Here is a 62,815-nt window from a genome sequence, read left to right on the forward strand (position 1 = left end):
GGATACTTTTGTCAGTTTAATAAACAGAGACTGTGGCTCTTGAAGAGTACTTTTCGGCTGTTTTACCTTCTCTTCCCGGAAGAAGTTGATGTGGAAATGCCCGTTACGCAGATCAGACACACGCTTGTCACTTATGTTTGTGAAACAAAAGTCTCGTTGGTAAGCTTAGCAAAGATGGGTAAGTATACGTTTGAGGTTAAATTTAAGTTGTGGTGGAAAAAGTTTTGAAAGGAAAGCAACATTTTTATATCACAAAAACAAGGCATGTGAACAGGGGTGTGTAGACTTTTTTTTTTTTTTTTTATTAACATTGTAGCTGACAAATGGTTAACACTATGCAAAGACGCCATACTAGTCCTCACCTCTATCGGTGTCAGAGAAACATGCACATGTGGTTGAATGCGTCACGCTCCAACGTGCTTCATTTGCAATGCATCAGCGCCTGCAAACTAACAAGCTGGCACGCAAGGGGTAACCGAGCAATAAGGGGGTTCATGGTCCAGCGGGTTTCTGAAATCAATCCGTTTCACAGAGCGGACGGATCTCAATGAAAAACAGGCCGTGGTGATGAGCGATGACGTTGCCATGACAACGCGGAGGCTGAGCGTGCAGCCCGGCTTTGGTTTCTTCAGGCGTGCGGCAGGCGGCGGCACCCAGACGGGTTGGATTTTTAACCTCTTAAGTGGCAGAAAGCAAGCGTCGGTGGTCTCAGATGAGATCATAGACGGGGATGGGAAGCGGACATGGGGGGGGAGGGGGAGGCATGTGAGGCGATACAGAAGGGGGAGGACTACTGTACAGGCAGTAAAACCTCCACCTCACAGTGCAGACATGGAAAATGAAATCGGTGGCAGTAGTTATTTGTCTTTTTTTAGTTTGTTACCATCACAATCCAGTCAGGGCCAACTACAGAAATGTGAAAGGGACAAATAAACACATTAACATACAGGAGACCATATAAAAACAATTTTTTTTTTTTTTTTTTTTTTTTTTAACCAAGGAGTCTTCAAATCATAACATTATGAGGGGGAAAAGTCATAATAAAGAATGAAATCGTAATGGTAAGGACGACAACATTTATTAAAAATGAATGTGGGAAATTTATGAGAATAAAGTTCTTGAGGCAAAAAGTCAGAATGTTATGAGAATAAGACAAAGACGTAAACTTACAAGGGTAAAATTGATAGTCATATTTTATGACTTGCATGTTGAATCATGATTTTATTCTATTAATAGCAATATGTTGTACTTTTGCAATTAAGGATGGGCGAGTATTGATACCAGGTATCTTATTTCAAAGTATTGGGTACGGGGGAGTTGATTACTCATTACTGGTAGCCGTCTGAAAAATAGTGGCACCGAACATCCCTACTTGCAATATTACAATGTTTCGCTCAAAATATTGTGGCAATTATTGTGATATTTTTACTTTCCTGTACTAAAATTACAACTTTGTTCTCATAACATCTTGCACCTAAAGTGGTAATTTTCATGAGTGAACTTGAAAATTCACACAAATGTAAATGCAACAGACTTGTTGTAATAGTCTGATTTGCTCTACAATATTTATGTAATCTGTAGTGACTATTTTTTTGCAATACAGTATTACAATTTTATGTGCAGAATATTCATACTTTATTCCTTCAATAGTACTTTATCCTGCTAGAATTACAGCATAAAGTTATATTGACAATATCAGAATTTCCACAAAAAATAAAAAAAAATTACTACATTATTGTAATACAATTCGGATTTTTTTTGTGAGTGCCCGATGATTAGAATATCCATATAATAATATGAATATATATTAACTTTAATTTTCTACCATAAATCTAATTTCGTAAAAATTCAACTTCATTTACCCTCCTGCAATTTTTAAGACACCGACAAACATTTGAACAGATTTTCTCGCATGTCCGGGCCACGCGAGTTTGTACAGGCTGCCTGCAGATTGGAGAGGCTGCGCGTGAGGGAAGAAGAGAGAGCAGGATGGCTACAACAATAGAATGAGCGTGGGGAGCCCACAGAAACACGACTGCTGGCACGAGCGCTTGCAAGCAAGTTCATTAAAGGGACAGTCTTGTACTTTGGGGCTTTTGGCCTCGGCATGGAGACACAAACTCATATCGCACTTTCGGTCACTGGAACAAAAGTGGAAAACTGAATGTAAATATATGCATACCGTTTTTCTACACACACAAAAATAATATTCATTAAAACTGTTTGTCTTGTGAACATAATAATCTTCTGTGTGAATAAATGCAGAATTATAAAGGTGAGTTGATTAGTTTGCCAAAAGAGGAAGTTGAGCCCAACTGTAAGCTGCTCCAATTTCATCAAACTGGAGAGGTATCTTAGCAACACCTCATACTGTATGTAGGCAGTGGAAGTTTGTCACCTATTGTCCGGGTTGTAATTTATGTGTAAATATTAGTTTAATTATATTACTACCGCTAGTTTTAACCACAATCAGGCATGCTGTCAAAATCGCAATGGTACCCCCGAGGTAGAAAAGAACAAAAATATATCAAAAGTAGTACAAAACTGAGCAATAGGTCACCTTGAAAGTGACATGCAACATTAATTACCGATAACTCAACTATTGCATCTAGTCAGTGGGGAAAAAAAGAAAGAAAATGAAGTGAACCACAACAAGCCTGCGTTTGGCATAGATAGATAGCCATGGCAGAAATAGTTAGCTTCTTGTGTGTGCATGCTTAAAAAAAAATTTGAAAGTATGTCAAGAATATTCAGGTCAATTTGTTGGCATTATGACCACAATAACATAAAAAAAAAAAAAAATCATTTTTTCTGTTGACTCATGATACATTTACATTATCATCAGTGGCAGTTTCTGGCATGTGCATTATGTGGGGCCGCACAGGGCTATGTTGCTACAAAATCGAGAGAAAAAAAACGATGTCAAATTCTAGCAAAATGTTCAAGGGACCTCCCAGAGTCATTAGCATCTCTTCAAAGGGTTAAATAAAAAAAAACGTCAACAAGTTAATAGCTACCTATTGTTTTCTACAGCAAATAAAGTTTTACAATTTTCAAGATATCTGAAATGTTCAACTTTTATTCAGTTTTAATTTCAAACAAAAACAGAAAGACGGTACATTGATTTCCCAGGGTCAGCAGCATCACTTAAAAAGTTAACTGAAAATGTAAATAATCTGTTCCCACAAGTTAACAGTTTTACATTGATCTATTTTTGAGCGTATGATTCAGCAAAATGGCTGATAATCAGCCAGGTCAATAATCGGTTTATCCCCAACAAAATCACATTTTCAAAAAATGAAATTGTTTCCTGTACATTATCATACATGATATTTCTCATTATTGCCATTCTAAAATCAGACATATTTTAATCTAATTAGAAGAAGACTGTTTAGTCATGGTTCACATTGGAATACAAAATCAGAACTAATTTGGGGGGGGGGGTGATCGAGTTCTCTACATATGTATTTTATTGAATCTCATCAGATATATTGTTGTACGTTTAAGGAACTTTTAGCTCTAGAGGATTCCCATCCAAACACAGAATATAATCTTGTACATGACTGGAGTTTTATTGGAAGTGTGAGAGAATCGACATAGCTCTTGATTGACCCCATTTTCTCTGCTAAAGCAGTGATTGTCGGAGTGTGGCTCCCTCTAGTGGTGCACGAAAGAATCAATGCCTAATAACATTTCAGTTGTATTTATGATTTTTTTTTTTCAATAATATGTTGCATATGCTAGCACTCGTCAAAACACGGTTGCGTTGGTAGAACACAAATGAAACATTATTTAAATACTTTTTAAGAATAAAAGTTGTGATGGTGGCAAGTGCAAGTAAGACAAATATTTTTCGAGGTGCTACTCGGCGCAAAAAGTTCGCGAAGCACTTGTTCAAGGAGATGCTAAAGAATGGGCGCGTCCTTACCCGGGCCGCCCTGGACGAGTAAGGATCCTCGAAAAGATTCCAGACGACCGGCTGCCACTTCCTCCACAGGCTGCCGGCACTCCCGTCCGCCGCCACGTCCTCGATGCCGAGCCGCTTGGCCACGTCGTCGTCCTCCTGCTCGCCGGTGTCCACGTTGAGCTCGAACACATCCAGCGCCTCCTCGGCGTCCCGGTGCTGCCGGTACGTCATCCAGCAGCACGGCTCTACGTCCGTCTCGTCGATGCCCCAAAAGGAGAGCTCCTCCTCGAACAGCGGTCCGCACACATCCGCCGGGCAGTGGAGCTTCCCGGTGCGGTAGTAGTTGAGCACGTAGGCGAAGACGCCCGGGTGGCGGTCGAAGAAGTACTCGTTGGTCCGCGCGTTGTACTCGATGAAGCCGGGGACTTGTTGCAGCTGATCCAGCACCGAGCCGATGTCCGAGTCGGAGGCGAGCAGGGCCAGGCGCGTCCCCGGCAGGGTTTTTAGGGTGCTTTTGTACGTCTCGTGCCTGGTGCCCCCGACGTTGAGGATTATCCTCTCGTTGTCGTCAAACTTGCCCATCGCTCTGGTTCAGACATGACTCGATGGAGAAGCGGGTGGAAGTTGGAGCGAGCCGGTGCGCGCGCACCCACGGTCCACGGTCCTGATGCTGGTCAGTCGAAAAGCTCCATCGGGGTTGGCCTTTTCGCCGGTCTCGCCCGTTTGACGCCCATGTGGGTTCCGGCGGAGGGGAAACGCACGGTGCCCATTGTTGTGGCACCGACTGAGACGACGGTGGCGTTTACGCGCGTCTCCTCCTCCTCCTCCTCCTCCTCCTCCTCCTCCTCATACGCCCCTGCCCTTCTCCAAGACGTAGAGACGCGCGTCAGCGTCACGCGCGCACGAGTCCCTCCTTCCCAAAAATTATAACACACAACTAAATAATGCTGGTATTTTAGAGTCCCGTCGTTCGGAAAGATGAGTCATCCACCATTGCGCTGTTCCTGTTGAATTTTGCATTGGGGGAACAAATTCCAACGATTTGGGCTACACGTCAATAAAAAAAAATCATTTCACGTGGTATTTAATTTTTAGGAGCACCTGTGCACCCGCACATACCAGAAAACGCCACTGGTGACTTCAAAATTAACTAATCCCATTCCCACTAATGTCAAATGGGATTCAGCGCACACCTGCCATCATTAAAAGTGCCTCTAATTAACCCCAAATCAAGTTCAGCTGTTCTCGTCGACCGGAGCGATCTCATAATTGGAAGCCGGTTCTTTATTTTATCATTAAAAAATGATGAGTCATCCATGCGCACGGTTTCTGTTGCTCTCTTGTTGAATTTTGCATTGCAGCTACAGACCGTGAAAGAAATGTCAATTTCAATACAATTCAAGTGTAGGCCCTTTATGACAGCATTTTTTTAATGGGTCATAATAACCCCATTTTCATGACCAAATTCTAAATGTAACCATCATTTTTAAACATTTTCATGAACATCATGAGCAGACAATGACCGTTTGAAGACAAGAGACATAAAAAATGAAAATCTGCACTTTATCATGTCACTGTCTTCACTCCATTTATAGTGCAGGAGGAGGAGAGAGTGACTAAGTAAGTTTGAGCACAACTCAATCAACTGAGAGACAAAGCAGGAGGCTTGCCTTTAATTACACGCATAATTATTCCCTAATGTACAGTGAAACGGCAGCCTCTGAGTAACCCAATTACTCATTACTTGTTGTGATTACATCTGTACGGAATGGAATTCATGGGGATTCGGGGTTGGCTTTGGAGTAAAACAATCAAAAGAAGCTGTTAAAAAAAAACAACTAAAAATACATCATAATAAAAATTCCAACATGCTGTTTTTCTTCCCTGTATGAGATTTTAAATTTTTAATAATTCATGGGCAGTAGGCTTCTAATAGGGATAAACAACTGGTGGCCTGTGGGCTGCATGTGGCCCCGCCCACACTTGAGTGGCCCCTAATTAATTAAAAATAATAATAATTTAAAAAAGTGTGTGGGGAGAATTATGCACACATTTCCTCCATTGAAGTGGATCCTGCATATACTTACAGTTTGGTAAACACGGATTCATCTATTCACTAATATTTTTCCAAAATATTTTTTTCAAATGTAGTTTTTTGTTGTTGTGTGAGCTGATGTGTGCCATCCCCTGCATATTGGAGGTTTAGTAGCCTTTTTTGAAGAATTTTTTAGGGGTTACAATTTTTGGGGGGTAATGTGTCAATCAATTTTGTGGGCCAGCACATATTTTGTCCATATTTCAAAATGAATTTTTGGCATACATTTTGTGCCTGGTCCTGTGTGACCCTCAGTATTGCTGATGAAAGATTTATGGCCCCCTCCATCACTGAAGTTGCCATTTCCACCTTGATGGCAAAACACACGTCCGAAATGTTAAATGGTTCGAATGATGATTTTAGCCTTCTTTTGCACGTTTCAAGTGTCAGTGGGGGGGGGGGGGAAACGGGATGTAAATTCTAAATTTGATTTATATTTCAACATGTAAAAACTGCTTGTTGTCTCACTCTAAAAACAGTTGGGTCAAAAGTAACCCAATTATGGATCAAAAATGGACCGATCCACTTTATGGGTCAATTTGACCCAACTTCCTGGGTTGCTTTATACAAAATGACCCAAATAAAGGATCTGACCAATATTTATGAGTTGTTTTTTAAAGTTGGGTCAAATTGACCCAAGTAGAGGATCGGTCAATTTTTGACCTATAGTTAGGCTTTTTGTGACCCAACAGTTTTTAGAGCGCTTGTTACTAGTTTCACTTGCCTCTTATGTCTGCCCCGCCCCTCCGTCATGTCTCCTCCAATCAGCTTTCTTCTTTTCGAGGCGTGTTCGGCATATAAAGCATTTTAAAAAAAAACAGGCTTGTGTTTGCCCATCCAGCCTGAGTTGGCACAAGTGAGCAGTGGTTAATTTGCATGAGACTGGACCGCCCCCTCAGGATGATTAATTATTTTACTTGGATGAAAGCATATTGCAGATGTGTTTAAATTATGCAAAGTCAAGTGATGAATGACATATTCATAATTTTGAGTGCCAAAAAAGTAATAAAGGCAACGGTTTGTTTACAGAAATAATTGCAAACAGTTAGGTTTTTTTTTTTTTAACCAAAGTCAGATTTCACATTTTTTCAGGTCGAAAAAAATCACTATCAAACAAACCAGACAGAAAATTGCTTTAAAAGGTCAAGCTATAGAAGAAAGGTCCATAGAAAAATTCCCAAAGTCCAAATGGAGACATATTCCACCACTACCTTTAACCAGAGACTGTGACCTCGGATGACTTTTTCAATCCTCTTGGAATTGCCACATTTTTAGGCCAAGGGACCTCTGTTGGGGGAAAAAAAAAAAAAAAACGTACATTCCGGTTGCATTACTCATTTTCCGTGATGCGCTTCCGCCCACTTCCATTTCAAGTGGACCTTTTGGTGACGCTGGAAAATTGGTCTGTTCAGTGATTTACTAATGAGATCATTCATCACGGAGAATGAAGGTTGTGGGCCATGATACGCACTCCCTGTCTGCTCTCATGCTTGCGGGAAGAGGTAAAAGCATGAATTCAAGGTGACCTTTCCTTAAATAAACCAGAAGGCTCAACTACAGTACTTGGAATCCGAAGTCCCTTTGGAGCAAATGTAATGTACTTTTAATTCATTCACTGTTATTGGCGGCTATAGACGTCAAAAATTAATTTGAACTATTTCTATTGGTTTAACATTTTTTCCCACTTTTGTTAACAAGAGTATGAAAACCTAGAATTTTTTATTGTATTAGAACAGATATAAAATTTAGATTAAGATTAATCGTGAGTTAACTAGTGAAGTCATGTGATTAATTACGATAAAAAAAATTAATCGCCTGGTGCCCCTAATTTTGTATTTTTTTCTTAAAATAAAATAAAAAGATTATTAAAAATTCAACAACATTTTTTTTGTCTTTTTAAAAGAAAAGATTATTAATAATTAGGGGCATCAGGCGATTACAATTTGTAATCTTAATTAATCGCATGACTTCACTAGTTAACTCACGATTAATCACAAATTTTATATCTGTTCTAAATATACCCCCAAAAATGCTAGGTTTTCATACTCTTGCTAACAAAAAAAATGTTAAACTAATAGAAATAGTTATAATGATTTTTTAAAAAGTCTATAGCTGTCAATGGCAGTGAATGAGTTAATACACACTATGCCAAGTCAAACAAAGCTCAACCTGTACTCGGTTTCTGAGGCAAACAAGCTTTTATTCAAAGTAAGGCATTTATCAGGCTTTACCGTATTTGTCAGCCTTTTTATTATACTTTAGTTTTACACTTTTGTGGGTGAAAAAAAGTTTAATGAGAGAAATATTGCATAAACAACTCTAACACAACATGACCATATTACAGTACAGATCAAGTGGAATTATTTACACAAAAGGCAATGGGACCAAGTGTTTATTGGAGGGGATGCCTTTATCTGTACATTTTAATCAATTCCAAAATTCTATGTACACTTTTGAATATCAATGCACATTTCATAATTAGGGATGTAACCATAAGGGCAATATCGCAGTATTGAAACTGCCACAATATCGTCGTCGTCGTCATGTCACGATATTAAAAGGAGCACATCTGTTAAAGTCGGCTTGATTTCCATTTGTGCAGTTCTAGCACCCTCTGATGGCTACTTTTTTTTTTTTTAATGTAGTCTAATTTTCACAAGGCGTGTTTTGGCCTATCTGTTTCAAATTTACGCTAATGGTCAAATGAAGGGAAACGTAATATGCTTGTGAGCCGAGTCAATATGTGGAGGAAGTCGATGTGTGCGTGCATTAGCAAGTAAGTGCCTCAATATTAAGAGTTATTAGAGATTGTAGGTTGTTTATATGCATTGCTGTTATGTTCAATATTGTGTTTGTTTTTTGTATGAGCTCATTTTTTTTACAATATTGTGACCTTTTTTTGTATCGCCAACCTCCCCACAGTATCGTGCTAATTATCGTATCGTGATGTTTGATATCGTTACATCTCGATAACCTTGCTCTGCAAGCTGAATTCTCGCGGTATTTGTGAGTTCACAAACTTCCGAGAATACATCTTGTACCAAGCCCGTTGATTTCCACCAATCACAGAGTGACATTGTGTTTGTGGCGGGATATGCAGCTGTGACGAAACCAGGAAGCTCGCACCGACGCCGGGACAAACAAGCAAATCTGACATGGGCGAATGGACACTGCAATTAATTCTGTTCTTGCATTTTTAGCTGGTAAAGATGTTAGTGCTTTTTCCCCCGAGAACGAAGACGACATTTTCCTCCGTGGCTGTGATTGGTCAAAACAAAACGGTCACAGTGGCGCATCGTCCAATCAGCTCGAGGTATTATACAGAATGTCCCGCCTTTCCTGAGCAAATCACCGTGGAGCAGTCCCAGATTGATATTGTGGACAACTCCCTAGAGTGAATCACAATATCAATTTGGCTATTGCCAGGTTAACATCCCTATTCATTATTATGAAATATAATCTTGTATATTTTTATATATATATTTATATATATATATATTTTCTCATTAATTTTTGTCTGCATAAAAATGCATTTTAGTTTTTGTTTTTTGCAGGACATTTTAGTTTATATTAGATGCCGAACTTCATAAGGGTTTGTATACAAACAGTTGGGCCTCTGGATTGCTTCCAAAACGTCAATGTTAAGTTAAAAGAAATAAATACATTAAAAATAATAATAATAATCATAATTAAGGGTGGGAATCTTTGAATGTCTCACGATTCGATTCCGATATTTGGGTCTGCGATTCGATTCAGGATCGATTATCGATTTTTGATTCAAAATGATTTGATTGACAATGATTTTTGCTTCAATCTATAGATGTGCGAGTGAAGTTTTCTTTAAGAAAAAAAGAAAGAAAAGATTGTTAAAAAAAATGATTTTTAAAAAATAATTTCAAATACTTTTTAAACAAAGAAGAAGAAAATATTATTAAAAATTAGGCGCGTCAGGCGATTAAAATGTTAAAACTAGTTAACTCACGATTAATCATACATTTTATATCTGTTCTAAATGTACAATATTTTTTTCTAGGTTTTCATACTCAACAAAAAAAAACTTAACAAAAGTGGAAACGATGTTAAACTAATAGAAATAGTTCTAATGAATTTTTTTACGTCTATAGCCGTCAATGGCAGTGAATGAGTTAAATAGAATCCAGACCGAGTCTTTTTCCCACATCCTTGCGATATGTTGGCTCTAAAAATAGAGCAGCCGGGATAGCTGATCCTTATCAGGAATTGCAGGGTAACAACATTTCAACGGAAAGACGAGGTTCTGGGCCAGTAAATTGTTCACTGATTGATCAGTCCCAGAGGGGACTCAATTGCAGGCAGAGGTGGGAGGAAGTCACAAGCAAGTCTCAAGTCTTACCTTCAAGCGACAGTGGACAAAAGTCAAGCATGTTGAGTCGTTACTTGGGTCATAACAGTTTGCTGTTTCAAAGAAAATGTCGATTTATGATCAAATAGGTCAATAAAAGGTAGAATTGACCCACTGAGAACTAGAGTGAACTTGAGTGTGAGTATGGCATAGCTTATGATGATCCAAACATTGAAAGGAATTGATATCTTTATCTCCAAGAAATTCATCTGAAAAAGTAAGTTTTTGAGAACGCTTCTCTGCTTAGTAGTATAATAAAAAAATGTGTTTGATATTCCACTCCATCTCAAGTGCATGATTATTAATCCTGTTGAAACATATTTACGTCAGGGAACTACAGTGCAAGAAAGCCTGTCAGACAGAGATGGGGGAATGTTCTACCCTTTGAACTTGACCCATCCAACTGTCTCCAAGATTTAGAAGTGATGAAGCGTGATACTTCTGCCTCACTTTCAAAGCTTCCACAACACAACCCGGATGACTTATTTGAGGTATGAATGGATACTTTAAAAAAAATAATAATAAAAAAAATAAAAAAAAGAGAACTTTGCTGAAGTGGAAGAATGATATCACGATCAGACTCAGTGGGCTGGAAATAATACAGAATAGGAATATGTTATAATTCTGTCAAATTTTAATCTTTTTTATTTTTTGCATTGTAGACAGCTGAGTATGCTTTTACCACTTTTAATCCTTCTCTCTTAAACACATTTTGAATTTTTAAACACCGTGAGCAATAAAAAAAAAATTATATATATATATATACTTGTTTTAACCTCGATTCAAAAAGCACCTAGCGCAATAAAACAAAGATATTACCCTGCGAAGGAATTAGGCCCAAATCCCAGCGGAGGGACACTGAGCTGATTAAATGTTGCCTTGCTTAATTGAGAAGCTCATTTGCGACCAATCCCACAACTTTGTTTCCATGCTGCAATGAGAGGAAGTCATTAATAAACGCCGAATATCTAATTAGGAGTCGTGATTAAGGCGGTTGGTTTATTTCACCCAGCAGAACTTTTCAAATTAGGTCACATTTAAAAGTATGCCGACGTGCTCGCCCAGTTAAATGTTTCATAATTCCCTTTGCATAGAACAGAGTGATCAACTGAAACTCTGTGAGGGGGGAAAAAGGTTTGTTATGAGGTCTTAAGTTAAGTTAAGTCTTTTACTTAGTGGCCTCAATATAATGCAAATGTTATTGTAACGCCATCTACAGGACGCAAATAGAACAGGGGTCACTAAAAAGTAATAATAGTTCACATTCCCTGCAATAGTCCCATACATTCAATACAAAAGCAATGAAATGACACATAAAATATGCGTATAAATAAATAAAAAATATCCCTAAAGCAAGCTGTGCAATTCTTTAAAATGTAACTTTCTGATTCTAAAATGGGAAAGAAACGTTACCTAAGTGGTGCAGTTCAGTTGCATTTAATGTTTAGGTAAATTTAAATCAAATAAAATAAATCCACAAGATTTAAACATAACTGAACTACAAGATATTTGCATAGTTTGACACATTAACAAGGAGAAATCCATGATTCCTTTATCTATTTATTTGCTTCCACATGACACACATTGTATGGATATGAGGGATAAGGCAAAAGATAACAAAATAAACAAATAATTAAATACAGTGCAATACAGAATCCAAACATGACAGAAACCAGGAACATTTAAATGTAGATAGATGTGGTGTTAATTAAAATAGGCCTGGTGAGGAAAAAATATAACCCGAGGATGTATCAGACAATTATAAAACACGAAAAAGTAGAGGAGTTAAGAGTGTCAAAGTCTAATAATGAGTGGACAGACACCGTTTTTCTTGTTCCAAAAATGAAAACATGCGATCACATTTTACAGGCAAGGAAGTCACAAAATCATGCAGACGTACTCTTTGGATAGAAACCTACTTTTAAAATAATCCTAATTTATACATCATTTAGTCAGATAATATTCTGGAACTATCATCATATCACTTTATGAAAGTAAACACTTTAGGACTCATTCAAAATGACTTTCAACAAACATCACCGGGCTTTTTCTTTTTCTCCCTCCAGCTCGAGAGCACCCTCTACAGGTCAAACCTTCCCTTTTAAGACACTCTGGTAAAACCAATTGCCAGTAAACATGCAGTGACTCAAAACGGCAAAAGTCGTTGGTTTGCTCAATGCAGCGATTAACGATCACATATTAGGGGTAAGGCATTTATTAAAACTTTCTGTATGCAATATTAAATGTACGGTAATCTTTTTTTTTCCCCATAAATCACTATTTAAGGGAAAGTATTTCAGCTTTTATTTTGATTTTACTTGAGTATTAAATATTAGACTTGCCCCCCCCTCCCCACCTTCAAATAACACAATTATGCATTTTGTAGACTATACTGCATATTTCAAAATGAGGATGGTGTCTAATTTATTCAAGTTACTCGGGTAACTTGAATAAATTACAACGGAAGTCGATAAAACAAGATACATTTTTAATTTCCTTACACGTCTGCGCACTAACAGACGCTATGCCCCAGTTAATTTTAGAATGCCACACCACAAACAGACGGCTCTTTTATGTTATTTTTTAATTTCCTCAAATAGTGGCTTAGGATCCAAAATGCTCCAATTAATTGTAGTTCTTAAAACATTAGCCTCAGCTCTAACAGATGCTGTGCCACAATTAATCTCAGAATGCCACATCACAAATAGGTGGCATTAAATCAATATATATTTGTATCATTTTAGAAAAATGTATTTGTTAATCTAAAGGCCTCTATTAAAAAAAAAGGCCTTACCCATAATAGATGCCTGGTCATATATAGAGTTGAGTGAATAAAGACCCCGCAGTCAGTATGAGGTGATATAAGCGTGATATAAAAAATGATGACGTTTTTTGTGAGTCAGTGTAATCCCAATTTGGAAAAAGGCACATCTATTCTTTTGTTGTTGTTTTGTTAATCATTTTGTTCACATTTAATAACAGCTGCCGATCGCACAGAGGACTGACTGCACTTACATTATTTCAGCAACAACTACTCAAGCCCTGTGTACTATTTACTGATTGAAAGCTTCCTTTTTTTGTGTGTGGTGAATTTGTGAATAGATCCACATGTTGGGAATAATCTTCAGATAATAAATAATCACATACAGCTATCTATGTCCTTCAATGAGTTCATTCAGGAACGTTGCGCCGCCTGAGGCCGCACGCCTGCTGCTCTTTTTCACTCTCCTCGCAGTTTGTGTCGTCAAGCGAAGGCATGAAGTCAAACTCCTCGTATCTTTCCTCCTCCTCTTTCTCAGCCTCCTCCTTTTCTTCCATGTCATCTTCTTTCTCTTCCGCCAGTTCCTCCTCCGATCTTTCCGGGAGGGGCGTTTTCGCGCCGCCGCCGCCTTCGGCTGCGTCGTGCGGCTTTTCCGAGCTTTTGTCGCCGTTTGTGTCGCTGGCTGGCGAGGTCTCGCTGGCACCCAACGTTTCGATGAGGCTGTCCAGACTCTGCTCGAAGCAGGCCTCTGTAAGGGAGAAATGTTTCGTGGCAACATTAGCAAAATAAGAGACTGGATTTATTTTAAGGAGTTAAGTCAAGTTAGTTCAAGATTGTAGCTAAATAAATATCGGGAAACGTACTACGGAAAAGGATTGGGGCCAGTGAAGAGAAGAAAAAAAAGTTGGCAGGATTCTCTTTTTATTCTCAGAATAAAGTGACAATTCTGATTTTAAAGTCAGAGTTCTGAGATTAAAGACTTTATTCTCAGAAATTCTGACTTTATTCTACAGTTCTGTCTTTAAAGTCAGAATTCTCACTTTAAAGTCAGAATTCTGATAATTCTGATTTTAAACTCAGATTTCTGGCTTTAAAGTCAGAAATTCTCACTTAATTCTCAGAATTCTGACTTTAATCTCAGATTTCTGACTTTAAAGTGAGAATTTGCACTTTATTCTCAGAATTCTCACTACTAGAATTTGCACTTTATTCTCAGAATTCTCACTTTCAAATCAGAATTCTCGCTTAAAAGTCAGAATTCTGAGATTAAAGTCAGAACTTTTTTCCCTCTCTTCACTGGTCCTAATCCTCTTCCGTAGGAAAAAGATAAAATAAATAAATAAATACAAACGTGCTGGAGTTAAAATTTAAATAGAACTGAACTGTGCTTCACAAATGTGGATTAAAGAAAAAGTGAAAGCCACCCACAGTTTGAACATGTCGTTCCATGATTTTTTTTTACTACCACTAGAGGGAGCATGCGTACCACCACACTTTGAGAATCACAGATTTATGGAAAATTATAAAATCACAAAAATGGTAATAAAGTAGTCGTTTTTACATAAACATAAAAAAAAAAATAATACTATAGACAATTTTACCTCAATTTGCAAAAGCTAAACTGTAGTCATTGATATGAAATGGTGATTAAGGTGATAACCACAACAGAAGAAAAAAAGTCCTCTATTTATTCATTTTAAAACTGTCTATTTTCAAACATTTAGTTCTAGGAAAATATCAATTTAACCTATTTAAGATCTGTGTACTAATATATTAAAATATATATATATATATATATAAACACTAATAATTTAAATTCATTTAATTTTATTCATAAACACTACTATGTTGATGGTACTTGGAGAGCCACTGTACACAGATTTAAAAAAAATAACTCACAAGTAAATGCTCATGTTTGCTTTTGTGTAGAACCATACTATAGTGGCATTCAAATCAACTGTATGCTTTCCATCTGCCACGAATAGTCAACTCCAACAACACACGGCCGTATGCGAGTCAAATAAGATGTAAAGTGAGGCGTCGCAGTTGAATTGTAAATTGTGGTTCTTCCCCAACATGACACTTGGACGCACCGTTCAAAGGTGGACAGTCCATTCCTCTCTTTTTCATGAGGTAGCGGATGGTCTGCAGTTGGGTCATGATCTCGTTCTTCTGCTCCTGGGCCACAGATTTTGCACTGGCGACCGACGAGGAGAGACAAATGGAGATTAACTTCAACAATTGTTGTCATGAAGCACTATAAACATTGAAAAGTATTGCCGTAGTATAAATCCAGCGAGGGCATCCTCAGTGAATCCCAGCAATTGTATTTTTTTTTTAGGCTAGTATGCAAACCTAAACCTATAAATACAAAAAAAATGCAAGCACTCACCAGTTTGTGAGCGGGTCTAGTTGGCTGAGAATGGAATTGAGCATCCTCTCTGTTTGGGCGAGCCTTTGTTCCAGTTCGTTCAACTGGTTCTCTGCAGGGTAAATAAACACCCAGACATGCATTTCAAATACTTTTATTGAACAAATATTGCGGTAAAACAAACACAAGGTATTCAAATGGGAATCCCAGTGTATGTAAAACACACCTGCCTCTGCTGATTTTTTGGCGCCTTTTGTAAATTTATCCTTTTGTGCCTGGTCATCTGAAGACTTGATCTGCAAATGAAAAACAACAACATTATTTTTCCTATATTTCTGCCAACAATAGTCAGGATGTTTATTAACTGCAAACTGGGGGAAGTTTATATTTGCATAACTTGAAAATAAAAAAATAAGGCACGAGCGACAAAGTTTTTTTTTTTTAGGCTGACGTGAATTCTGATATCTGCATAATTGGCCCAAGGTAAAAAAAAAATATCTATCCACATAATTGGCAGATTCATTTAAAAATATATAATGAACTAAATAACTTATTTTTGGACCTTTAATGCTTACAACAACAAAGACATGAATTAAAGGCAAAACAATTGACAGTTTTACACTACTTAGAGCTTTAGTTCATATTTATTTAACTCCACTTTTTTTCCCCCTTCAAAACATGAAAACGCTGAATCTCACCCAACACTTTTGAGCATGTGGGATATATTGCACTCCTTCTTCACTTGTTGCCAACGACGGAAGATCATGCACAGGAAGTTTGGCAACACGAATGTAACAAGGCAGTCCACCATCACGCGCGGCCACACATAAACTCCGACAACCATGTCATCATAAAGATGCATTTTGGTTTGAATAGGACATCCTTCTGTGGGACACTTGACAGCATTTACTGCTTCTTGAGAAATTAAGAACACGTCAGCATTCCATCGGCAAAACTCCAGCCAATTTTAATTATTTTTGAAAAAGGCTCAAATCGAGCACGTTACCCATTAATCAGTGGGGCCCTATTAAACAATACTAATTTATATCAAGAGAAAGAGTAAACACTGCACTTGATTGGTGCTCTTTTGTGCCTACCTTTAAAAACTTGTACGCCGCAAACACTCCGACGCCAATGGCATACAACGGCATGAGCGTGAACACGTAGCCCTTGTTGTTGTTGTTGGATTTGAATTTGTCGCCCTTCATCTCCTGCTCCATCAACTTCTTCATCTGCTGCATGCTCTCGGCCGACTGATGTGAGCTGGGGGCGCCCATGCTGACCGCCGGACCTCGAAGTGCACCTGGTCCAGGACCGCCTGACACCAATGGTGTACAAAACAGTACAGGGTAACTTGAAAATCAAGTTGAGTTTTACTATATTTAACGTTTGCATTTAAAATGAACAGTATTGCAAGGGTTGAACTAATATATGGGCTTTTACAGTACGTTGGTCAACAACTACTGTAGTAGCCTACTGTGTAATAATAATGGTAATGAACATACATACATAGGCTAAATAAATAAATATTCTGGGAAAAATAATCAATGCCTTAAGCATTCACACATTAATGGCAGGACATCACCTTTTCTGTAGTAGCGAGGGTCGAGCCTCGACTCCTTCGCTCCAGTGCCGACGCCGAACATCTTCGGCAGGACGACAAACGTGAACAGCACCGCTGTGAACGCCAGGGCGACTTGTTGTGATGTTGACAAGACCATCCTCGAACCACTTGTCCCGTGAAGGTTCAGTCAAAGATAAAAACAGTGCAGAAAAAAAGGGCTAAATGGCTAAATGAATACAACACACGCCCTGCTGTTTGTGTGGACAACGAGGCCACAGCTGTGTTGACCACACTAGCAGCCCCACTACCAAATCAACAAGCCTATTTCCGCAAACCGACTTTTCACAATAAGATCGAAGTCTGAATGTTTGTGATAAAATCACATTTCACATCAAGAGAAAACTGTGAGTGTGGGGTTGAGAAAGCATGTGTTCTACAAAAAATGCTTCAATCTGTAATAATTCAATTTACATTCCGTATATTTTGTGTATATCACATAGTATTCCCCACCTCGGCCTCAAATGGTTTTATTTTGAAAATAAACACTAGGTTTCCCGTGACAGCTCATGTTGCATTCAAGATCAATGTAAAAATCGTAATTTATGTTATTTATGTTCATTAGCAGTTCAGAACTTGTGAATACGCAGTTTGTTTGTTTTTCTAGCATACCTCAACTTCATTATTCACTGGAAACTCACCAATTTGTATTTTTTGGTGCTCAGGTCAACGACACGTCTAATGTAAAATTATTGATTTGTTGCCATCTTGTGGCCAAGGAACTAGTAGTACTAAGGAGAGGAGCTACATTCGACATCTTGTGACTTTGTAGGCAAATAAAAACCTTAAGAATTGGTCATCAATCACAAATTCACAGATCTCTATTCACCAGGGAACACTGCAATGCCAACCTGGACATTACACATAATAATTTTCTCCCTACACCCTAGGCCGCAGTTCGATGATCGACTTTGTAGTCGTGTCATCGGATTTGCCGCCGTATGTGTTGGACACTCGGGTTAAGAGAGGGGCGGCGCTGTCAACTGATCACCACCTGGTGGTGTGTTGGCTCCGATGGCGGGGTAAGATGCTGGTCCGACCAGGCAGGCCCAAACGTATTGTGAGGGTCTGCTGGGAACGTCTGGCAGAATCCCCTGTCAGAAAGAGTTTCAACGCCCACCTCCGGCAGAGCTTCTCCGTTGTCCCGGGGGAGGCGGGGGACGTTGAGTCCGAATGGACCATGTTCCGTGCTTCCATTGTTGAAGCGGCCGATCGGAGCTGTGGCCGTAAGGTGGTTGGTGCCTGTCGGGGCGGCAATCCTCGAACCCGCTGGTGGACACCAGCGGTAAGGGATGCCGTCAAGCTGAAGAAGGAGTCCTATTGGGCCTTTTTGGCCTGTGGGACTCCGGAGGCTGCTGACAGGTACCGGCTGGCCAAGCGGAATGCGGCTTCGGTGGTCGCTGAGGCAAAAACTCGGACATGGGAGGAGTTCGGTGAGGCCATGGAGAACGACTTCCGGACGGCTTCGAGGAAATTCTGGTCCACCATCCGGCGTCTCAGGAGGGGAAAGCAGTGCGCCATTAACACTGTGTATAGTGGAGATGGGGTGCTGTTGACCTCGACTTGGGACGTCGTGAATCGGTGGGGAGAATACTTCGAAGACCTCCTCAATTCCACCAACACGCCTTCCTTTGAGGAAGCAGGGTCTGGGGACTCTGAGGTGGGCCCCCCTATCTCTGGGGTCGAAGTCACTGAAGTGGTTGGAAAGCTTCTTGGTGGCAGGGCCTCAGGGGTGGATGAGGTTCGGCCGGAGTTCCTAAAGGCTCTGGATGTAGTGGGGCTGTCGTGGTTGACACGTCTCTACAACATCGCGTGGACATCAGGGACAGTGCCTCTGGATTGGCAGACCGGGGTGGTGGTTCCTCTTTTTAAGAAGGGGGACCGGAGGGTGTGCTCCAACTTTAGAGGGATCACACTCCTCAGCCTCCCAGGTAAGGTCTATTCAAGGGTGCTGCAGAGGAGGATCCGTCGGGAAGTTGAATCTCGGATTCAGGAGGAGCAGTGTGGTTTTCGTCCCGGCCGTGGAACAGTGGACCAGCTCTACACCCTCAGCAGGATCCTTGAGGGTGCGTGGGAGTTCGCCCAACCAGTCCACATGTGTTTTGTGGACTTGGAGAAGGCGTTTGACCGTGTCCCTCGGGGAGTCCTGTGGGGGGTGCTTCGGGAGTATGGGGTACCGGGCCCCCTGATACGGGCTATTCGGTCCCTGTACGACCGATGTCAGAGTTTGGTCCGCATTGCCGGCAGTAAGTCGAATTCGTTTCCTGTGAGGGTCGGACTCCGCCAAGGTTGCCCTTTGTCACCGATTCTGTTCGTAATTTTTATGGACAGAATTTCTAGGCGCAGCCGGAGTGTCGAGGGGGTACGGTTTGGTGGCCTCAACATTGCATCTCTGCTTTTTGCAGATGATGTGGTGCTGCTGGCTTCTTCAAGCCGTGATCTCCAGCTCTCGCTGGAGCGGTTTGCAGCCGAGTGTGACGCAGTTGGGATGAGGATCAGCACCTCCAAATCCGAGACCATGGTCCTCAGTCGGAAAAGGGTGGAGTGCTCTCTGCGGGTCGGGGATGAGGTCCTGCCCCAAGTGGAGGAGTTCAAGTATCTTGGGGTCTTGTTCACGAGTGAGGGTAGGTTAGAGCGGGAGATCGACAGACGGATCGGTGCAGCGTCTGCAGTGATGCGGACGCTGTATCGGTCCGTTGTGGTGAAGAAGGAGCTGAGCCGAAAGGCAAAGCTCTCGATTTACCGGTCGATCTACGTTCCTGTCCTCACCTATGGTCACGAGCTGTGGGTCGTGACCGAAAGAACGAGATCCCGGATACAAGCGGCCGAAATGAGTTTCCTCCGCAGGGTAGCCGGGCTCTCCCTTAGAGATAGGGTGAGAAGCTCGGTCATTCGGGAGGGACTCCGCGTCGAGCCGCTACTCCTCCACGTTGAGAGGAACCAGTTGAGGTGGCTGGGGCATCTGGTTCGGATGCCTCCTGGGCGCCTCCCTGGGGAGGTGTTCCGGGCATGTCCTACCGGTAGGAGGCCCCGGGGACGACCCAGGACACGCTGGAGAGACTACGTCTCACGGCTGGCCTGGGAACGCCTTGGGATCCCATCGGAGGAGCTGGCTGAAGTGGCTAGGGAGAGGGAAGTCTGGGCTTCCCTGCTAAAGCTGCTGCCCCCGCGACCCGACCCCGGATAAGCGGAATTGAAGACGGAACGGAACGGAATTTTCTCCCTTTTCTTTTTAGTAGTATTACAATGTTTGCAACAAGAAAATGATAACACTTACAAATGCAGTCACACTATTTCAGCTTTAGTTTTTGTACTTAGCGTTTATGCGTATTTAATTTATGACAGCACAATATTAAAAGTTCACATAGTGGTAAACATACATTTCACATATCGAGTTTAAATTCAAATTTAAACATAAAACCACTTCGTAGTACTTCGCAGTAGTAGACGTGTGTTTACTCAAAGGAGGCAGACGAGTTCATGCTGATTTTTATTGGCTCGTCAATGGGGAATTGATATTTGTTAACGGCAAGGCATTTATTTGTTCAACTGAATGAATAATTGAGGCCACTATTTGAGAACTAGGGTACATGATATTAAATACTTTAATACAACAAAGTAGCTCAATCTAAAATGGTGTAAAAAAAAAAAAAAGGGAAAAAAAGTATACAACCGACAGTTTAAGAGCTTCTTTCACTCCTTGCACATAAAAAGAAAAACAATGACCAGTTAGTCAGCTAACTCCGAATTAGTGTTGCTAAAACCATTTGCCCTGCAGTCCTCACAGGACAGACCTCCTGTTTCAGCTTGGCAGCTGCACTGTACCGGCCAGCTTCTGTACGACGGGTTTCCTTCTCCTTTGGTTTCGACATTCTCAGTCTCAGTGGCACTTATGTATGTCACCTCTGATTGGCTGCATTCGCAGGGCCGCGCCTGCGCCGGAGAGCCAGGGAGGCTGCGCTGTTCGTCGTGCTCCACGGGGATGCTGGATGAGGGGCTGTGCTGGACGTGAATAGGAGCGCCATCGTCGAGGCTGTGTGGACGGTCCACAGAGTAGAAGCTGGGAGGTGGAAGCAGCTGACTCAATGTCTGAAGGACCTAAAAAAATAATGCAAAGATTTGGAAATTATATTATAGGCACAAACCTAAGGCTGTACTCAAATGAGAAAAAAATACTTATTGAAATGTCCCCATGACAGGAGAAGGTTTCACAATGAACATGAGCGCTTACATTCTCCATGCTGGGTCTGCAATGGTGACTTGCGACACATTGCAAGGAAAGATCCAGAAGACTGCGCGCCAAAGACGTTGGCCATCGACCGGCTGACGCATCCAAAAACTGCAGACAAGAGTCCACGCTGCCGCTGTCCTCTGCTTTGGAGGTGAGCAAATCCTGCTGTTGAAAGGAGATGTTGACAGCAATTACTGTACTTACAGTAAATGATAGGGTTTAAAAAGTTTTTTAAACTGTAAAGCTGTAAAAAATAAAAAGAAGAATGCATTGTACTTTTAGTAGAAAACTGCACCTAACAAATGCACTCTAGTCTGGTGGATTAAAAGAAGGAAAAAAAAGTGAGCCATCGTAATTGTGATTTTTTTTTTCCTCCCCCTGTACCACTAGAGAGAGCCTCAAAACATGTCCATTGTTTTTGATGCTGCTGAAATCAATGGTGCCTAAGGTTACAAGATTTGTGCATCAAAAGCCTAGAGCATTGTACTGGTCTGACAACAGGAAGTGTGAAGCCACACTTCCTGTTTCAGCCGTATTCTGCACTCACCAGAAGCGTATGTTTCGGCACCTCATCTACAACTTTACGTCCAGTTACTGTTTCCATGACAACCTAAGGGCATACAGGGATGAAATGTGAGAGGTACACTCAGTTGTGAGGTATTGTAGTCGTACGTCATTTTGACGATACAAACAGTCTATCCATAAAATGAAAATGTTACACGTTTCGTAAACACGGATGTCAGGTGTTTTTTTTTTTAAAAGACTAATTCAAACCAAAGTATGATACTACATGTAAAATTTCCATCCTAACCACAACCCCTTTTGATTCAATGTGGCTTTGCTCAACTGCATCTTCAAAATGTAACACTTTTGGCAGCATCATTTCCTGCAGTTTGCTTTAAAAATAACAACAAAAAAAACGCAGACTTCACACTTGAAACTAATGCAAAAGAGGATGTTCATATTGTGTTATTTGGTGTACCATGGAACGCATCAGTATATTGTGTTGTTATGGATAAAAAGGAAGTGAATGTGACTTTTGACGTGAAGAACCATTTTGATTCAGTGGACGCAGTGAGAGAAATTACACAAAAAAAAAAGATCAGCTATTGTTGTTGTTTAATGAGAAAGTTGATTAGCTACGTCACCATTCCGAAGCTGAAGACATCCAAACTGGTGGAGAGTTTGCCATTTCGGAGGTACTCCTCAGGGAGGTACTCTTTGTTGCTGTGGGAACCTACATCCAAGGTGATGGTGTAATGACTGTTGACAGAGTGAGGACGGAGTTGGGCCAGGCCGAAATCGGACAGCTTGGGTTGCATGGCGTCATCCAGGAGGATGTTGGAACTGTGCACACAAGCCACACATATGCATGATGAAAAACTGACTGCCATTATCTGTAACGGAGGAATGTCGGAGGCCTTTCATTAGGACGTTGCAACACACAATGGAGAAATTATTTGTACCTGGAAAGATTACCACAGACGACTGCACATGGTTGTGATGTATGGAGGTGATGTAAGGCCTTTGCGATCCCGTTTATGACGGCGAGACGTTCTTGCCAAGACAAAGGGGGCCCACAGTTCTGCAGACACCATTATTGTATTTTTGTTTACTTTCACATTGAAAGTGAAAAAGCTTCAGTGAGTCCACAAGTAGTAACAACTGTAGAACTAGGGTAGATGCCTACTTGTACAAACTTGTTTTTCAAATATACTATAATATAGTAAACAATGTTTATGGCTTCTTCTTTTTTTTTTTTTTGGATGGCCGATACATTAAAAACTGTTATATTTGCTCCGACCGGCGTTTTTCTCCTCCGTCAGCGGCTGATGCCTCCCTGCAGCATTGGCCCGCCCACAGCATCATCTGATTGGTTGCTCGTGCAGGCTAACAGCCAATAAGCAGCAATTAGCAGCTATTAGCTCGCGAGCTAACCGTTAGCTCGCGAATCAGCGGCTATTAGCCCGCAAGCTAACCGGCTAGCTGCGAAATAACGGCTATTAGGTTAACTCGCGGGCTAACCGAATAGCCGTTTTTTAGCGGCTATTTGGGAGTTATCCTGGGGTTAGCGTGTGGATGAATGGTTAGCCCGCGAGCTAACAGTTAGCCCGCGAATTAGCGGCTATTTGGGAGTTAGCGTGCGGAAGCCACATTATAGTTGGTGCAAAAGCTGACGGCAAACAAAAAACCTTTAACATGTTGCGAATCACAAAAGCTGTTTAATAAACATGTTCTTGAAGGCATTTAAGCAGTCAAGTGCTGGAATTTTTAATTATTATTTCATTTCAATTAAATTCAATTTCATTCAAAAAAATTACAAATTTTTTCCCCCCTTGCAAATTTATAACTGCATAAAATATCGGTTATTGGCCTCCCTGACTACTGATAATTGGTATCGGCTTTGAAAAAAGCATATCGGTCTATCTCTAATTAATACATAATCAATCTACCCGATGATGGAGTCTGTGGAAGAGTGATCCCTTGGGCATGTAAGGATAGACCAAACAGTAGCACCTCTCATCAGAAAAGCAGCCCAACAACTCTAAAATGTTTGGATGTCGACACCTGCAACACAACATAACCGTTCATTTTCTATACAACAGAAGGCATGTCAATAAATTGGTTTTACCGATAACCACAAGTACGTACGATCGATGAATTTCCATTTCTTTTTGGAAAACATCCCACAGCTTCTTCCAGGATACATTATTTACCTACAGAAAATGTCATGATAAACATAGTCAAGAAAAACTGCAATTGTCCAAAACAAAATGGCAAAGACTTTCACTTCTCCTAACCGTATGACATTTGTTCAGTTAATGGAGTCGTTTCTGGATTAAATAGCTCACATGAAATTATTGCGGCCTCATTTTGTGGCCTCATTTTATAGAAGTTGCAACAGAGGACTACGCACTTGTATTTAAAAAAATCTAATTCACAATCGCATACGCACATTTTAAAAATGAGTTAAAATGTCTAATAACATGATTAGGTGGCTTTTTTTTTTCTCCAGTCACCTGCTTGAAAAGCTTCACCGCAAACGTTTCTCCTCCCATCCGTGCCAGGTAAACGTCGGAGAAGCAGCCCTCGGAAATTCTCATTTCATGGTTAAAATCTCCAGTTCCATCTAAGATGTTTTGCAAACTGATTGGTGGCTGCGGTTCTCCTGGAAAAACAACAACAAATGCTTTAGAATTTCTATCTGCAAATTACTGAATCATTTGAGAAGCTTTTTATACTTACGCTGACTTTTTGTTTCATGAGCATGACTCATCTCAAACATGATGGCCTCCTATGAAAAAATACATAATCCTCTTGAAAACCCTTTTTGCTGGTTGCGTCACTCTAACATAAGCATTACCTTCATATTCATTGTTGACACACGTCCTGTGGGTTCACAATTATCACTGAGAGGCAAAGGTGTATCTGAAATATAAAATATAGCCATTGGGTAAAAAATCCTATTGTGCATAGAAAATGAAGGGCTAAAAATAAAAAATAAAGTAGAGGCATATATGTACATGCTATATGTGCTTATTGTTTGATTGATGCGTAATTTGGGTGCAGCAGGCGGAAGTCGCGCTTGCAGTACCTTTGACTGTCTGACACTGGCCCTGAAAGAGCTGCATGGCTCTATAGTGGCCCATGTCCTGCAGGATTTCCAACAGGTCCTGCACTTGCTTGTTCTGCTGGGACCAGGACCACAGCAGCTCCTTGGTGGGACTGCGGCCTCCTGCCTCCATGCGCTCAAACTGGCGGACCGCCGTGAAACTCGGGACGATTCTGGCGGCTGTCACACACACAAAATTTGTATTTAACAAGCTGTAACTTTTATTTGACTACGTACAATTAATTTCATTTGAGTAATTATTTTGAGTAGTTTTTTTATTATTATGAAATAACAATGAAAGCATGGAGACAAAAGTCTGGTGTGCCACAAGGGTCTATCCTTTGACCAGTGTCATTCATATGCTTCCTCCGGCATTTCATTAGAAAACATAACATATCACGTCATAGTTAATTGTGATGCCCTTGTATGTGGTTCTCGGGTTCTTCGTGTCCAAAAGTCTTGAGGGCAACAACTTGTCATTGCTGTTTTCTCTAGTAAACTATGCACAGTTAGTGTGATGCAGCGTGGTTACGGCCGACAGTAATCCACCGTCGCTTGACCGATCCTACCCGTTGCCGTTCTTTTTATCATAGTTAATATTGTTCATTATTACAGGGGGAAGTTATAATGGAAGCCATAATGTAAACAAATCAGAAGAAGTAACAGGCAGAACTGCTTATTTTTAAATACCAATTAGCCTACTTTTACAAATGCTGCTAGTATCACTGCATGTTTAACTATTTTTTTATATTAATAATGCATTTCATTTTTGTTTTGATACCACGTGTTCGACCTTAACACATCTGTTTTAGTTGTTTTGTAATATAGCCTATATTTTGCTGTTAATTATATGCTCGATATAGCAAAAGTATACTAAAATTATTGATTATGTAATGAATTATAAATGGACAACAACGTATTTATTTGGCTAACTAAATGTGTTCAATTGTCCATTCATAAAACTTAAGAGTTTGGCCACCGAAGCGAATTATATTTTAATGGCAGAACCAATAATGACTTACCTAGTCCGCGCCATCCGTAGCGGTCATATCCCGTGTCCATGATTTCACAAAATCGTTCAATCACTAACGGGGGGACATTGTAGAGAAACGTGTTTGGGTCCATTTTCGGCCGTCTGCGCTGGAAACAGCCACGAGTGTCACAAACAACAAACTTTGCGTATGGTGAAAGTGTGGAAATTCCCGACAGCCTTCAGACGCATTGGCGGAATCATTCAGAGGCATTAACCCCTTCCGGTAATTCGCCCTCCCTCCGAGTTTCCGTTGTAAACAATGACTGACGTAAAGTCAACCCCCGTTATTCGCTGAGGACGAGGGGCCGAGACGTACTGCGAATTTAAATTAAGTTTGAAATTGCCAAACTATAATCACGAGATGGCGACAAAGCACTTTTTCTTTCTGCCCTCACTCCAACTTACTCCTGGACTTTTGACATGAATTCATTCCATGGTGCACATAACAAATCATGATGTCCCATTGACGCGAATAGAAATTCCATCAGTCTCTTCCAGCTGCCCTAAAACATGCTACATTAAAAAAAAAACAATTTTAATAAGAAAATGGTGCTGTACAGTATTGCACTAAAATTATAGAATATAACAATGTAAAGGACTATTTACAACGACCTATTTTTTTTATAAATATTTTTCTTAACTCAAAATGACAGACCTCAGGAAACAAAGTATGACATAATGCAAAATGTATTTGTTTTGTTGTTTATTTAGAGTTTTATTTATATGCAGCCCCACAAGACTAAACACGACATTCTGATTAACATTGCGTTTGTGGAATATGTGTTAAGCAACAAAATCCTAGTTTGAGCCTATCTCATGGGGCGGACATTTTGCCACCTGCTGCCAACCGGAAATGACATCACAGTTGCTCAGGGCTCAGGTAATGACCAAGCACAGCTCATCTGAGCCTGCGATGTATAAAAATTGGGTGAATTTTGCTGCCCAACTCAAATTCCACAAACACAATCTTCATCCGAATGCTGTTTCGACGAGTGGGGGCACACACACACACACACACACACACACACACACACACACACACACACACACACACACACACACACACACACACACACACACACACACACACACACACACACACACACACACACACACACACACACACACACACACACACACACACACACACACACACACACACACACACACACACACACTTCCCTCTAAGACATCATGGACTGTTATCAGTGTTTTGACATCATTAAACAAATATGAGAAAAGTCACAACAATTTGAGATTTTTAGCAGGTTTTTCATTTAAAAAAATCAAGAAATAGTATGCAAAATTAGTTTTTCAGAAGCAGAGCATTGTATCATACATTGCTGTGACTGTTCCAGCATCAATAATTCCAACAATTCTCCAGCAGATCCATTTTGGATTAAAAAGTAGTCCCGTTTCTATTTGAACTTGGCAGCAAACTGCAGTAAACATTCACTTGTCGAAGCTTTCCCTGAGTTTTAATAGTCTTCCTGCCCTCTACTGGTTTAGAATGGGCATGCAATTACTTCCACGTGATCACTTGGTTTGTATTCCACCGTCTATTGTTTAGCATTCTAAACCTGTTGAGCCAGGGCTCCACGTCACCAGTCTTGTTATGCTCATCATTTCTTCCACAAACGTCTATTCACCATTGCCAAAATAAATACCCGGCCTTGAAAAAGGTTCTTTATCTCAAGATGGAGCAGACCTGTAGCAACAAAGAATCAAAACCTTGACATTAACAAGACCAATTTAAAAATATATATATGCATTTGCTTTCATAATTTCAGAGATAATGTGGACAACAAAACCAGTACATACCCAAAACAAGGAGTGGGAAGATGTTACATATCTGGTTCTGCAGAAAAAGATAATAAGACAGTAAAAAAAAAAAAAAAAAAAAAATCTCTTCATTGAGCTTTTAGGGCTCTATATGTGACATAGATGCCTTAACTAATCTGTTTACTAAACTTTGATTCCTAATCCTTGCTTATTATTTAACCACAAATCGATGTTGAGTGCTGTATTGTCCAAATACCTCCACTGTAGCTAAAATGAGGTAGTTAACCTGTATATATTTTTGTGGTTGTTCTTTGTAGTTAACCATTTGATTCCATAATAACAAATATTCCTTTCTTATGCTACTGATGTTTGTATGGCTGAAAATGTAAACGTACCCCAAACAAACGTCCTGGAAATCCCCATGTGAGTCACCAGGCAGGTGTACTTCTCTCCACTTTTGGGGGAAAAGGGCACATATTTGGTCGCATAGTAGTCCCAGTCCGCCTCGAAGATCATCTCCGTCTGATTGGCCTGATTGATCACGACGCCGTTTCTCAGCAGGTCAATTTTGATCACCGGCGGGTTGAACTTGTTCACATGGCAGAGGAGGATGTTGGCTTTGTCCAACACTCCTTTTGTCCGGCTGTACACCTGAACGACTGGCGCAGCTGTAAAAACAACAACAACAACAACAACCAAAAAACGAAAAAATCACAAAAAGAACGTGCCAATAACTTTCCAAGGACATCTTAAAACTATCTGTGACTCTTCCGGTCTCTGTATTTTTGTAGTCAGAGGGAAATGGTCACTGGTCTGGTGTCACGTTTTGGTTTTGTTGGGTTAGGGTTTTGATTATTTTGGTGTGTTTGTTGTGTCTTTCTGTAATTGGCGTTTGTCTTGTGTTCCTGAGTGTTTCCCTTGTCTCGTTATGTCTAATTACGTCCACCTGTGTGCCTGTTCCCTTCCCAGTGTGTTTGACCAATCGGTGCCCTCTTCCTATTGTGTTCCCCAAGTGTGTCTCTAATTAGTGTTAGTGTATTTAGTCTGTTGTGTTTGTCGAATCGGTGTGGGATCATTGTCTATGTCAGGTGTCGAAGTCCGGCGTGCCTGTCGCCGTGTGCCTGTCGCCGTGTGCGTGTCGCCGTGTCGTCGTCGTCCGATGTTGTATATTTAGAAATAATACTGGACAACTATACTTACATTGTTTGGTCACTGCAGAGCCCGCGAGGCAATAGATACCGAATACGACCGATAATATGTGCGCATTCATAACTTTAAATTCACTCAATTTAGTTATTTAAAACAAACATGCAAACGAAAGAAAATTCGTAATGTTACTGTTAATGTTAAAGGCGTTGTATAGAGAATGTACCGTGTGTGCAAACGTGACCTAAAACTCCGCCCACATGTAGGTGCGCCTTTTAATGACAACATGCCACTGGGGGCCTGTAAACACGCGGAAATGGCCAGGCACTCCCATTTGATTGCGATCACTGTCACCAGATAGTTTTATCCAGCTTGTAAAATAACCTACTTGACTGGTTTTGGGCTGACCTTTGTCGCCTGCCTTGTTGTTTGCCCTGTTCGAACAATAGTTTTCTCATAACACAAACGTTGGGGGGGTTAACGAGATACACGTTCCTGTAATGAAGTTGATATTTCAAGAATTTGTACTTTTTCCTGATTACTTCTTACCTTTACTCATACATTTGAAAACAGTTTTTTTTAAATACATTTTCCCCCCTCACATTATTACAGGTTACATCGATCACATAACCACAAAAATTACAGTAAACTGAAGTAGAGCAGTTGTCAACCGCACATAAACTCAAGTACAAACAATAACATACTGTATACTTTCCTAATGACTGTTTCACCTTTATTACATTTAATAACAAATAGCTTTACTTTCTACTCCTAAAAATTGAGAAATGAAAACTTGTGTGGATGACATCACGATCCAAAACAAAAACCAGATTCAACTGCATTGTTGTTGCATTACCAAATTATTTGACAACACAAGCTCTAAAGTGACCCTTCAGCAATCAGTGTGGATAATTTATGAACCCATGGTAGAATACTTTTTTTTTTTAAATCACATTAAATGTCCATTGCCAAATGTTTGCATGATTGTGAAAGTTTATAAACACCAGACAATTTAAAAAACCTTTATTCTTGAAAATACTTGATCATTGCAGTACTTCATTCATCAAACTACACTTTAACAACAAAGAACAAACCTCATTTGTGACCAAAATTGATTAGAGGAAACATCATTGCCCCAGCCCCATTTTATACAAAATAAAAACAGTTTGAAAGTCCATGGGAGTAATCGCTGCATTTTGTGCAATCTTCTTTGTTCTACTGTTGATTATACAATAATGGGACAAGGCAGAAAGGAGAGAGTCTATTCTGTCATTTGTCACATTCGGCTTACATATAATTACTGAACATAATTTCGTGTGGGTATTGAAAATGTTAAAACAGTTCTAAAATAGCTTGCACTTATTGCTACTATTTCTAGGGTATGAAAACTTCCATAAATGATGATTAGTGTATGGCTAGCATGAGATCATGACAGAGTATGTATGTCGTGCATGATGAAGTTGATTAACAATATTCCCAGCGGTAACGCTAAATGAATGCAAGAGATGTGAGAAATTGAAAAGTCGTGGCAAATCCATGATTCTGGCTGGATTGGCCTTGGATTTTGTCACTGGCCCCCTGCTCACATGTTGGGTTCTGTAAAAAATAAAAATAAAATATATTCATTGTATCAAGCAAATTCTAACATCAAAATTCGGTTTAATTGTAATAGAAGGGCACATTTCATCCATGAAAAATATTTTAAAAAACAAACAAACAAACAATGCATGCACCAGAGTGAAACCAGAATTTGCCTTTAGGGATTGAAATGAAAACTAGGGATAGGCCGATAATCGGCCCGGCAGATAATCGGCGCAGATATTCAGCATTTTATGAATATCGGCAAACGGCCTTTTTGTTTTGTTTTGATGGCCGATATATTACAAATGTTTACAAAAAAGACAAATCATCAAATACCATGGATATTAAAAAAAGTCAATAAAATTTATCATAGGGATTTTACATAAAAGGTAACAACAAAAAATACACTAAAGCATTTAAGAATACATGGCCCACAAATATGTGCCAGTATTCTCCTCGCTTCAATTTATTTTCACTTTGGTTTTATTTACTTGGACAACAGTAAGTGCCTTGAGCTTATACATCCATGACAGTTGGGAATGTTTCCAACAACAAACAAACATGACTCAATGAAGGAGCGTCCCGGGCTGTATCAATTTTACTCACCCCAATCAATATTGTTGGGAGCATTCGCCGCATGAGTGACACGGCAGATGTATTTGTCATCTCTCATGGGAGTGACCTCAATATACTTGGTCAGATGGAAGTGCCAGTCCTTTTCGAAACTCAAGTCGGTCTCGATGGCGTTCACGATTTCCTCTCCGTTTTTGAACAACTGGATGGTGATGTCAGGGGGGTGGAATTGACTCACGTGGCAGATCAGCGTGTTTTGCTTGCCGAACTTTCCCGGCTCGTGGCTGTATACTTGGACCGTTGGGGGTTCTATATCGGAGTTGGAAACTCAGGTTAAATGGGAGTCAGCACACACCAACCAAAAGTTTCTCTGATTAACCTCATGTTCTAGAAGGCGTTTTATTACATTTTTAGTGCACTTTTGCCATCTCTGCTTATTAGTGGGTAAACAGTAGTTTCTGAGTTCCTTATTTGTCCTTTTTTTATTAACTTATTTTGACAAAAGGAGTAGAAAGATGTATTTTTAATAGAGAGTAAAATAAGATGTCAACAGAAAAATAAACATTCACATAAAGTGCAAATAACTTTAAAAAGCGACTTTAGTTCAATATAATAACCAAGTACGTTTTTGTATTGTATTTCCGCGTCTATCAGTAGAGGGTGGAGTCCTGGAAGAAAACGAAACCTATGTCGACAGCAGTTTTTTTTTTAATGCTGAAAAACAGCTTGTTGCACCACTTGTAGCATCTTCTTTTGGGGTACCAATTAAAAAGAAAAACTTGTCAAATGCGAAGTGGATATTTTTCTGAGTGGCAACTCGCCACCTTGCGCTATTTTGCCGTAAATCGTACAAAGCAGGAATGACTAAGTCTGGCGTTCGACCAATCTGAGCCGTTCACGGCAAAATAGCGCGAGCAGGTCACCGTCGCGGCAAAAAATATCAACTGCCCTTTCAAATGATGTTAAATGTCATACTTACGGAACTTGGAGTCCACTGTCCAGTAAAATGCCGCCATTACGGCACATATTACCACGAGCTTCATGTTTACAACCATGGACGGAAATTCGTTGTGCATAAAAACTGAGAGAAATGCTTCGTTCTAACTCGAAGGGTAGAACTAAACAGAAAGTAAACTGCAGCAGTGCAGATAAGCACATTTTGAGCCCGCCCACTTCAGGACGTGTGGCTTTCCACCAAATAAGGACGATAGAACATGTCCACATTACATGAACGTGTTTTTTAAACGCATACTTGGTAGTATATTATTATTATATTTTTAGAAACACACATTACACACGAGCGACATTTTAGCAGGCACTGAAAACGACTGTTTATGGGGATTGCGCAGTTCTTAAACGGCAGTCGCTTCAAAATGACGTCACAATTACGCCATAAACGGTCACCTTTTAGTACTGTACTCAAAGTTATTTCTACCTACGTACATACTATATACATAGTGCAACCTAAATTCTCACTTAATTGAAAAGAAAGCACTGTTGCCTCATTTTGTTTTGATTTTTTATGCAGATAAAATTACATTATTTTATCTTTTTATTTATAAACAAAACAATGATTCTTGTACAGTACTGTTTATTCAGCTACATATCATCTACATATATTTGTCTATATTCTTATAAAATTGTCAATGAAGTTCTGAAATATATAAGTAACGATTGCTGTTTATTACATATGGGCTATTCAATCCAACAAGTTATCAAGTTGTGCTCTGGTTTGCCTGTCCCGTGTTAAATACTTAAATTAGAAATTGAGTCATTTTGTGGACAACATTGACCCCTATTGGCGACATATTGAATAAAAAAAAATCTCATTCCTAAAGAAGTACTGCATATTCTTAATATTTGTAATATTACAGGTCACCATCATATTGTCAAATCTATTGGATTGCATGTTTATGCAGATCCATTTGGAACCAAATACATTTGCAAATACCATATAACAGCTACATAAAAAAACAGTTACCTTATTACTAAAGTGTTCTTTATTTAGTTTTACACATCCTGACAATTGTCTGGCAGCGGATGCAAGGTCAATCCTTAATGGGAAAAAACAAAACAACAAAAAAAGCTATGACACTATGTAACAGTTCTAGTGACATTAAATATTATATCACCATGGCTGATTTTACAAAATAATAAATAAAGGAGCATTTGGTTTAATAAATGAGGAAACTGCTACAAAATACCAAATCTCAGATGTCAAATTCTAACAAGACTAGATCTATCGCAGGTTTTCCTCACCCCTTTAAGCCAGTTTCAACATTTCAAACCTAGTACATTCCCCCACAGCGATGCAGTGCCCATCTTGAAAAACAAAACAACAAAAACATAGCACACATTTAAGGCACGGTTGGGATGTCTGCCGCAAACTGTTTTGCACCAGGTTTGTGAACATCTGTCAATGTGCATCATTCGTACAACTATACACTGCAAATACTGAATGCGACTTTGAATTCACTGCATTTAAAAACATGAATTAGGTGCATCTTAGTGTTGATCAAGAGGTGCTGTTATATATATATACATATATATATACATATATATATATATATACATATATATATATATATATATATATATACATACATATATATATATATATATACATATATATATATATATATACATATATATATATATATATACATATATACATACATATATATATATACATATACATATATATATATATATATATATATATATATATATATATATATACATATATATATATATATATACATATATATATATATATATATATATACATATATATATATATATATACATATATATATATGTATATATATATATATATATATATATATGTATATATATATATACATATATATATATACATATATATATATATACATATATATATACATATATATATATACATATATATATATATATCTATATATATATATACATATACATATACATATACATATACATATACATATATATATATATATATATATATATATATATATATATATATATATATATATATATATATATATATATATATATATATATATCGATATATTCAGAGTGCTCCAAAGGTCACGGTGGCATCATTTCAAAAGGGAGGAAGATTGGTGGACGTTTAAAGAAAAAAAAGGGAAAATATGTCATTGGTAACATGAGAGCAAAAAGGTTGACAGAGGTAAATAATATACATGAATCATAACATAATATGTTGGATTACAACTGATCAAAGCTTTGGGCAAATATACAAGACAATGCTCCCTGATTGTGTTATGTCAGGAGCACTGCTAGTTAAGATTGTTAAGGGAACGAAAAGTGGCTGTATCAACAACAACAACAACAACAAAAAAAAGTGTGGGGGAGTGTAGGGGGCGCAGAGGCTTGTGGTTTGCTTTCAATGCATATTATTCAATAAAGCTTGTGCCGCCATTCCCATATATTTACAGCATGTTCATCGGCAATAATGAGAGGAAACAATGCTGTATTGGTCGCCGACATGGAGGCATACACCGATGCATGCAGCAGCCACATAGCCATAATGAACCGCAGTGAATTCCGCGGACTGTGGAAGAGACGCACGATTGGAGTCCTTGCACGCGCATTTAAACAAACCCAGAGGATATTGTTACATCTGTGACATTTGATACGAACATTGTAGAAAACCGACACTGGAAAAGACTCTGGGAAAACAAGTAATATAGAAATGTAAAAAAAGAACCAAACAAAAACAGCAACAAAAAAGTTAAGTTGTCCCTGTTAGAAAGGAGCGAAGGAGGAAAAACTTAACGTGGATCTCATGAGAAGCCTGAGGAGTTGGCCGAGCCGCGGGTCTGCGAGCTGGCCGTAGTGTTCGTGGCGTTTACGTGGAGGCTGGATGCCTTCAGGGGTGTGCTGCAGGCCTGAGACTGTGGGAAGCGCTGGTGGTACCGGTCCAAACGCAGGTATTTCACCGTCACCAGCTTACCTGTCAGGGCAAAGGAACCACAGGAGTAAGTGTATGCTACTGCTTAAGGCTTTGCGATACCGTATGGCCTACCAAGAAAACATTGGCTTGCTCTAGCAAAAATGCTTTCCGATCCAAATTGGGATGGATTTTCCTGTTGAAATACACACAAGCAGTTACCTACCATCAAACCACGAGCCATGAAGCGCCTTGAAGGCTTTCCCTGAGTGCTCTGCCGAGAGGCACTTCACGTAGACGCAGCCCTGTTGAGCAAAGTGTCAAGGTTGGCTGTGAAATTGCCGACGTCAGGATGCAGAGGCTGCGTGCGACTACCTCTCGAGAGTTCTTGTCAACTGTGATGTGGACGATGCCGTTGTTGTCGCTGCACTTCTCCAGGATGGCCTCGTGGATGGCGAGATCCCAGTTCTCCCCGACCTCCCTGAGGGGAAAATAAATAAATAAATAAATATGAGCTGCTGGTGGCGGGAGGTACGGACGTTTGGTCGCTCGTCACCGAAATGAGCAAGACACTCACATGACCGGGTCAAACATGTTCCTAATCTTTAAACACGGCGTCAGGCTATTTGGTGGCGAATTCCGTCGGTCCAGAGGAAAAGCTGAAAATGAAAAGCAAACAGGTTGACGCTGAAACTGATGACTCGCAAGAAAGCGCAGTGACACTTAATGAGTGCGGTACCTTTTCCCTGCCAAACTTTGGAGGGAAGTGAGGAGGTCTTGTCGCAGCTGAGAGACGGCTGGATCCACCTCCAGACAAGGAAGTCTGATCCCCCAATTTTCTGGCTCTCCGTTCGAATTCTGGATTCGTTGGCAGACAGAAATCTCACAGCGCGCTCCCAGATTCTCTGCATTTTCTTGCTGCAAGACAACAGACGAGGACGAGCATGAGGATGTGCTGGCCCTGTTTACCGACGATAGTGTTTGGACTTGGTTTCATTATCGCTGTGCTGCGTGTTCGTACTAACCGGTCCTGAGGCTGAACCAGGGAGTCTCGGACGTGGGGTATGGGCAGGTAGGGCTGAAGATCTTGGTTCTCTTGACAAGCGTCATTATGGCTCCTTAGAACATCTGAACAACAATAAACAAACAGCCATGGTTAGGAAATAACATGTGCTGGTACTCAGACATGTCTCACAGCTTTCAATCAATGAATTGGGAGGAGGTCCTAGGAAAAGTATCCCTCCCATTAGATTTAGTCGTGTTCCTGGTAATGAAAGTGCTGGAGATGTTCTGTCCATTCATTTTCCTGCTTTTGTGAGGGCAGCAGGAAGTTAACCAGAAATGTATTTGCTGATCTCTGGTGAGAGTGCAAGTACGACACAACTCACGAGCATAGTGCAAGTAGCACATTTAGGAGTATTTCTTTTTTTTCCTGGCACAAAATAACTTCATTGAATGCACTACATACTTTATACACAACAACATAGGTCTTCTACATTACTCACCATAGGGAATAGATACCATAAGCAAAATCTACTATAAGACACTGGTAACTCGATCACAAAGTTTGATTTGTCACCCCCCGCCTCCCAAAAACCTCCCCCCGCCTCCCAAAAACCTCCCCCCGCCTCCCAAAAACCTCCCCCCGCCTTGTTTGTTACATGCTTTGTTTAAGAAAACTTCCATTTTATTGTAAAACAGAAATAATTAAATGGGAAAATGTCAGGGAAAAAAATATTTAAGTTTAATGAAGCCCAAAGTCATACTAGTTTTGCCATTAAATGTGTTCTTAGTTTTTGCAAGTAATAAAAAAGAATCATGCTTAGAGTCCCAGCACCAATATCGTTTTTTTTTTTTTTGCAACCTCCTATAGCAGCTCATTTTTTTCTTTTTATATAATTTGTACGTCTTTTACTTCAGGTATAATAAGCTTTTTAAAAAGAGAGCAGCAATTGTATTGAGGCAGCCCGTACAATTCCTAATTATTTCCTCATCTCGTCATATGTAGACAAGTTTCTTGGCTGTCATGTGCTTCTTACCGATGATTCTCTCCACCATGTGATACATTTGTCGGGTTTCCTCCTCCTCTCTCTTCCAGCGATACTTGACGTAGCACACCAGACCCCACAGGCCGCCAACCACTGCGTGCAGACATGCACATGCATGATTCACAGGTTGAAACATGATGAATCAAACACGCATTCCATTTGTGCCAGGGGGCAAATTCCTCTTAAATCAAAATAATCACCATGTGAACATGGATGGCGAGGCTAGGTTTAAAAAAAAAAGAAGCAGTTGTTGTCCTACCGGCTGCCAAGAGGGAGACTCTGCTGATGACGGTGAGGAAAGCTCGACGGAAGCGGCACGTGAAAGCCATCCTTGGATGCGTGGACTCCAAACGAGCGACCTCTGACACGTCTGTCATGGGCTCATTGGCTACTTGCCCGGTCAGCCTACAAACCGCCCCACGCACAGTCAGTGCCAATAAAACCATGATCAGTTAATTGCCACCCATTACCTTATTCCAACATCTTGGCCTGTACGGATGATCCATTCAAGTGACGTGTAGATTAAGTCTTCAAACTTCTCATTCTGAGCCTAGAGCGTGACAGACAATATGAATCTCGCAATTATATTACCACATTTCATGACAAACATTTTTAAGAGTGGAAAACAGCATAGTGGTTAAATTTAAAAAGGACATTCATTGAGTACTATACCATCAAATATGCAGAGGCCTCATCTATGGATAGACTCCTGTTTGGATATTGCTGGTCTCCACAGTCATGTTGGCCTTCAAACACACAAAAAACACTCACATAACAAAAAAAGAAAGAGGGTTTTGCACATATTGTGATCTCAGTATGTTTGGCATTTAAGTTTTTGTGCACAACTGGCTCAACATTTTTTTGTTTTTAAATTATACCACCTAAAGGAAGCATGTACAGATTGAACAGTACTGGTCCAAGCATGGAACCCTGCGGGACACCATAAACGTCTACACACACAACCACACATTTCTGATATCACAATATGATAAAAAACCAACGGAATTTACTCAATTACAAGCTGATTACGAGATGGTACATGTTTAAAAAACCAAACCAAAAAAAATGTTTTAGCTGTATCAAACACAACAATAACGCAGTGATCAAGCAGCTTTGCAAAGTTAGACTTTGATACGTACCAGCAATGTGCGCTAGGTGGTCGTGGAGATTGAGAAGCAGCTTCAAAATGAGGTCCCTAACAGTCTTGTCCTGCAGATGGGAACAGTTCACAAATGATTAACAATCTCATCTTCTATTGTGTTATATACAGCTGTTGCCACACAAGTTTGTAAACAAAATTGACAAGACAGTGTACAGTACAAAGGATGTGTGCTTACATGCATAGCGTCGAACTCGCTGCCAAATGGGTGACTCTTAACTGCAACAAAAGACAAAAGGATGCAGTCAAAATAAGCGTTAAACTGAGGGCACAAGCTCGACCGGTTTCAGGAAATTTGCTTCTTCTGCAATGAGAGAGTATGTTGGAGAAGCAGTGAGTCGTTAGCTGGGTTTACATGGAGACTTTTTTGTGATTCCGATTGAAATCATTCCGAATGAAGATCTCTGGTCACCTGTTTACATGTGGCGTGATCCATTCCGATCTGCCTTTTATATGCTCCCCCGTTTAATCAGATCAGCCCCGCGGCAGCGGCGGGGCGCACAAACATCGATCACGTGATTTATCAAGATGGAGTTTATTCGCCATTTAGCACAGTAGTTATGATAGTGGTAACACTTTTATTGAAGCCACATCTTGATAAAAAAAAACATGTTTCAAGTACTTAAAAACAAGTTCTCCCCTCGCAGACAAGCTCTGGGTAGACGCCGCCATTTTAGTGGGCGGAAACGATGACGTCATGATGCATTTACGTCAAGACAGAGCATGCGCATGCCGGACGCAGCCTCGCTATTCCGAGTGTATACATGATTGCACAGGCTACCGTAGGTGTCATCTATGGAAGCTGCAGTGTAAAAAAAAAGAAGACGTTTTTATTTGAGCTTTATGCCCTGAAAATTCTGCAATCAATTATTTCAGATGATTTGACACGTGTCAGCATACACCTGCACTCGAGTGGCCAGGGCCAAGCAGGATGACGTCATACTGCTTTGCACCAAAAGTTGAGCTGGATTCAACTATTTGGTGACTTTGCTCGCCCTCCAGCTCAGACACAGTCAGCCATAATGAAAGCTCTCTGCACTGCTGCTTTCAGTGCGTGGAACTAGCCACATTTTTTTTTTTTTTTTTTGTTGGGGATGTGTCATTTCTGTTTTCCAGTGTTTCATTTGTAAAGAGCTGTTTTGTGGTGCTTGTGCAGTCAGACATATTGGTTGCAGCTAGGGCAGGGCAAAAGTGACAACTCAGGTGACTGCAGAAAAAAAAATGCTGAAAAAGAATTTGGGTAAAAACTCCACACAAGTGCTGCAGCTATGGGATATTTTTGAAAATTGACTATCACATTGATTAATCGGATTTTGGTAACCGATTTTCGGCATCGCGAGCACGAGTGCGTACTCATTCTGGTGTTGGTCTGAACAGACTGGGAAGCCAATTATTATCATCGGGTTTGTGGAAGACATGATGTCACAGCTCTGTACAAAATGTGTGGTTGGGTGGTCGCCCAGTAATTTAGCAAACCACCGTGGCTCGTCTGCTTGCTAACTCAAGATCTATAGAAGTGGGGCCCAAACTACAGCCCGGGGGCCATTTGTGACCCGCCATTCATTTATCAGCAACCCACAACATATACAAAAAAGGCATAAACAAAAAAACATTTGACATGGACGGCAAAGCTAGTTTAAAAAAAAAAAAAAAAAAAAGGATGGAAGTGTGCCGAGTGAGAAGGGAGGATGGCAAAAAATTACCGGTAAGTACACCTACTTTGACTAAATTGGTTTATATACTTGAGAGCTTGTCTAGATATACAATATACAAAAATAAAATATTTACAACAAATAATACAATTCCTCTTCAAAACACTGTGGTGAAAAAAACCCCCAAATTTTAGAAGAAAAAAAATGTTTATCCTCAAGTAACTTTAAAAAAAATGGTAATCTTAACGTTTGATCTTGTTTTGATTCTGAATGTGGTGGTTGGATTTGGTTGCCGTTTAGTGTCAGTATGGATTTAGTCTAGTGGGATCTTGAAAATCCAAAATCATTTGCCGGTGGTAATAGAAAGCTGGTATGTAGCAGTTTTTCCCCCAAAACAATAAACTATTAACAATATATCATTGCTTGCTAGATTTCAGTGTGTTGAATACATTAAAGTCAAATTATTTCAAAGCGGCTCTTGCATCCGTCCATATTTCTGGACTTGGCCCTCAAATGAAAAAGTTTGGACACCCCTGCTCTATGGCATCAAAAGAGCCATTAATTCGAGTAACATAAATTAATTTTTGACCTGTATTTCAACCATGGCAGCCACCATGTTAATTTTTTTTACAGGCAAAGTATGGCCAGCAGTTCTTCTACTTAACATCACATAACATCCCTGTTTTGACTGACATGTCTCACACATAGTCAAATTTTGTTACTTTGTTTACTAGTGGTGCAATCACAGCTTGCTTGAGCTTTTAGCACCAGAAGGCATGCGCGTGTCAAACTAGAATGAAATCCCTGTTTAATTTGTAATAATTTTGTGTGGTCTCTTTTTCGCTGGAATTTAAAGATGCAGGTTGTGCTGGAATCTCATTTTGTGATACTTACTGACTCCATCCACCTCTGATGACCCAGTGCCCCTCATCCTGAGGTACATGAGGCCCAGCACAAGGAAGAAGAGGCAAGCGGCTGTGAGCAGAAACATGGACAGGTAGTGGGCACTGAAACTGCTCGATGTGGCCACCTCATCCCTTTTGAACTGTTGCAAAAGATCATCATCGGGTGCGGTAGACAGCTTCTCCCTCAGGGGCTGGCTGTACGAGTGGTTGGGGGCGGTGTGGTTGGAGTGGTTACCCCTGTATGTGTGGGCCAGGCTGCTGTAGTTGGAAAATCGCGGTCTCAGCCCGATGTTGAAGCGACTGGCGTCCTCGCCGTCGGCGTGGTTGTTCTTCTCCACTTCTCCTCTGTGGTTCTCCGAAAGCGACACGTAGATGGTCTTCCTCGGAAAGCTACTCTTCGCGCCGGCGCCGTCTTGCTCCTCCTTTCGTCTGCCCACCATGTTTAGACTCCCGGGTGGGTTGGGCGCTAAAATCGCCGCCTTAGCGTGGCCCCGTCTGGGCTCCAGGCTACCCCGCTGTCGGTTCCCACCAAGGCCCCAAACCTCCTCCGCCTCCCCTTCGTCGGAGTCGGAGTAATTCCCAGCTAGCTTGCTTGTATCTAAGTGTGACGCCCTACTGCCGTTTAAAGAGCGCGAGGACTTGTCTTCAGCCCCTTCAAAGTCGTCCTCGGATTCATCGTAATCCCTTGCTTCTGCTTCGAGACTTGATTTAACGCCGAGTCCCCAGCCCGAGGAGACACGTCTGTTACCCCCCGGAGCCAACGTAGAATTGTAGCTGTTCAGTGGACTCCCCGCGCCATGTCGACTTTTCTCTTTATCGAGCTTTATCTTCAGAGCGGGGCTCCTCCGCGGCGCCCCGTCGCTGTGGTTGAGAGCCTTCCTTTTCAGCGGAGCTTCGACGTCTGACTCGTCCGAGCTGAAGCCGAGGACGGTGGACTTCCGGCCCGGTCTCCTGCTGGAGCTCAGGTGCGTGACGTTATGGCTGGCTGGCCTGGCTCCCGCCGTGTTGCCGCCACTGTTGCTGTTGACGGCCGCGACGCTGCGGGTTTTGGTGGCTCGAACTTCTCGCTGGTGCTCCTCGCGAAGCTTCTTGAGCTTCTTCAGATACACCGGCCGAGTGTGTTCGGTAACCGGACCCGGAGTGAAACCGAAGCGCTTCAATTCGGAGTAAAGCTCCTCGTCCGTTAACTGCGTTGACGCCATCTTGGTCCAACTCTAGCAAAGGACTTTGGGGCGGAAGTGACGTTGGGTAAAGTGACAGGCTGCTGTGTTTTAATTGGATTAGACCCAAAACTTTGGCAGACGTTTAAAAACACGCAAAAGGCTGTCTTTGATTTTTTTTCTTGAGTTATAGTTTACGTCTCTGAAAAATGATAAAGGAGACTAATACGAAATTATCAATTGATTTTGCAATTGTTACGTATATACTGTATTTTAGTATGCTTTCTTTAATAATATAAACTATTGATAACACACTCTCAAATTCCAAATACAAATGTTATTGAGGGCGTATTGAGAGCGAGACAGAGAGGCAGAAAATGAAAAATAGTCAAAATAGCCTAAAGGTAGTGGGTTTCTTTCTCTTTTGTCTCAATATGTTTCTTTGTTGAGCGCGATGTTTATCTGGTATATTATGTATTTTGTCATAATGATTTACGTATACTTATGTATTTAATAGATAATAAAGTCGTTAGATGGGTGTAATGACGTTCATAACGTTGTCGCTAACCGCCTATCGCCAAAACTAGAGCGACGCTGATTGGTTGTTTATGGCAAAGATGAAGAATGAGAAGCGGATTGGTTGCTTTAGCACGTGACTAAGATTAGTTAACTTTCTTCGCGCTGGATTCAAGACGTTCATTTATTTGGAGAAACAACTTCTTCATACATGTTCCAAATTTTACGTTTATGTATTCACATGCAGTAGGCCTATGTTCAATATTTAAAAACAAAACAAAAAACAACAGGCCAAACCGAGCCGCCACCTTGGAAAGGTAACGGCGGTACACCTTCCCAAATGTAAAGCATGCTTTAAATTAAATTTCTATCAGTTTTATCTATCCAACTTTCTTGACGGATGGACTTATCGACACACACAGAGTACATTGTATAAACTGATGTATCCACTCTTTTAAATGCTAATTTGTGATCATTTCAACCGTTTGTGAAAATAAATGCAGAATACGACTCTTTATGCATACTACGAAATTTAACATGCGTTTTACGTATGTTCACACAAAAGGTGACAAGTATTTTGTTTAATATGACATTTATGATGATAATTTATTTGCCAAACAGCTAGAGAAATTAAATTACAATAAAACTGAACACAAGAGTTGTGATATTCAGGCTTAAAAACCCCCCATTGTTAATAGTGCGAGGGAACAATGGAATCTGATCAAACCTGCACAATTATCACGTTGAATATTGCACATATATAGATAGCACTTAAAAATAAGTATTGAGCGCAATTAAATGCATTTCCAAGACAGGCACAGACATAAAGACATTGCATCCCACGGGTTACAACAAAACATGATTACAGTATTTTGATTCCTTCAGAATACTCATTTTCGATTAATAACGTGTTATTTTACCCAACAGATTCTCTGTGCCGGTAGTGTAAAGAGAAAGTAAAAGAATAAATTGTCAGTATAGCTGGCTCCAGTGTTTAACCAGAGCCATGTCCTACAATTCAAAACACAATCTGATGTGAGAATGAATTCACTTCAAGCTTTTAAAATTGATATCGGCCTTTTTAGTGCTTCTTCATCGAGTCCAGGATACGCAAAATGTGAAGGAAGAGGTTGACGATGTCCAGGTAGAGATTGATGGAGGCCAAGATGTGCTCCTCGGGGGAGAGCTGCTTCATCAACATGTGGGTGTCGTAGATGATGAAACCGCAGAAGACGAGCGCACCGGTCCCAGCGAACAGCAGCTCTGTGCTGTCGCTGTTGAAAAACACCTGCAAAGAAAACCAAGGAGGACCAACACTGTCAAGTTATTTGAAGTTGATCAAAAAAGTGGACTCCAATTTAAAAAAAAATGTTGAATGCTTTGATGTGGACATTTTGTTAAATCTCTGTTAAAATTCTCTATTTTCACTGAGCCTCAACTACACAGTAAACTGAACAAATTGAATTGACGCTGTGTCAAGTAGATCCACTTACCCTCATAACGCTTGCAATTAGGAGGATCCACAAGCAGGAAAAAAGGCTGCAACACAAAGCAAATCATACACTGCGCTGCAAATCTAAACATGTTTCTTCCCGTACGCCTTTTTGGGCCAACTTACGCTGCTCCCAGTTTGGTGAAGTCTCTCTTGGACTGGAAGGTGTAGGCGGTCAGTCCGGCAAACACGGCACAGGTCAGGAACAAGGCTTGGAGCACGGTGGAGTACTCATAGAAGGTCACTGTATAATATAAAGAGAGCTGTTTTATCATCACAAAAATCCAACAAAGAGATACTGCATAGTGGCACATTGGTTTACAAGTTCAATTTACTCTGTGACCAAGATTGTTACTCAGTCAGTGTACTCATTTAAAATCAATTTTCCTCATTCAAATGAATTGAAATATCATTCATTTGTTCCAGGCCCATAAAGACCAGCACTCAAAAACACGTTATTAAAAAAATATAAAAACATAGGGAATGTAAAGGAACAACTGGTTTAATGAAGTTTAATTAAGCTAACACACCCAGTAGGCTGAAGACAAGCTAAGACGATTGCATGTGTTTGTCAGCTTGTCCTGTTTAACAAGCTCAGTGCATAGGTGAGGGTGTTCCTCCTTTTTTTTTTTTCTCAAGCTGATATGTTGGAACACTCACTATTTGATTCAACCAAAGTTGTATTTAGTTCTACTTACAAGCAGTGGCCACTGAGACCGCCTCCAGTAAAGTCTGTAAACAACACAAGTCATTAAAAGCAGAAGGTGTGCATTAGGCCCAGGACAAGGAAGAAGACACAGGAAGTCAAGAAATACAGTGGAGCCTCCAAAGTCCAAAGTCACTGTGAAGATTGTAAAATTTTTACACCAAAGAACTTGCTGCCCAAAAATGTATCTCACCCGTAATGAGTACAAACAGTACAGAATCTGGATATAAGTGAAATCAGTTTTGAACTCCACCAAAGGCATTTTATTCTACGTTAGAGGGTCCACTGTATTTAATATGGGGCAAATAATTGTTCCTTAAATTGAACAAATCCCTTACGAATACAAGCAGCAGGTAGAGGTTGACTGGATGCTTGTGTCTGTACACGGCCAAGGCCACAAGCAGGACCAAAGAGCCCAGAGCAGAGCCCAAAACAACAGCGGGGCTGTGAAAGACAGAAGTAAAAGGCAAGGCATGATGAGAACCACTTCCCCAAAGGAGTCTTAACTGTGGCGATTCATTTTATTAAATGTAGTAACTAACACTATGTAGCATCATTATATCATGTGATTAATGTTTCCTATTTGGCATACATTGCAATATGATCATCTTGGAAGCGGGATCTTTCTGTAATTCATTTTCTTCATTTCTTCCTTATTCTTCCCCATATTTTTTGTTGTTGCTTGTTTTGCTTTTCTGGATGAGGGTTACGACCATGAGAAATTGTTGACCCCCCCCCCCCCAAAAAAAAGAATTATGTTGTAATTAAGAGTTACATAAACTGTTTATTATGCTAGCTGTACGAAGTAACATTGAGTTATGTTCTGTTCACTAACATTTTAGGCATAACAATTTATAACTAACCCCACTACATTGTCATGTCCTCACCTGGCATGGACAAAGTCCTTTATGGTCTGAGAGAACATAAACAGGGCAGACGTGCCCGTCGTCAGAATGATTTGCAAGCTCAGGAGGGTATACACCTTCCGCAGGAAATCTGAAAAAGGGTTAGAATTAGAAATACAGACAGTATATGTTTTTTTAGAGATAACAACTTGTTTGCACCATGAAATTAACGTCCCACCCTAAAAAATAGAATAGCAAGATTGCTTGAGCGATGCTGATACTTTGAAGTGGCACTAAACAAATATACATGGACTATCCATACACGCGAAGTACTATCCAGTTAACGATATGGGTGTTCTGGAGCAATGCATTCACATTACACTGTCCAACCAAACACAACACTGCAAACACTTACGCTAGCTCGTGGCTAGTTTTCGATTAATTACTTCACATACCCATACGTATATGCACACTGGCTGAAGCAACATTTGTGCCATAGTTGAAGTCATCTTCAATCGAAGACCTCGGGTAATTTTCACTACTCATGGTTAAAATGGTCGCAATGTCGTCGTTTGTTCCGAAAACTGCACAGAATAAAGACCGATGTGAAACTAGGACGCGCAGCTATGACGTCTTCGAGCATGTAAATAAACCTTTTTTTTTCCATCAAAGCTTTATTGAAAAATCCTAACGACCGCGATCGCGATTGCTCGATAGATTTTATTATATTTCTTTAAGTTTATCCTACATTCATTCATTTTGTTTTCAGACTTTGTGTACATATGACATTCAAATTAATATTTAGTTTATTTTTAGATGATTGAAACGCATAATTCATTATAAATAAAGTTTTTAAATGTAAATAGACGGGTAGGACTAAGCCAAAAACATTAAATATATACTATTTAATATAAAATACATTTACAACACATATATTTTAAATTATTTATATTATTGAACTTGCTGTACTCACTGTACTAATCTCGATTTTAAATAAAGTTTCCGTACAAAAACAGACATATCGGGACCATAAATGGACACGTCCTGCAATCGAAGCTGCGCTGGTGCATAGCTGAAAGTGTCGCGGGACGTGTTACCAAGCTTGTCCGGTTGTGTCTGTCCCATCTCCGGCTCATGTTTCAGCCAGTCACCGGCAGACTGTCACTTGCTGGTCGCCGCCGCTTTTCTCTTTACGTCGCGTTCCTGCTCTTTCTCCCTACTGGTATGTCTCCACTTTTCAATTACTTAATAAAGTTGATGGTTAGTTAAAAATACCGAACGTGCGTGTAAAATATAGTTCTTCGAAATCATGACTTGTATTTCAGGCTACGAGACGGGCTGCAGTGAGTGATTACTATTTTGTCTACAATACATCCAAATGAGATTCGATGTTTTCTCATTTGCCATCATGTAAGTGCCAATGGTGGACTTTGGGGCACGAGGGGGGCTGAACTGATAAACACAAAATTCTCTGCGTTTCAATATGGCGCCTTCTCGATTACTCCAGTTGTTTGTGTAATTTTACCACTGGGACTTATAGAACAGTACAGTACTGATTTCCATGCACACTAAATTATATTCACGCACTGTCTGACATTAATAAATTGGTAATTAATCCTCCCTGCTTGAGAGTTAAAATAATTAATTGTTTTATATCACTGTATTTTTTAAATCTGCTATGTGACATTCTATTCCACCCAAGACATGAAAAAAATAGCATCCATGATGATTTTGATATGCTATTGCTGTTTAAAGACGCCCCCCCCCCCCCCCCACGAGTCACGACCCTTCAAAGACCAATAGGTGCATGTTTCTGGAGGAATCGGAGCAAATATGGCGGAAACTCATGTGTGATGTAATAATCACCTAGTTTAGTTCCCAAGAAAAACAACAATACCTCAGATGGTTTACTTGTAACGCAACACCTCTGCCTTCATTTAGTATGCACTCAGCTATTAATATTTAAGTCGTCGAAGTTCCCACATTTAGTTGGACAACTCCCTATGTATATGTTGCTTTCATACAGTAGGAATTATGAAAAAAAAACAGTCATTTAAGTGTAATAAATTACTAATAAGGAAATTGTAACAGCAGGGTTACTCATGACCAAACTTGTTTGCAACGCTCTTCTCCTGCAAATGTTCTCAATTCAAAACAGCACACATTGAGAATGGGCAAATATTTCAACAAATAATCCAGCCTACTCTCTGTTTTTCTGTAGTGTGACTATCTCATGGCCGCTCTGCTCAGACGTGGGCTCTTCCTGGCCTTGCACCATCTCACTGGGCAAGGCAGCAACTCAGTCTGCCGCCCAGCAGTGTCCGCCATTCTGCTAGGTAGAGTCATTTTTCTTGAGCTGTAGTAGTACAAGGCGTACGACCACAATCCATTCCACGACGTTGGTCCAATTTTTGTTTGGTCGTCTTTTTCAAAACGTCACTTTTCAGAACGTCATTTTTCACCCATCCATACTCGACACCGCTTATCCTGTTCAGGGTGCTGGAGCCTATCCCAGTTGACTTCCAGGACAGGTCGCCAGTCATTCACAGAGCACGTAGACAACCATTTACACTCTCATTTGCTAGAACAGAACCTACACGTGCCTGCATGAGAGTCAGGCAAATTAACCACTACATGAGATTTTCCATTGGTGGAAACTGGAAACATTTGTTCCAAAACCCCAACTGTCACCATCATGAAATTGTACAAAAATGTTTAGCTAACAAACATTATTAAATGTGATACAAGAATAAGCAGATGGGCATTCCATCAGTCCGTCACTTATGGATGCCTGTTTTCCTGATGAATGATGAGGAACTTAAAAAAAAAGAAAAAGGACGGACTAAGCACTGGCTAAAGTGGGTTTTCCTCCGTCAGTGTAATCGTTACGAACCCGGTCAAGTACCGACGGACGTCTCAGTACGTCACTGACAGGTCTGCTTTGCTACTTGTGTTTACCTTTCAACTCTTGATCACTAATGACAAGCATGTAGCAGCTAACTGGTTGTTTGCAGCTAGTTAGCAGAAGCTAATGTAGCAGTCAGTCAGTCAGTCATATTTTCAACAGTAGAGAGTAGACAGATTGGATTCAATGATGATTCTAGTCATAGTCCATAGTTTACAAAACATAATAGTGAACCTTCACTATTCAAAACACTCACTATAACCAGTCCTGTCGAGCCAACGGCAATTGAGCAAAATGTGAACCCCCCCCCCCCCCCCCTCAAAAAAGCTCTCTAAATAAATGAGTAATAGCGCTAAACATCATAAGGCTTCGACATGACCGCTGAAGTGGCATAATATCCAAATGACTGGACTCGACTTCTTAATGGTATTGTCAAAGAGCTTTTTCACGTTAAGGCAGTCTCATTGTGGTATCGCCCTTGTGGTTTTCGTTGTAAATTAAGCTTTTGTATGCCCCCATTTTGTCTCACGGAGTAACAAAAGAAGCTGTTTATTCGTCAAGAAAGGCAGTCTGCACAGGGTTAGTTTGTGACCTAAACGCATCTGATTTGTCATCCTGCTATTCATTTTCCTTCTTTTAAATCTCAGAAGAAGACGTAGATATCCAACCATCATCAGCTAACATTTTGTTTCCGTTCTAGGTGTGTGTTCCAAGTCATGGCCGTTACATTCTATGTTCTCGCGTGAACCGGGAATCCCAAATAACCCCGCTTAGTTATCGTGACCTCTGATGTGTTGTTATCTCTCCTTGTGTCTGCTCCTCTTCCACCAGCCCAGGCCTTGTTGTAAGCCCTGCTGTGGAGGGTGTTTTGATTCTAGTGGTGGTTGGTGTGTCACTCTTCAGCAGCCATGTCGGGCTTCAATCTTCTCCATCTAATAAGCAAGGGTCAGCCTGTGACTCTGAGGTCCTGCAGTCTACCCTCAGGTCCACTGACTGGGTGCCGTGTGCCTGCTGTGCTCTGCCTCTCTCTTTCTTAAATAGCCGTAATTTGGCTGGTGTGTCAGCATGTCCTAACAGTCCCACTTTGTCTGTGTGTGTGTTCACAATGATGCGCGTCTTTCACTGGTTTTCTTAATTTTTTATCAAACCTCCCTGGGAAAACCAATAGTGCTGATGCTTGGCAGTTTCCATGGAGATCTGATCGAATGTATTGGACAATTCTTAAAAGCAAAGAGGCTTTAATTTGTCCCAGTGAGGTTCCATATAGTGCTTATTACTTGCTTGTGTTCATTCAGTCTTGTTAAGGTATTAACGTGGAACCACAGGTAGAAAAATGGGAATAATGGAATGTTTCCCCTAAACCCAGAATAGGTAGTATTGAAAATATAAATGGATCAACAGCAGGAACGCCCTAATTATCAATCAATTGATTTCTGTTGATTGTGTGGCATCGTGAAGCAATTGAGTCAAAATGAAGTGCACTTCTTGGCTGCAGCCAGCAGAGGCAGTGTTGATTCGATCAACTAGTTGGTGGTCCAAAGAAAAATATGATGTTGGATGTGAGAAGAAGTGCTTCACCTACATGACTTCAAGCACCATTGTTACGCTCAATACAACATGGAAGCAGAAATTCAGAATATTGAAAAAGAGATGAACAAAACAAACAATCAGTCATTAGTTGCTCACGGCTCTGAACGGTGTTATTAGCGTAGATGCTAGCCATAAAACAGTGACAAAAACCCATCTGTGATTGTCATGGTAACAACAGTTGCTACAAGAACGAGTTGATAATTTACTTAATAAAAAAATAAAAGATTGCAGCATATTAAAAATCGACACTGTATGCTTCACGCTTTAGTTTCATGGCTGTTTGTGTTGTTCGTTGTCACACGTAGAATCTGGGCGCTAACAATACAAACGGTTCACTGCTTGGCTTCCTTGCAGCTTGCACGCACTGAGTGGGTCTGATTTTGTTTGACTAATTCATACACTTAATTTTTAAGTTTAAAAAATATATATATTTAAATGATGATGAAAATAAAGCTTTGGATCAAATTCTGTGGAGAAGAAAAACTAATAAATTGTCATTTATAAAAAATTATCTCGCTGCTTTAATTGCTGATGGCAACCGAGTTAATAATATCAGTCTTTCCTGTAGGAGCTGCTCGAACCAAGAAAACATGGCCGGTGACCTTCCCTCAGGAGGAGATGAAAAAACGTCTCACGCCCATGCAGTATCACGTGACCCAGGAACGGGGAACAGAGAGGTGTGTGTTGACGATTATTATTAGTGACCTGTGTTACTGCACCATGTTTTATGTTAAGGCGATATTTGTGTGTGAATACTTTTTCCACCTCTGCCTCTTTTGCAACATTTTTGCACAGTGCCTTCACAGGAGAGTTCGCATACCACAAGGAAGAGGGAACCTACATGTGTGTAGTCTGTGGGGCACCGTTGTTCAGGTAATATATTTGACATATTTTTGGTGTTTTTTTTAAAATTAGTAGTCTTTCTGTTTGTAATTTGTTTGGAAGTGTTTTTCATGCAAATATTTAATTAAAACTTTACTACTGTGCAAGTTAGCAGTAGTTAACAGAGATATAGTCGGAATGTTTTTCTAACATTAATGTTTGTTTTTTTCAGTTCAAAATCCAAATTTGACTCAGGATCAGGTAAGAATAGCCTTTTCATCATAAACTCATGCAGAGATTTTGCTCTCCTTTTTTTTTGCATGAACAGATCTATACAAAAACAAATATAATTCAGTCCCCGCCGAATATAACAACAAACGTAACATATTTGAGAATAGTCAGATGCAGTTTTTTCCCCCCCTTACATTTCATCTCTATCTTTCCCATTCATGACATATGCACAGGTTGGCCTTCCTTCTTTGACCTTGTGAGACAGGAGTCCATCGCTGTGTCAGATGACTTCGCCTATGGCATGCACAGAGTGGAGGCCACCTGTGGCCAGGTAAACAAACAACACCACACCATTTATTTCTGATGCAATAACCGTGTACAGAAAAGTGTCCAGAGATCCAGCTACAGTATTTGCATACAGAATACTATGTCGAGTAAACAAACAACACCACACCATTTATTTCTGATGCAATAACCGTGTACAGAAAAGTGTCCAGAGATCCAGCTACAGTATTTGCATACAGAATACTATGTCGAGCAAAAAAAAAAAAAAAGTGGTTGGACGAATATGTGCAATATGAATTCACGTTGGAAAGTATGGTGTTCCGCAGGGTTCAATTCTGGGGCCTCTGCTGTTTTCATGGTATCTGCTGCCCCTGGTCTCTACATTAAGAAAACAGCGGTGGTTATTTTAAAGTGCTCTATAAATATAGAGTTGATTTGAGTGATGGGAGTCAGCGTCCTAACTGCATGATTTGCAATGCCAAAGCAGATAGGAAATTGGTTGGTCTCAGTACTTGCAACAAGGTTAAGACCCACTGCGTTACTATCTTTATTTTCCATTCAAATGCAGTGCGGAGCCCATCTTGGACACTTGTTCGATGACGGCCCAAAGCCCACTGGGAAACGTTACTGCATCAACTCGGCCTCGCTGTCTTTCCAGCCCAAAGATGCGGAGGGGGCCTCTGGCTCCTCCTCCACAGGTGCCGCCGCAGACCCCTCGATGTCCGAGGGAAGGACGGAGCTCTAAGAACCCAGCAAAAATCCTGTATGCTGTGTGTTTTTGAGTCAATGAGTGCGTTGGTGGGTTCTAGTATTATAGATACATCTATTCACAATTTTGAGCTATATTGGCAAAAGCAAAATGCACAAAATATTTTCACATTCAAGTAATACAGACCAAAATTGTTACACTCATATTCACCAATAGGAGAATGTATTCATAGATGGATGATGTCCTTTATCACAGACACATGCACCTGTTTATTTTTAATATACTTGTCTATTTTGAGTGTACCTTTGATGATGCCCCACAAGGTTCTCAGGCAGCGGCAGAGCTTTTGGATTGTGTTTGATGAGGACGCTGTTTTGTATTTCTTCATAATTGATTGTATTTTTTTGCACAGCTTGATGTGATATACATTCAATTGATGAATAAAACAGCACAAAATAATATGGCTTATTCTCCTTTTTTGGGGGGGAGGGAGTGAAATTTCAATAGCTGTTTCATTTGCAGTTGCCATGGCAGTTGATACTGTTCTCATAAAAGCCAGTGTGATATTGCACTTAAAATCTGACAAAACACTGGAATGTTTGCCTATTTTCAGCAACAACAAAAAAAGAAGAAGATAAAAACGACTTGTTTTATGTTTTTACCCACATTACCAAGTAATTCCTGAATTCCTTGTAGAAGCTTCACTGACAAAAATAAAACTAATAATAAATTAGAATTTAATTTGATGTTGATGTTCACATTCTGTCTCTCACAGTTGAAGTGCGCATATCATGAAAATTACAGACCTCTGTCATCATTTGAAGTGGGAGAACTCTGGCTGATGAAATACTTTTTTTTGCCTCACTATACATACAGTATATACATACCTATCTACCCACACACATTACTATATCTACATACAGTATATACAGTACATTTAAAACCAAGTGGCTGGACAAAAGGCTATAATCTTTAAAAAAAAATACATATCTGACCATAGAACCGAGTATCTAATGACTAATCTTCATCAGCAACTACCAAAAGTTAAAAAAGAAAAACAAAGTAATACAGGTCAAAGGTAAAATAAATAAATAAATAAAACACCCACCAAGGATGCACATGCAACATTGCACCTCCAGCAATGATCCTGTAAAAGCAGAATGACACAAAAACAAGTAAATGTATCCGTGAAAGCTGTTCTGACAGAAATGACAAAAATGGACTTTTACATGATTAACGAGCCAGGGTTACTTATGTAGCGGATAAGCAATACAGATAATCTGCAGACCCACCTTTAATGTTATACACTTGATCTTTATGATGCATTCCTGGCATCATAAAGGCCAACTTTTAACTTGTAACTTTTCCACATTAGTTCTAGATGGTCACAGTTATATTTTCATAACTTGGCACTGCCTTGGCAGGGGAGAGAGAAAAAGACGACAAAATGGATGCATTTTTTCAACCCCCATCACATTGCAGAGGTTTTGAAATATGGAGCAAGAAATAACCGATGCTGTTTTTCCATTAATGAAGACACTTGTTTCCAAAGAGGTGGAATTTCAAAAAACGGAACTCTTCATCCAGAGGCTGAGTTTTGCATTGCAGAAAAAATTTGAGGGTCACTGGTACCCCGAAAACCCCAGCAAGGGGGAAGCGTACAGGTACTGCACTGCAATCTACCAACCCATGAAATGAATCCAAATAGCAGTTTTCATTCACGTCTCCCGTAGGTGCATACGAGTCAACCAGTACAACAGTAATGATCCGGAACTCCTTCGGGCCTGTCATGAAAGTGGGCTGCAATTCTGTGACCTGCGACTGCCCCTTGATTTCACGTTGTGGATAAACCCTGGTGAGGCTTTTTGCAGGTGAGTGTGGCCTTTTATAGGGCAAGAAACGACTATACTTTTTGTGTGTGTGTGTTGAGTTCGAAGTTGTTTATCAGTAGTAGTGTGCCATCTGCTGATTGATCAGCTGTAGTAAATGCAAAAAAAAAGAAGTCTTCAAAGCCAACAGAAATTTGTGGGAATGATCATGTTTTTCTTGCCCTTGCTGGTAAAAATAATAATAATAAAATGCTGCTGGCTAAAAACAAAGGCCGACATGCATCCATGGTGACCTGTAATAACACCAGTAGGGTTGACTAGTCAATTGAATCTAAATGAAATTGACATCATGATGTATTAATGTATATCTCATTTATGTCCAGATAAATTCGGCGCTTAAAAAGTGCAGCCCACATATTTATCATTTGTTTTAATGAAACATGAAAAGTAGAAGTGATAAAGCCTCGCATGTTTGTTGTAATCTGAGCTATGATTTACTGACTTAATTTACGCCACGCTGGCTTGGTAGAGTTGAATGAAGTCGTTGTAGTGAGACTGCACGTCAAAATGTTTCAGAAGTTAACAACCTTATTGAAGTAGATAAAACAAAAACTCGTTTATATGAATTCATGTTTCATTTGCTTTTTTTTTTTTTTTTTTTTTAAAGCACAAGCCTAATTTATAAAACCAAAACATGTAGCCTATGTATAATAAATCTAAAATTGTTTATTGTATTACAAATTAATTTATTTATGTTGTTGTTTAAAAAAAATACACAGGAAGAAAAGATAATTCCATATTAAATAGAAGGACTTTAAGATTGTCATATTATGTCTCCATCGTGTTTTCTTTCTTAGGATTGGTGAGGAAAATCCTCCATTCTCAGTAGCGACTGTGGCAGCCATGTATGAGGAATACATAGCCCACAAGCTGTCAAACACTCCGGATAGCGAGATATCCGACTCCAACTCGTGTTCGTCCTCAGATGGCGAGGACACACATACTTGTTTTTCCATTAGCAACTGCACGCAGGTATTTGATATGTCCGAGAACTGACAGTAAACCTTGCTTGGCACCAGCCCACTAAGTTTGTAATTGTCTGTAGATGCCACAAGATGGCGACAAATCCCTTTTTCTATTAGACAATACTATGTACACCTGATGAAATGAAACTCCTCACCTCAATTCAACATAATTGATTGGCACCAAGATGCCACCTGATGGTGCCAAAGCAATATTTTATTGTTGGACATTGCCTGAGCACAAAAATAGTGGGGGTTCACTGTTATTGTTTTAGTGTCCTGTCCACACATAAGAGCACATCATTTGTTGTCCTTTAAGATTTTGGGTAAAGCACAAAACTGGGAACTAATTAAGTTGAATTGTTTTTATACATTTCTTAGTTGAATCCACTCGCACCTGCCTGGTATCCCTCTGGCTTTCCCGAACCTACTCGCTCCCGCTTGGTCTGTCGAGGTGCCAAGGAAAAGTCCCATCATTTCAACATTTTCAGGCATTGTCAGAATGCTTCAGCAAGAAAAATAAAAATGAAATAAAAAAACCGCCAATCTATTTGTTGATAATTCAAAAACAACAAAACAAAAACGTGTCACATGGTAAAGAAAAGGTGTAATATGTCTTCTGTAGCTACTTCAGACCAGCCTTTTTTCTGCTGGGCAATTTTGTGTGTGTGCGCTCTTTTCCCACATCAGAACAACATGGACATTTATTGGGGGCTGTCTCATGTTTTTAGTTGTTATAGTGGACGCCAGGATAGAATGGCTGTAACATGTTTTAAAATGACCAAGCTTATATGCAACATTTTTAACATGAACGTCATGCAAATCAACTTGCGATTGCGATTGGTTAGTTAAAATCCAATTATGAACCAGAAGTGTTGACATCGTCCAAATTATGCGTTTTATTGGTTTAGACATGCGGATATGTCATGTCCACTGGGACCATCTATGGGTCTGAAGGGGTTAATTGCAGGAAAAAAAATGCAAAGAATACCTAAAAATCTACAAGTTGTAAATTCCTGTTAAATGACAAAGGCAATGTAGTTTACAGGCCCGAGAAAGTGCAACAGTTTTATAAGGGTAAAGTTGACTGCGTAATGTATTTTCCAGTGTAAGGGCTACAGCATGGCTGTTACACTTCATTTTCATCGCAGGGCACATGTCAGTAATTGTCAAGTTAAATTTCTACAAAAATAGCTTAATTCATTTTAATTAATATATATTTTTAAAATTGAATCTTAATTGCTTATTTATGAAAACGGATTCGAAATGAATCGTTTTACGCAATCTACGAAAAATGTGACATTCTTAATGACTCAGGTATAATCACATCATATTGCATAATTGCCCCCTCACCCCCCCTTAAAAAAAATATTTTGAAGAAGTCGTGGAAAATATTGACAAGCAAATATTTTAAGTAAACGGCTGTTGAATTCCACAGACTTCCTGATAAAATGAAAAGAAAAATCCATTTAATTGTATGTTAAATGTAATAGCCATTATTTGCTTTTAGTGGGCCACATAAAATGACTTAGCAGACCTGATCTAGCCCCCGGGCCTTGAGTTTGACTTTCACAACAACAAATCCCCAGACCCTTGAGAAGTCAGTGTGAGAATGTAGAAGATCTGCACTGAATGTTGATTTACGACACACAGAGTCCATGTTTGACGCAAAGCATGGCAGGAATGTCTCAGCCTTGTTGGAAATGTTTCTCCTCTTGGAAAAACACTTGGCCGTCGAGGAAAAGCTCACAGGCCTTTTAGCGGTTTACGGCTACTGTGGATTTGGAGTGGTTTGAGGAAATAGGCTGAATTGCTCGCTCCTGATTGGAGAAATTCTGAACAACAAGTCAAGTTTCCTCTTGCCAACTGAAATGTTTTATGTGCAGAAATCAAAACATGTAAATCATCCAAGAGGTGCAAATTTTCCACAAAACATTATGTAAGACGTGCTTTCCAACTGAGCAACTCTTGTGTTGCAGACTGCATAATTCTGAGACAGTCAGATTTGTATATACCAAAGTTGGCCTAATTGTTCTCACGCTTTCAGTGAAAAAAAAAAACGGTTGGATTTGAATACAGTCTCAGTTTAAATGTTTTATTTTGCTGGGAAATTATTCCCTGTAGTAATATGACTTCACATCAATTTGTTTTTCCAGAAAGATGTACAATTAAGTAGACTTAACTCATACTCTTTTGGTCTCATGTGACTTCTTTCAACACTTCGTAATCTCACCTAAAGTTGTGTAAGAAAGTCACTTTGGGGTTCTTTCTGGGATATGGATGCGGTCAATGAGGGTCCTCCTCGCAGGTTTATTAATAGCATCCTGGAGGTCTGCTGCGCTGCAAAGGAGTGCGAGGGTCGATGTCATCGCAGTGGCCTGCACACTTGAACTGCGGATTAGGGAAATTTAAACATCCGCCCGCTCAGACGGGCCTGGAACATGTGAACAAAACAGGCACCTAAACAGACTACTTTGAAGTGACTCGGATCTCAATTTGCATTATTAAGACCACAGAAATGCTTATTGACTATTGATTGGTGTGGATGTGTAAATTTTGTATTTTTTTTTTATTGCAAGTTATGAGCATGTGCACGTTACATCACCAGCAGAGGGCGTTGTTTTCTGACCAGAAAATAAGAATTGCATTTAAATAGCTCCCGATAGAAGGCGTGGGGGTCTAATTGACACAAAATAATAATTTCCAATATGTTTTGTTTGTGATGTTTTAAAATGTAAAATAAATATTGAAAGGCAATATATATGTAGTTTGGCAAAGGGAATGTTGGTTTTAAAGGTCTTCGTGTACGCTGACAAAGAGTCCTTCTGAGACACACTTCAATGTTGTCATGTGACCTTTAAACTCTGTGGGTGTGGTGTCTGGATTCCACAAAGCCATTGGAGTTCATCTACACAGTTCACAAAAAAAAGAAGTTCTCTATCAACTTCCACAGGAAGTGCGCCTGACACTTTGTGACAGAAAACACACTTTAGGTTTACTACTATGGGATTTGGACCAGTATAACTAACTTGTGTAACAAACTAAATTAGCAATGGGACCGGTTGGTTGGTCTGAGCAAAACTCGTTACAACCAAGTTGAACTAGCAAAATTTTGATTCAAATTGCTAAATAATGGAGTTGATAATAAGATAAACATCTAGTTGTTGCTGTTAATTTGTTTTCACAAAACATGGCAGGGGTCTATGGAGGACCCAAACTGCCAAAATTCAAAATAAATAAATAACTAATTAAAAGTGAAAATAATGGGTAATATAAAAAATGTGTAATTCGAAAATTAAATAAAAAACTAAATATAAATGGAAGTAAAAAATATATATATATACATAAATAAATAATAAAATGTTTGAATTATATTTTTTATATTCATTTTTATTTTGTATTTTATTATTTAGCCATTGATTTATTTTTAATTTGGGCAGTTTTGATAAGTACTACATACTACAAGGTCGAAATGTTATTGAAACGAGGGGGGGGGGGGGGGGTCCTAAGCGTGTCTTGGGTTGGACTCCGACGTTGCAAACTGCCTTTCATTGGTCGGGTGAGCAGCTCCGCGAACAAGGAAGTCTCGCCGGCTTGCATTGGAGAGCTCCAGCAATGGACGAGTATCTTGTCCACTGTCGAGTCGACTTGCTGTCGAGCAACTCAAGTCGCAAGTTGGTGGTGACAGTGAACAGCGGGCAAGATAACATTTCAATTACTATTCCTGAGTAGCCAGGTTCAGAACTTTCGGGATGTTCTTCTTCGTCTTGGTCAAAATCATTAACAAGAACAGTATAAAAAATCACAAAAGTGAATAGTTACACCTTGAATTAATAATACATTGAGTGAGTGGTTTTAAAAACACCACCAGTTTCATGTCTTTTAAAACATTTAATGTGCAACTCAGGCTTGTTGGAGCATATCACCACACCGCTCGTTTGACAGGACAGACCTCTAAATCCTTAAAGTTTCCTCCTCAGGTTTAAAAAAGAAAAAATGCTTTTCCCCCCACATTCCAGTGTCCCTAATCTTCATGGATCCTGTGTTTTGTGGAATGTAACACACTCAGTGCCCCGCCATGTACGAGGAGAAAATAGTTTGACGGTGGAAGGCCAGGAATGCACTGACTTGACTGTGTGGTTTGTTCAACGTCGTTTCGCAGCATTTTCAATGTGACAGTCCAATCTACTCGGCAGCCCCGGGTTTAGTTGGTCTGTTCTAAAATTTTTATTTTGAGTTCTAAATTTAAGATTTTTGGGCGCTGCATCAAAGAAAAGTCACAGGTATGAAAATCTTCATCTAAGTGTGGTGGTGGCCACCACATAGCTCCGCCCCTGCCTTCTCTCCTATAATATCCATATGTTTTTTTTGACATACTGTATATGCAATTGTACTCCACACTCCATATGCTATTCTGGGTTAATCCCATATGCAACCCCCCTCCCATCTAACCGCCTGACATCTGGATGGCTTACTTTATCTCCCAGCGTCTATATTTAATGTGTTCATTCCTTCGCTGACAGTGAGGAAGAACACAGACGTCGTCCTCCACATGGAGATGTTGTCCTTGAAAGCGCAAAAGTGGGAGCTGAAGAAACAGTCTCTTCCATTTAATTGACTTGAAAAGACATAAACGCGGGGTGCAATGCCCCCCGGAAATCTTTTTCCCGAAAACGCTTGTAATCCGAGAGCAGATAGAAACAGAAATTCTTAAACAATCCGAAGTGTTTGGCAGATGGCCTCTCAGCACTGTGCGCCGTAAATGCATGACATATGTGCCGCTGCTTTGAGAGAGCCCGGGAGGGACATGTCTGGAGGGGAGACTGTTAAAATGGACTTTGGGTGGCGCGGCGGTCAAACTCTCATCTGTTCCCGTGCTGTGAATAGGCCCTTTTCTTGCCTTGCCAAAAACACGGCCAAGAATGTGGAAGTTGAAGTCACAGTAACTATTAGCAGTGGATGCAAAACGGTACGCAGCGAAAACCACACTGTCCATCATGCTTAAGTTGCACTCCAACGCGCTGTACCAAAATTAAAGGCTAAAGTTGGCCAATATTTCCTTGTAGCCAACAAAATGCAGCAAAACACTTCAACCACAGTGAGCAACAAGCACACACACAAGCATACACGCGCACACACCCGCACGCACACTCACACGCACACACACCATGTGTTGATGACAGCCGTGACATGTTGCCAGGAAATGGAGCAAAATGACTCTCGGTTTTGTATGCAAAGCTCTCTTCTCAACGTTACAAGAAGAAACAATTGGAGTGTTACAAGAAAAACGGTGTTTTTGCTGAGAAAAAAAAAAAGTGGCAGCGTTAAAAACTTGAGAAAGAGATCAAATGTGTTATCACAAGATTAAACATTCAGTATTTAATTTTTGTCTTGTGACATTTTCAATTATTATAATTGAAAATAAAAAATTCTGAATATTCAGATTTCTGACAAAAATATGTACGGATGAACTTTTGGTGTTAGTTAATGATATACAGTAATACCAATTTTGATAACTAGGCACAATAATAAAGAAATTGTCGGAAAAAAATAGCATATTGCTAACAGACATTTTAAAACACTATAGACAGGCTAACAGAGCCAGCATTAACATTGCATCTGTATTACTGCCACCTGGTGGCCAAGGTGCATACACCCGACATGCTGTGCCCATTAAATGGGGTAGATGCCACGGACTTCCGACTTCCGCAGTGGCCGTTTGCGGCGACACACAGACCGCGTCCCAACACCCCCAACCGCGTCGCAAACAGCAACCGGAAACAGCGTCGGTGTGTGAAACACGGAAGTCGCAAGGCCCGCCTCCTCTGTGGCATATACCCCATAAATACATGAACACTTGATACTGCACAAACTGTTTTAAGTCTTTACATTGTAGCTTTTGTGTTATTACTGAATGTTTTAACAAGTACAGTATTGTACGGTGTTATTTTTCTTTTTTTAAAACACGGCTCAAAATGTTTCACTTGTTTTGTGGAGCTGAAACGGATTGATGGCATTTCCATTCATTTTAATGTTGAAAGATAATTTGAGATGTGTAATCTTCAGAAAAGTCGAGTAAAATCTACTGAAGTATTTATACGTAGTTACTTCCCATCATGGTGGACAACACAAAAAAACAGACAAGACGCTTGACTGGGTTTGCCGCCGGGTGAGCGCCACATCACTCAGACTGTTTCGGATGTATTTATTTAGCTCAGGCAGCATTCCAGGCTGGAAAGGTGGAAAGTCTGAGATGACACGAAGGCTCACAAAACGCAATAACATATTTACGTTCTCGTTTAATTGCGCTTCAACAAGGGGTCAGGCTGCACATGTGCGCCATGAAACCACCATGAAGGTAGCTGAAGGAGCTGCGCGGCCCATTGATTGTATTGGTTTGATGCCGACGCCACTCAGTCTGCGGGGGCGGGCTTTGCACAGAAACCCCCTTCTTTGGGGGGAGGGGGGGCTGTTTTTATGAATGAATACTCACTACAAATTAACCATGCTCTCTCTCAGTGGAGTCCTTGTCCGCATGCGAGCGAGTAGTTACACTAACAAACGTTTTGATAGCGTCACGGCTACGTTAAGCTCACTCGAGCTGATCATTTCACTACTTTGACTCGCAACTGGCCAGGCTGTAAAAGCATTTAGAGGAGACGGCGGGATCGTGGGAAAGGTCGCGCACCTAAGACAGTTTATTCTTTGTTTCTGTTGTTCTTGGGGAATTGATCTGCCTGCGCGTCCATGGCGGAGAGCTTCAAAGCGGGCCGTGGTATTTCCGCCAAGTGGACACCTTGCATTTCCTTGGCGAATTTGTGTTTTTGGCCTTACGCAGATTGATCTGTTAGTAGTCCTAAAATCAGTTTTAAAGGAAAAATAATTTACTAGCACTGAAGGTTGTCTTCCACTCTGTATAAACCATAAAATATATAAAATGCAGATTAAAACTATTGCAGCAAATTCTGAATCTGACAATTAATTTTTTTCTGAAATTTCCATCAGAAAAAAACAAACCTGCAGAACAGACTTGCTCTCATTATTTTTCCGAGTCACCACACATTTACAAAATCCCTCGTTGCTAGGCAGAGCAATCATTTTTGCCCAATGAAAAAATATTAAACCAGCTGCTTTTCCTCACATATTTTCTCTGTGCCCTGACATGTCTTTTTACATAGTTCTCATGTTGTGTGTGTGTTTTCTTTTTATATTGCATGGAAGATTCAATTACACAACACTTTGAATTGCATTTTTATGTATGAAAGGTGCTATATAAAAAACTTTTGATTTGATTTGAGAACACTATAAGAATTGAGACAAGGTTATTTACTCAATTTCACAATGTAGTAACTACTCTGTGTTAATTATAAAAAAACTTTAACTGTCCCAGCTGAAGTTTAGACACAAAACAAAAGTTTCTTATCAGTTTGCTATCTTAACACTAAATAAAACAAAATGCAAAACACTGGACGGACTCACAAAACTATCGTCGATCTTGCACTTTAAGCAACAAATATTTGAACACAAACACATGGCAACACATGTAGACAGACAATATAAAAATACACAAGCACAAATTATGCATCCTCTACAAAGAAACAACTAATATTACAGTTTACTGAGTAATTTAGTAGTGATTTTTTTGTTGTTGGAGACAAATATGGTCGTTACTGATGGAGGACTTATATTGCCCCCTGGTGGGCAAAGCACACACACCAGAAGGAGGACTGTGAATGGAAGCATACAAATGCACTGTTAAATCCATAACATTCTGTTTAATTATGGTATGAATGAGTATTGATGAATTGAGATAAGGGTAGTCATGAAATGAAATAATCTCACAAGTCAAGGCACGAGTGTGTAGCGAAAAAAGTGCAGTAATGGAGTAGCCTTGCCACTCAGGAGAGCAAACGGGCTGCAGCGTAACTGAA

The 62,815-nt window shown here is 40.1% G+C and overlaps 9 protein-coding genes across 23 annotated transcripts in view; 2 read left to right on the forward strand and 7 right to left on the reverse strand.

Annotated features, from left to right (window-relative positions):
* kcnc2 (potassium voltage-gated channel, Shaw-related subfamily, member 2) overlaps positions 1-4,739 on the reverse strand; it is a 43,650-nt gene extending 38,911 nt beyond the window's left edge. For all 6 annotated transcript variants that reach the window (XR_015090519.1, XM_086059494.1, XM_086059495.1 and 3 more), the window contains exon 1: positions 3,929-4,739. Coding sequence is in view for 5 of the 6 variants with exons in the window: in XM_086059494.1 (XP_085915620.1) it covers positions 3,929-4,489 (561 nt within the window). In the remaining variant the exon portion in view is untranslated. The remainder of the gene's footprint in view (positions 1-3,928) is intronic.
* A 7,191-nt stretch (positions 4,740-11,930) lies between these two features.
* On the reverse strand, positions 11,931-17,390 carry LOC147159777 (uncharacterized). The gene is made up of 6 exons (XM_086059661.1): positions 17,101-17,390; positions 16,613-16,833; positions 15,742-15,811; positions 15,537-15,627; positions 15,238-15,341; positions 11,931-13,892 (listed from the first exon to the last, which is right to left on the reverse strand). Exons 1-6 carry the CDS (start codon positions 17,234-17,236, stop codon positions 13,555-13,557), a joined length of 960 nt encoding a protein of 319 aa, XP_085915787.1. The 5' UTR covers positions 17,237-17,390; the 3' UTR covers positions 11,931-13,554.
* A 3,046-nt stretch (positions 17,391-20,436) lies between these two features.
* irak3 (interleukin-1 receptor-associated kinase 3) lies at positions 20,437-26,242 on the reverse strand. 3 transcript variants are annotated; one of them, XM_086059658.1, is made up of 12 exons: positions 26,003-26,242; positions 24,963-25,160; positions 24,732-24,796; positions 24,614-24,659; positions 24,388-24,536; positions 24,020-24,084; positions 23,821-23,935; positions 22,834-22,952; positions 22,516-22,714; positions 21,915-21,977; positions 21,368-21,532; positions 20,437-21,234 (listed from the first exon to the last, which is right to left on the reverse strand). In XM_086059658.1, the coding sequence occupies exons 1-12, from the start codon at positions 26,103-26,105 to the stop codon at positions 20,866-20,868; spliced, it is 1,656 nt and encodes a 551-aa protein (XP_085915784.1). In that variant the 5' UTR covers positions 26,106-26,242; the 3' UTR covers positions 20,437-20,865. The 3 variants fall into 3 exon arrangements, with proteins under 3 accessions (XP_085915784.1, XP_085915786.1, XP_085915783.1); XM_086059660.1 differs by having other exon boundaries at positions 21,368-21,529; positions 24,614-24,662; XM_086059657.1 differs by having other exon boundaries at positions 24,614-24,662.
* Positions 26,243-26,699: 457 nt separating this feature from the next.
* LOC147159779 (beta-2-microglobulin-like) lies at positions 26,700-29,170 on the reverse strand. The gene is made up of 4 exons (XM_086059246.1): positions 28,996-29,170; positions 28,191-28,463; positions 27,835-27,871; positions 26,700-27,721 (listed from the first exon to the last, which is right to left on the reverse strand). The coding sequence occupies exons 1-3, from the start codon at positions 29,063-29,065 to the stop codon at positions 27,858-27,860; spliced, it is 357 nt and encodes a 118-aa protein (XP_085915372.1). The 5' UTR covers positions 29,066-29,170; the 3' UTR covers positions 26,700-27,721; positions 27,835-27,857.
* Positions 29,171-29,949: 779 nt separating this feature from the next.
* Positions 29,950-32,332, reverse strand: LOC147159780 (beta-2-microglobulin-like). The gene is made up of 3 exons (XM_086059497.1): positions 32,075-32,332; positions 31,129-31,404; positions 29,950-30,537 (listed from the first exon to the last, which is right to left on the reverse strand). Exons 1-3 carry the CDS (start codon positions 32,169-32,171, stop codon positions 30,524-30,526), a joined length of 387 nt encoding a protein of 128 aa, XP_085915623.1. The 5' UTR covers positions 32,172-32,332; the 3' UTR covers positions 29,950-30,523.
* A 1,746-nt stretch (positions 32,333-34,078) lies between these two features.
* On the reverse strand, positions 34,079-41,990 carry lemd3 (LEM domain containing 3). Its single transcript, XM_086059502.1, has 13 exons — positions 40,762-41,990; positions 38,394-38,434; positions 38,196-38,265; positions 37,729-37,802; positions 37,527-37,606; positions 37,316-37,461; positions 37,048-37,149; positions 36,034-36,136; positions 35,748-35,926; positions 35,586-35,667; positions 35,384-35,489; positions 35,235-35,313; positions 34,079-35,071 (listed from the first exon to the last, which is right to left on the reverse strand). The coding sequence occupies exons 1-13, from the start codon at positions 41,972-41,974 to the stop codon at positions 34,902-34,904; spliced, it is 2,445 nt and encodes an 814-aa protein (XP_085915628.1). The 5' UTR covers positions 41,975-41,990; the 3' UTR covers positions 34,079-34,901.
* A 1,024-nt stretch (positions 41,991-43,014) lies between these two features.
* tmbim4 (transmembrane BAX inhibitor motif containing 4) lies at positions 43,015-46,134 on the reverse strand. Its single transcript, XM_086058128.1, has 7 exons — positions 45,947-46,134; positions 45,534-45,642; positions 44,985-45,090; positions 44,639-44,672; positions 44,067-44,184; positions 43,942-43,987; positions 43,015-43,736 (listed from the first exon to the last, which is right to left on the reverse strand). Exons 1-7 carry the CDS (start codon positions 46,035-46,037, stop codon positions 43,530-43,532), a joined length of 711 nt encoding a protein of 236 aa, XP_085914254.1. The 5' UTR covers positions 46,038-46,134; the 3' UTR covers positions 43,015-43,529.
* A 396-nt stretch (positions 46,135-46,530) lies between these two features.
* msrb3 (methionine sulfoxide reductase B3) lies at positions 46,531-52,492 on the forward strand. Of its 8 annotated transcripts, none has more exons than XM_086059504.1 (8): positions 46,531-46,713; positions 46,817-46,901; positions 47,713-47,827; positions 50,555-50,663; positions 50,782-50,859; positions 51,041-51,069; positions 51,273-51,370; positions 51,893-52,492. In XM_086059504.1, the coding sequence occupies exons 3-8, from the start codon at positions 47,725-47,727 to the stop codon at positions 52,067-52,069; spliced, it is 594 nt and encodes a 197-aa protein (XP_085915630.1). In that variant the 5' UTR covers positions 46,531-46,713; positions 46,817-46,901; positions 47,713-47,724; the 3' UTR covers positions 52,070-52,492. The 8 variants fall into 8 exon arrangements, with proteins under 8 accessions (XP_085915630.1, XP_085915629.1, XP_085915636.1 ...); XM_086059507.1 differs by lacking the exon at positions 47,713-47,827 and adding an exon at positions 49,228-49,380 and having other exon boundaries at positions 46,539-46,713; XM_086059511.1 differs by lacking the exon at positions 46,817-46,901 and adding an exon at positions 49,228-49,341 and having other exon boundaries at positions 46,695-46,713.
* Positions 52,493-53,505: 1,013 nt separating this feature from the next.
* LOC147159784 (protein BTG3-like) lies at positions 53,506-55,497 on the forward strand. The gene is made up of 4 exons (XM_086059826.1): positions 53,506-53,697; positions 53,767-53,904; positions 54,720-54,894; positions 55,266-55,497. Exons 1-4 carry the CDS (start codon positions 53,528-53,530, stop codon positions 55,416-55,418), a joined length of 636 nt encoding a protein of 211 aa, XP_085915952.1. The 5' UTR covers positions 53,506-53,527; the 3' UTR covers positions 55,419-55,497.
* Positions 55,498-62,815: the final 7,318 nt, after the last annotated feature.

This window comes from Leptonotus elevatus, chromosome 17 (genome assembly GCF_054856555.1).
Source record: "Leptonotus elevatus isolate MCC_2025b chromosome 17, RoL_Lele_1.0, whole genome shotgun sequence".
In the NCBI taxonomy this organism is placed as follows: domain Eukaryota; kingdom Metazoa; phylum Chordata; class Actinopteri; order Syngnathiformes; family Syngnathidae; genus Leptonotus; species Leptonotus elevatus.

Excerpts from the sequence above, each read along its gene's own strand:
- LOC147159777 (XM_086059661.1), bottom strand. The coding sequence starts at position 17,236 with ATGGTCTTGTCAACATCACAACAAGTCGCCCTGGCGTTCACAGCGGTG. Across the intron at positions 16,834-17,100 it reads CCCTCGCTACTACAGAAAAG|GCGGTCCTGGACCAGGTGCA; the intron begins GTGATGTCCTGC and ends CATTGGTGTCAG. Across the intron at positions 15,812-16,612 it reads CGGCGTACAAGTTTTTAAAG|ATCAAGTCTTCAGATGACCA; the intron begins GTAGGCACAAAA and ends TTTCATTTGCAG.
- irak3 (XM_086059657.1), bottom strand. The coding sequence starts at position 26,105 with ATGGACCCAAACACGTTTCTCTACAATGTCCCCCCGTTAGTGATTGAA. Across the intron at positions 23,936-24,019 it reads GAAATGGAAATTCATCGATC|GTGTCGACATCCAAACATTT; the intron begins GTACGTACTTGT and ends GTTGTGTTGCAG. Across the intron at positions 22,953-23,820 it reads TCCACAGACTCCATCATCGG|AACTGTGGGCCCCCTTTGTC; the intron begins GTAGATTGATTA and ends TGGTGTCTGCAG.
- LOC147159779 (XM_086059246.1), bottom strand. The coding sequence starts at position 29,065 with ATGAATGCGCACATATTATCGGTCGTATTCGGTATCTATTGCCTCGCG. Across the intron at positions 28,464-28,995 it reads CTCTGCAGTGACCAAACAAT|CTGCGCCAGTCGTTCAGGTG; the intron begins GTAAGTATAGTT and ends TTGTTTTTACAG.
- LOC147159780 (XM_086059497.1), bottom strand. The coding sequence starts at position 32,171 with ATGCACAACGAATTTCCGTCCATGGTTGTAAACATGAAGCTCGTGGTA. Across the intron at positions 31,405-32,074 it reads GACAGTGGACTCCAAGTTCC|AACCCCCAACGGTCCAAGTA; the intron begins GTAAGTATGACA and ends ACTCCGATATAG.
- lemd3 (XM_086059502.1), bottom strand. The coding sequence starts at position 41,974 with ATGGCGTCAACGCAGTTAACGGACGAGGAGCTTTACTCCGAATTGAAG. Across the intron at positions 37,607-37,728 it reads AGGCCTCTGCATATTTGATG|GCTCAGAATGAGAAGTTTGA; the intron begins GTATAGTACTCA and ends GTCACGCTCTAG. Across the intron at positions 35,490-35,585 it reads AACATGTTTGACCCGGTCAT|GGAGGTCGGGGAGAACTGGG; the intron begins GTGAGTGTCTTG and ends TTTTCCCCTCAG.
- tmbim4 (XM_086058128.1), bottom strand. The coding sequence starts at position 46,037 with ATGAGTAGTGAAAATTACCCGAGGTCTTCGATTGAAGATGACTTCAAC. Across the intron at positions 45,643-45,946 it reads CAGTGTGCATATACGTATGG|ATTTCCTGCGGAAGGTGTAT; the intron begins GTATGTGAAGTA and ends ACCCTTTTTCAG. Across the intron at positions 43,737-43,941 it reads TAATTGCAAGCGTTATGAGG|GTGTTTTTCAACAGCGACAG; the intron begins GTAAGTGGATCT and ends TTTTCTTTGCAG.
- msrb3 (XM_086059504.1), top strand. The coding sequence starts at position 47,725 with ATGGCCGCTCTGCTCAGACGTGGGCTCTTCCTGGCCTTGCACCATCTC. Across the intron at positions 50,664-50,781 it reads CAGGAACGGGGAACAGAGAG|TGCCTTCACAGGAGAGTTCG; the intron begins GTGTGTGTTGAC and ends ATTTTTGCACAG. Across the intron at positions 50,860-51,040 it reads TGTGGGGCACCGTTGTTCAG|TTCAAAATCCAAATTTGACT; the intron begins GTAATATATTTG and ends TGTTTTTTTCAG.
- LOC147159784 (XM_086059826.1), top strand. The coding sequence starts at position 53,528 with ATGGAGCAAGAAATAACCGATGCTGTTTTTCCATTAATGAAGACACTT. Across the intron at positions 53,698-53,766 it reads AGCAAGGGGGAAGCGTACAG|GTGCATACGAGTCAACCAGT; the intron begins GTACTGCACTGC and ends CGTCTCCCGTAG. Across the intron at positions 53,905-54,719 it reads CCTGGTGAGGCTTTTTGCAG|GATTGGTGAGGAAAATCCTC; the intron begins GTGAGTGTGGCC and ends TTTCTTTCTTAG.